Below are 72,089 nucleotides of genomic sequence, written 5' to 3' on the forward strand. Positions count from 1 at the left end.
ACTCTAAACGACTGAAAACTGACCAAAATATACACTATAAACATATGTACTTTTCAGTACATCAAACATCCCCACACTTAGGGGCTGTTTGGTAGCCTCTGAATATTCATTAAGAGGTTACCACTTAATGGAACCATTAAGAATTTTACCAATGAGAAGGTAGAAAAATGTGACATGTGATGATTTACTATTCAGAGTTTACCTCTTAAGCATTCAGACTTGAGGTTACCTCTTATTCATTCAGAGGTTTTAAACCATTAAGAGGTAGCATCTGAATGGTCATTAAGAGGCTACCAAACAACCCCTTACTCTTTTTTCGTCCTCGAAAAAGAATTATGCAACGGAATCAGAGATAAATATTCACTTCGGTCGAAAATTATAGGTATAATCAATTAAAACCAAGGCTTGCGTTAGCTGCGATTGCGAATATACTTTGTCCACTTTAAACCCGAACCCAATCCTAAGCCCTTATCATGTGATTTTAATTTAAGTGCGGTCAATCCACCTAGGGTCTCACACTAGAATCAACAGTCCACCTACTCCCGCCTCAAGCTTATAGGACTAAAAGAACGATCATTTGACCAATTCCCAACCGTCTTATATCAAAACCAAGAGAGTTTACAATCACAATTTTTTTCTTTTTCCATTTTTTTCGCTTTTCTCTTTTTTTTCTTTCTTGAGTCTAGACGGTGCTTTCCCTCACCAAGAGGCAATCCGGCTGTAGAGTCGCTATCCCCAACCACAGATTACTTAGGTTTCGGTACTTATTTATTTATTTTTTTCTTTTTAGCACGATCGATTTCACACACCCTAGAGGCAATTCGGCTGTAGAGTCGCTATCCCCAACCCAAACTACATAGGAATGCATTACTTTCATTTAGTTTCTAGCTCACTTTTTATTCTATTTTTTTTTTCATGATCAAAAACTCTAACGGTTTTAACTTATAACGGTGCCCCTTATACTATTATCGGCAGTTTTGATTTCCCATATCTCCCAGGCGAAAACCCACTAGCAGACCGAAAATTAAGGTATATTAGCTCAAAAGGACTTAAAACCAAACCCGGGCCTATCCACATATCCCTAACTAGACACAAGCTCGATTTATTTAACTCTCATATTATTATTATTCGAACCCAAGCAAAAATTTTTCTTTTCTATCATTTTCCGCTTTAATTTGCAAACTTCTTTTTTATTCGAAAGACATTTTCTAATTTTTTCAATTTTTTTTTGGATTTTTTCAATTTTTTAATTTTTTTGTGTTTTTTTAAATAATAAAGACTCGATTATTTACATGTATTCCCATCCCCACACTTAGAGATTGCATTGTCCCTAATGCAAGAACGAAAACACGACTCGACACTACCTAAAAACTACTAGACTACTAACGAACTACTAAATAACTAGACGACGAAATAAAAAAAATAAAAATAAAAATAAAGTACAACAACAACAAAAAGGAAAACCACTTAACTGATATGTGAGACTGTCAAAGTGCCAGTTGTTTCCACATAAGCCCTCCAATACCGAACGTGCTCAGCAAACAATATCAAACTCTCTCTCACACGAACGAAAAACGGCTCCACAGTATCAACCTAAACACAAGTACCATACCATACATACTACTACCAAACGTTTACCGTAGCATCATCCGAAATTCAAACAGAAAATAAAAATATGTCCTTCGGATACAACCATATCGAACTACTGAAACAACATAAATAAAATAAAACATGAAAGGATATATATGCTGCTGCAGTCTGCTACATCACTCCTCCTCTGAATCTTCCTCCATCTGCTGTGTCCCCGAACCTCCAGCCTGCTGCCAACCAAACTGACCACTATACGCATAACCACTTTGACCCCCCCCCCCCACAGGTCATACCCCGGATACTGACCATAAACATATGGGGTCTGCTGCTCGCCTCCATAAACTGGTGGAGGTAATAATCCCGCAAAGGGTGGAGGTATCTGTGGACCTAGTGACATACCCGACATCATGTACCTGAGCATATCGTCCTGTCGGTGGTGGCTCTGCATGGTTCACTGGTGGTCAACCCGCATCCTATCTTCAATCTGAGCAAACCTCTGCTGTGTGTAGTCAAAAGCAGCCTCAGGAGTGAACGGGTCGGGCCTCGGCTGTCTAACTGGCTGCTGTGGCGCTGGGATCTCACGCCTCTGTCGAGGTGCCGGCTGTCGTTGCGGAGGAGCACCAACCTCGAAATTCCACTCTGGCGGGTCCGAATGTGTAAGAATACCTGCCAACCGCAAATCCGCAACATCCCAACGAACCGTTGGCATACCCTCATGCATCTGCTCAAGCTTGTATTTTGTAAGGGCTCGAATATTCCTTGCCAACCGAGCTATGTAAGGCCCAAGATCCATAGCAGCCCGTTTTCCTCCCCGACGAGGCCTATTGCACGAGCATGCAAAGAAGCTTGCCAAATTCCAATTCCGCTTTTCAACCATACACATCAACGCGAAAATATCTAACCAATTCGCTTTATTCTCGCCCGACTTCCTCGCTACAACCGTCGTCGCCAATGCCTTCAAAATATACCTATATATCAGATCACGAACCGATGTGATGAGGTTCGTTTGAGCGAACAGCTGAGACGCAATTGTATCCCAAAATCTTTCCAAATCCACCGAATTCAAACACTTCGGCCGAGGGTGATTGTACACACCCCTTAACCCATTTAAAAATTCATCCGTCTCCACTTCTTCCGGTGTGTAAAAACCCAGAGCTACTCCAAACTGAGCCATATTCATTTCATAAAGATTTCTACCCAATGAGAACGATAACGCATCCTTTTCAGCAAAAGTACCCTCTTTGTGACGGAAGGTACAATGAAACTCAATTGTAAGTTCGGTATACTGCGGCCCATCACAATAATCCATTGCCGCTCTCAACCTCGGCCCCAATAATTCTGCCACACGCTCACTCGCTCCCATGCCTTGTAACCACTCCCAATCAATTACACGATGCTCCAATGTCTGAGTTACCACATACTTTTTGAGCTTTACCCTCTCTTCGGTATCCTCTTCAAAATCCAATACCGGGTGATCGACCAACCTCTCAATCCGGGCATACACTCTCCTGTCGTTCCCGCGATACTTGATCTTCCTTTTCCTTGGGTTTGACGACGAACCTGCACCCGACATGTTCTGCAAAACAAGAAAGATTTGACAAGAGAAACAATGCAGATTGTTAGTAATCACAAGCTATTTTTTGGTATTTTTAATTTCTTAAATTTTTTTTGTATTTTTTATTTTTATGAAAAAGCCGTATAGCATTTCATTCGCGGCTAATTTCGAAAACATGGGTTACCGTTTACAAAAGCTTAAGTTACACATCATTCTACCCGAATGGAGATTGAGTACGGGCAAAATGTTGTGAACTTGTACATGCATATAAGTAAACCCGACACTAGACTCACACTACTACTCAAAAGACACTACTAGACTCAATGACTCGAACGACCTACGACTCAATGTACACTATCGCCTCCCGGCACTTTAATTGTCCTCAATTAAGCGTAAGTGCCAAAATATCCCCACACTTGAGGCGAAACACGTGAGAGCTTGACTTTTTTTAAACCTTAACGCAACGTTTGTGGCAACAAAATCCGTTTAGAAAGCTAATCACATTTGCAAAAATCGGTTCAAAAACCTATTTTTTAGCAAAAATTCATTAGTGATAGCCAAACAAACCCGTAAAGCTCAAACATGTTGTCTAGTTGTCCGAACATACCCCATAAGTGTCAATCAACCTCAAGCAAACCAACCCGAACCATCCGCAAACCACTAACATGACAAAAAGCTCAAAAATCCCAACTTTATGAACCTACACAAACCCTAAATCTAAGACATGACTGACCCAACACTACAACGAAGCAATAAAGTTACCTACTAGTGAGAAATCACAGAAATCATACCTTGGATTCGGATTTAGCAAGAAAAATGAAGTCTTGAACCTTTGGTGCACGAATTTGTCCAAAAACGCGAGAATGGAGCGCGAATTCGGGTGAAATCGATGGTTAAGATTGTGGATAATGCGATTGTGGTGATTTAGGAAGAAGAACAGAGAGATTTGGTGGAAAAACGAGTGAGATATGAAGATTTTTGTGAAATTCGTGTTTTAGGGTTTGTAATTGGGGAAAAGGAAACATTTCAGCAACAGGTCCAAGAAAAAACAATTTTAAAAGGTTCATAGGGGCGTCGCGTGACGCGGTGGGTCCTAGGGAGGGCCTCGCGTAACCCGGCGGGGTCATTTTATTTTGTTTTTGAACCTTTAACCCTCGTGTGACGCTAGGGCCTTTGGCGTCGCGCGAGGCATCGTTTTTGGCAGAATGTCGTTGTAGTATAGTGGTAAGTATTCCCGCCTGTCACGCGGGTGACCCGGGTTCGATCCCCGGCAACGGCGCCAAAAACTTGATGTGGAAAAAGTAGTTCAACTAATTAAACGAAAATTACCCTAAATTAAGACTCAAGTAATAAAAATCTAGACTCTTTAACCTGACTAAACTACTCACTGGCAAGTGAACCGGTCGACTCTAGCACAGAAAAGTAAGTCCGGATGTCGAACCCACAAGGACTCTAATGAATTACGTTAACGACTCTATTTAGACTAGACACTGACACGATTAAACAATTGTTGTGTCTTAAGGGGGGTTTTTACTAATATCCTAAATTTGCAATTTAAAATGAAATTAAACTAAGACACGAACGAAAACTAGGGTTTTAATTCAGATGAGATTAAGGACTACCTAGACTTGAATCCAGTTTAATTATGAATGGACTTCTAACGGTTTTATTGTTGTATGGAGCCGGGATCGTAAAATACTAAACCTTAAGGTATTTCAATGCTAAGACTTCCCGACCCTTCTCAGGAAGAAACCTAGGAAACCCTACAAGGCTGTTGTGTATACCGACTGTTAGATTTCCTCTCAGTCCTCTAACGACTCTAAAAGTGCCCTAATACGACTATCTACCTCTCAGCGCGACAATCTAAGGCAATTCTAGGTTCTAACTTGGTTTACTAGACACAAATGCAATTAGGGAACTAAAGTCGACTTCTCTCAAAATCTAATTTAGCTATATACTGCACCGAGACCTAATAACTAACTCGAGCCTCTCAGCGACAAGTTAAGCAGAATATTTACTTCTAATTATATTTTAATTACTGTTCCTAAGGCTATCGGCCGATTTACCCAAAGATCACCCGAACCCGCAAAGATGCAAATGATCAACACAGATCTATTATGTGAAAGACATCCACCAAAATCTATGTGAAACAGTAAACAATCCACAATCAAAAGTAAATACGCACACGCACCAAATCAGAAAATCTAGAACACTTTACTTTCAGAAATCAATCCATAATCAATCAATAAAAACCGTTAAAAGATCCAAATATAAATCAAACCATCATCTAGTCTAGGTAGTATTTAGGGTTTAGCCAAGAAACATGATGTCTAAAATAAACAAACTAAGTTCAAAACAAGAATTCATCGGAAAGTATCGAAAAACACGAAATTAAAGAACACTGGGAGATAAAACCCGAACAATCTTCACTTTCATGATCCAAGCTTTAACCGAATGTTTCCCGCAAGCTAAAGCACTCCAAAATACTCAAAATCACCTCCGAAATTCGTCCTAGGGTTTCTTTATTCGTAATTAGAGTTGTGTCAAGTTTCTTGGAAATCATTCTTCAAAACCCTAGCTAGGAAACAATTTTCCCGGAAACACCAACCCCTCACGTGACGCCTAGGGGGGGTCGCGTCACGCGGCGCCTCCCTATTTATTTTTTATTATTTCTATTCATTTTCGAATTCCAGCTTTTCCGACGCGCGTACGAATCCCGGTTTTCTTCCAAACTGCTCGATTTTACTCGTTTTTCATCACTTTAAGCTACGGGACCTGAAATCAAAGCTTAACGTCAGCAGTATCGAAATTCTAACCTAAACTAGACTCTAAACGACTGAAAACTGACCAAAATATACACTATAAACATATGTACTTTTCAGTACATCAACTAGTAACCACCCAATGAAACCCAACCCTATACCCCCCCCCTCCTTGGGACGGTCACCATGGGTGTCCCCACCCATGGATTTGTTTAGTATTTTATTTGATATGGGTGGTGATTAAGAAACATAATACACAAGGGTTAAAGATGAAGATGGGTTATAAGATGGCACAAGGGGTTAAGGCACTTCATTCTCATCACAACATCAAACACCAACTCTCTCTCCCTCTCCCTCTTTGGTCTCGGCCGACCCCCACACCACACACCACCACCATCATTCAAGCTTCTTCAATCATTCCAAGGGCATCCAAAGGTGTTAGTGATCATACAAACAAGCTTGGTGTGTTCGGAAGCTCAAGGACCTCTTTCATCTTCTTTTATCCACCACTTTTATACTCTTGAACTCCCCTAGCCTTGTGCTAGTGGTAAGCACTTAGATCCTTGCATTTTACATGTTGTTTAAGTGGTTAATGATGTTTAAAGATCAAAAAGATAAGAACTCTAAAGAACCATAAACAAAGTCTTGAACATCAACTAACATAGTGATGAAGTATGGTTAAAATGATGATGAAATCATGGTATTCTTTTGTTACGATGCTTGTTGAATGTTGTTTGCTAGTAGAAATGATATGGATTATCATATGGTCTTGCTAGATCATGTTTAAAAACATGAACTAGCAAGATCAGAAAGTTAGAAATGTGTAGGATGATGGAATCATCCACACATAAACTATGAACTTAAATAAATAAATGTTTTCTTGTAAAAAATAAAGATCAAAGTAGGTTACAATCTTGTAGATCTAAAGAATCCATGAGTGGTTTCTCAAAAGAACCAAGTGGAAAATATAAGTTTCATTAAATATTGGACCTTACAAAAACTAATCACATTTTTGGTGGATAAACAAGTGTAGAAACACTTGTTTAACTAGAAACTTTCATGAAGAAATATTTTTAGAAAACATGGCGGAAGTTGTAAACACTTAAAGTCTTTAAAAATAAAGTTTTTAAAGAACTAATCACATTTTAAAAGGTAACAAGACTTACTAAGGATGCTAGTAAGTTACTACACATTTTTATAAATTTTCAACTTCATGAGTTTATAGTTTATGCTTGTTTTTGACAAGTTTGGTAAATAAAGGTTGTATGTTGTTGAATGAGAATTTGTTTGAATGAATTTTTGAAAAGAAAATGATATGCTGGTAAGCATGGACACCTCCATTTACAAAGGAAACTCTGGCGAAATTTTCTAAAATCCCAACACTTAGAAAATATTTTTCTAAAACAAGCGTTACGAGTGTATTTATAACTTGCATTTCGAATATAAACTTCGCCATAATTTTTGTAACAAAACACCAAGTATCGGAGGTTGACTTTCGTAAATAAAATTTGATAAATATATATTTAAAATATATATTGTATACTAAAACTCTTGTGTGAATATTTGTTTATTTTACCATCATATTATTTTAGGGTAAAATAATATATAACTTAAAAAAGTGCCTTGACGTTTGAATTGTGTGTTATGTGATAAAAGTAGTGAGTAGATAAACCATACATGTTGTGCATGAGAAATTGATTGTTATCTGTACCTTATTAGGATGTGCTTGATTTCCTGATTATTAGAGTAACTAATCTAATTGAGCAAACCGAGGTGAGTTCACACTTTTCTACAAAGCATGGTAATTCCCAATGGGAATGGGTTCAGGAATAGGGATTCCTCGTCCTTGGGACGTGTTCAGGAATAAGAATTCCTCGTCCTGTTGGGATGGAATTAGACTTACTGGACTAGAACTCTATCAGCGAAGTCCTTCCCTTTATATCGAATTAATCGCCGAGGCTATGGCGAGCGGGTCATTAGTTAATAGCGCTATTAGGTTTAACAAACCTCACACCGTGCCAGTCGGACGGGCGTGTACTAATGGACTATGGCACGTCGGTGATGATAGACACCGACGCTAGGGCACAAGAAATTTTCGTTAGTAGTCGATATGATAAACGAGTCTGGTAGTTTAAATAATGGGGTAGCCCCCACGGCCGGAGTGTCGGGCTGGATCGCCAGGGAAGGTGGACATGGGATGGTTAACTAATAAACGTTTTCGAACTATGGGGTAACCCCCACGGCTGGATAGCTGAATGAGATTAAACTACGTTTTTGGAAATAACTCTAAAATGGACAACCAACCGTGAACTCACTCAACTTTGTTGTTGACTCGTTGTTACATGCTTTGCAGGTCGCTAGATGCTATGGGGCTTGCACAAGGAGGTGGTCGTTGTGGAATGCGAACTGTTATGTCCCGTACTTAATAAATAAACTTTATGAACTTACGAAACTTATGTTTTGGGTCTTTAAACTTATGAACTACGAACTTATGTTTTGGTTTAACGTCTTATGCTTCCGCTGTTTACATTGAACTTGGGTAACTTCCTTTTGGTCACCAATTGTATTGTGGTTGGTTTTATTTAAATACGTTGTTCAATATGATTGGTGACTCGATCCTGGTCATGTCACGCCTCCAAGCGGTGATACTCCGCATGGTGGATTTTGGGGGTGTGACATGACATCTTGCTCTCTTGCCTCCATGACGTCTTGCTCCTTGGAGGCTGGTTTCATTGAAGAAGAGTAACAGTTCTTTGCCTCCTGCTGATCACTCTCTATCTTCACCACACCCCATAGAGTTGGGAGCTTGACACATTAATGATATGTTGAGGGGGACTGCCTTCATATCGTGTATCCGTGGCCTGCCAAGGATAACATTACAGCAAGATAAGCAATCAATAACATAGAATTTTTTAACAGAATTCACTTCCTCTATATAGATAGGAAGTTTGATATCCCCCAATGTATTCTTTGTCTCTCCACTGAATCCCACAAGGACAGATGATCCTGGGACAATGCCAGGTTCAGGAATATTCATTCTTTTGAGGACATCCAACTGGATTATGTTCACCAAGCTTCCCCCGTCAATGAGAATCCTGCAAACAAAATGGTTAGAGATAAATAATGTAATGACTAAACCGTCGTGATGAGGATCCCGTATGTCCACATGGTCATCCCCATCAAAGGATATGACTTTTTCCTGGGTAAGAATGGAAGTTCGAACAGGTCTGTCCCCATTCTCCATCTTTGTTTCCTTTGCATGTCTCTTAGCTGCTGAGAACCTGCGGAGAGGAAATGGATGATTTGAGTATCAGTTGGTGGAGGAGGAGCTTTTCCAGGAACTTTCTCAGAATCCTGGATCCTTGACTTTTTCCTTCCAAGCAATTCCTTCAAGTATCCTTTGCTCAAAAGATAACCTATCTCCTTCCTTAATGCTATGCACTCATCTGTGAGATGGCCAAAATCCTCATGGTAAGCACACCATTTCGATTTGTCTTTGGTAGCAGGCAGTTTGTCATTCTTCCTTGGCCACCTAGCCTTGTCACCTAAATTCTGCATAGCAAAGATTAGTTCAGTATTATCAGCAGAAAAACAATATTCAGAAATAGGAGGATAATGCTCATCATCTTCCTCTTGTTCCACAGCATGCACATTCTGGTTGTCATGCTTGGAGTAATGCTTGGATCAGTTATTCTTGAAATAGGATCCTTGTTTGTCTTGCTTTGAGGATCCTGACAATCACTCCTGGATCCTTTCGTCATCCTCTAAACGGATGAACCTAAGGGCCCTGTTCCTTACCTCATCTAGGTTCCTGCAAGGTGTCATAACAAGATCATCATAGAACTGAGAATCCTCAAGTAAACCCATTTTAAATGCTTCAACAGCAGTAGCAATATCTAAGTTAGGGATTTCTAAGGATTCTCTATTGAATTTAGTTATGTAATCTCTTAGTGATTCATTATGACCTTGTGTTACCCTATATAAATCACTAGTTAATCGTTCAAATCTCCTACTACATGAAAATTGACTATTGAACAAGTTAACTAGATTAGCAAATGAAGTAATAGAGTAAGGGGGAAGACTTAGCAGCCATTTAAGAGTCGATCCTGTCATTGTGGATCCGAAACCCTTGCATAGACATGCTTCTTTTAACCTTTCAGGAATGGGGTTGATCTCCATTATCTCCCTGTATTGAGCTACATGCTCTTCTGGATCAGTTGTACCATCATAGAGCTTCATATTTGGTGTTTGAAATCGCTTTGGTATCTCCGCATTACATATGAGTGGTGCAAAGCGAGACACCTTGTGACTCCCATCCGGGATCTCAAGAATGGGTTTAATCACTCCTGGGACACTGGATATCATATCTTTGAGTTTTTGCAACTCCCTAGCCATGGCGTGGTTGATCCCTGGTTCCTGCACAAGACCATGGTTAGTATTGTAAGATGTATTGAAAGTGTTACCTCCTGACTACTACAAAAAAAAAAATGAGTAATCGGGACTGAAAAATCAGTATCTGATACATTAAAATCAATCCCTAAAGGTTATCAGGGACTGATTTACCAGTCCCCTGCCAGTCCTAGATACCTAGTACTAGATAGTGGTTTTAGCAACTAAAAATCAGTCTCGATTGTATGACACCAATAGGGACTAATAGTAAGTCTCTAATACATAAAAATTCAGTCCTCAATTTACCCCCGGTACCTCGTTAATTCAGTCCTGATCCATATCTTCAGTGACTACAAATTAGTCTCGAATACTATGATATTTTAGTCCCTAATGCATTTCTTTAGGGAGTGATAATTAGTCCTTTAAACCGGGTATATTGTGTCTCCAATACATTTCATTAGGTTCACGATTCTATGGCACTTTAGTCTCTAATAAGGTGTTTTAAAGACTAGAAATTAGTATTAATACCACACCATTTCATTCATTAATGTGTTTCTTTTATAGACTGAAAGATAATCTCAAATACAATACCATTTTAGTTTCAAACATGTGTTTATTAGAGACTAAAAACCAACCTCATATAACAAAAATTTTCAGTTTCCAATATCTTTACTTATTTGTAGTTTGCAAATCAGTCTCTAAAAGCAAACTTAAATATATTCATCGAAACTATATAAACATGAAATAATAAACTATGAACAAACAAATATTAGGTTAACATACAATATAAATACATCAAGCATTCTCTTAAAACTAAGTAAATAAAAAAATAGAAAAAAATAGTATTGAGTATAAAACATCAACTATTGTATATCTATTGGCTTATCCGTCAATGTGTAGGATTCTACAGGCTTCTATGCTTCATGTTTTGTGATGGGTCTTAGTTTAACTTTATTAACATTATTGGACTTTATTCATGTTGAAACTTCACCTTCATCGTATTATCTTCTATTGAATGCTTACTTTTGTATAGCAACAAGTCTTGCAACGTTTAAAATAGTAGATGTCTTAGCAATCTGTAGACATGAACAAAATTAAAAGTTAGCCAAATATATTCAATATCAAAACATCACTACAGAATAGAAGTTAAGATAAACACCCAAACATGTCTTCTCTACCAGCTAATCGGTTCTCAAGTCTGATAGTACAGATGTGCATATAAAATCCTGCTTATCATGAGCTGCAGGTATAGACGTGCATTTAAACTCCTGGTTATCGTGAAATCTACTATAAAAGACTACATATAATTTTAAGACATAAAGCTCACCAATAATGGCGTAATCGATACCCCAATAGCCAGCATAAAAACCTCTCATCTTTTAGACACTAGATAATAACAAAACTCAGATTCATTAAAGAAAACATGTTAGTCATGTACAACATAAAAATGTATGTATGTATTTATAATTACCTTAAAAGGTAAAAAAAGATTATCGACGGACAACATTCAAGATTTTTCAATATCCTACCAGTTCCACGGACAATAATTATGCTAAATAGAAAACTAAATATTAACAAGCTATCAGATCAGAAGACACACAATTCCTATACATCAACACAATTAAACCTAAGATAAATATCCACTTATCTTGTAAAAAATAATGTGAAACGAAAGTGAGTTTGGTTGTAGCGTTTCATCAAGCACTTGGCGTGCATCTTCAAACCTGCACCTTTAAACAACATGAACGAAATCAAAATCTAATAAATTTACATATGATCCTAAAACATTTACATTCAACAGTATGTATATACTTAATAAAAACAATAACAAAAAAAGCATGAATCAGAACCTAAAACTTGATATAGAAAATGGTTATCGGCCTAGTCTATGTACTTATCCCTTATCTTTCATGTCTCACACTTTCAAGTTTCACAAAAAGAAAAAAAGAATGGTTAATTAGTTTATAATAACGAATTCACATAACTCAATTATACATATCAAATAATTAATTCAGAGAGCCACCCCTGCCAAACTTGGTGATCATCTATCAGATTAAAATATATTGAAATAAGGGCTATTGGTAAAAAAATTTGCAAAGATTGCAATTAATTTAATCCCAGATGTGGCTTATGATGAAACTTATACAAAAAAAAAAAAGATTTTAATTGATAGAACCTGAACATAGAAATCGAGGGGTTGTTGATTAGCCGCTGGTTGGTGGTGATGAGCCGTAGGTTTTGGTGGTGCAGGGACAAAGAGGTTAAACTCATCTGAGCAGAAGAGAAAGAGAGGCAAACCTAATACAAGTCAAGGGGTTGGAATGCCAAGAACCTAGATGTTGAAGACACCTTAGGGTGGTGTTTGGGATTCCTTATTTTACCAACTTATTAACTTATTTACTTCTTGAAAACATAAAAAAGGACTTTTAGAGTGTTTGGGATTGTATGTGATGTGAGGCAAGAAGTCAATAAGTTAGAAATTCTGACTTATTAACTTCTCAAAGAAGTTGAAAAGGAGTTTTCAAAAGGAAAGCCAAACATGCCCTAGATATGAGAACCAAAACACCTCAACTCGAGAACTAGTTTGGGGGAAGCGGGAACATGACCTATTCCGAAAACGAAAAATTTTAAACTTGGGGAGGGAGATTGGGTGGGGAAATTTTGATGCGGGAATAGGTTTGGGAAATTTTAACTCTCTTTTAAATTTTAATTTCAATATTTATAAAACGTTATATCTTAAAATGTAATATTTTAATTTAAAATTGTATATTACATACATGTAGTGATTTCACTGAAAAGTTAAAAAAAAATTATATCACATCACTGTTAATTAGACAATGGGGATTTAACTAATAAAACCTTTAGAAACGTGTAGTAATTTAGCTAACAACTTTATTAAAAAATGTGTATATTTAATAAATAATTAATTAATTCAAAAGTTAATGAGGTTTAATTTTGAGAAAAATGCCCGGATAGTCCCTGTGGTTTCGCCTTTTTTCACCTATAGTCCCCAACTTTCTAAAACTACCTGAATAGTCCCCAAAATTTCATTTTTTGTTCCCGGATAGTCCCTGGGTCTAACTTCAGTTACTTTTCTCTGTTAAAATGATGTGAAATGACAAAAATACCCTTTCCTTAAAAGGCCAAACCATATGGACTATCCGGGCATCACCACCCCCGCCACAACCACCACCACCGCTGTCATCACCACCCCTCGCCATTAACACCATCTATCCACCCCATCTTCACCACTACCATAACCACACTCACTAACAGCTTGTATAGGACATCCCTGTAACATAAACTAACAACTTTAACAACAAAAAATTACTTCCATTCCTGTAAGTTGTAACATTAAATACAAATTTTACAATCCTATAATGGTGGGTGGAGGAGGTTGAAGATGAAGAGGGTGGAGGTTGAAGATGAAGTGTGGTGGTGAGGTTTTATAAATAAAAATAAAGAAGATGCCCGGATTGTCCCTATGGTTTGGCCTTTTAAGGAAAGGGTATTTTTGTCATTTCACATCATTTTAACAGAGAAAAGTAACTGAAGTTAGACCCAGGGACTATCCGGGAACAAAAAATGAAAACTTGGGGACTATTCAGGTAGTTTTAGAAAGTTGGGGACTATAGGTGAAAAAAGGCGAAACCACAAGGACTATCCGGGCATTTTTCACTTTAATTTTTTAATTAGCTTTGATAATTTAATGAAAGGAGAAAATGAGGGCTTTGGGGTATTGCCCTGGTAATTTCTTATTTTTTAATGGCAACAGATCAATCTTGAGCACTCTTGGGGCACGCACTAGACAAACGGAGTACTCGGAGAGTAACCCGAGTCGTCCACCATTAATTTCGGGGAAAACCCAGTAACCCACCCGCCCGTAGGCACGACGGTAAATTACCAGTAGTAACTGAACATAAGTCCCATAAAAATCAGTCCCTAATATTATCAGTAGGTAACTAAGTAACTAAGAAATCAGTCCTAAATATTGTGTATTAGAGACTGATATATTAGTCTCTCATACTTTAGTCTGAAACGGTAAGTCCCTAATATGTTCCATCTATATGGAAGACTAAAGATTAGTCTCCAACACATACGCGCTATTTTTCATTATAGAGTGCACATATTTGAGACTGAAATTTTGTAGCCAATAAGTGTCCATTTAGAAATCTATAGGCGCAACGATATTTGCAACTGAAATTTAGTCTCAAATAAGGTGTCAAGATATTAGAGACTGATTTTCAGTAACTAATATATTTCTCATAGAAATCAGTCCCTAACATTATTAGTGACTGATAAATCAGTCTTAGATATGGCGTATTAGAGACTAATATATCAGTCCCCAATAATTTAGTCTCTAATGGTCACTTTTCTTGTAGTGGACTGGTTCGCAGTTGGGATTCCAGATGTGAATCCAAATTGAGGCAACTCTGGTGCAAGAGTGGGACCAGATGAAGCAATGGTCTGTATGGGAATGAAATCTCCCACATGAATTTCAGAACTTCTGGGTTGTTGACTCCCTAAGGATCCTTGATCCTGGAAGATGTTGGATCCAGGATACATCGGTGCTGAAGGCCCTGGAGGATATTCCATGGATCCTTGAACCTGCGACGAGGATCCTTGATACTGAGGGTAGGATCCTTGATCTGAAAGCGCCCCCATGTATTATTCTGAACTAGAGAAGGATCCTTGATGCTGAGAAGAGGATCCTTGAGGGTGGAAGTAGGATCCTTGAGGCTGCCCTGACTCCAGTGTTCCTTGCCGAAGGATAGAGGATCCTTGAATCTGGACATTGGATCCTTTGGAAAACTGGATTGTTGATGATGGAGTAGTAAAACCCAACGACCTGGGCATCAATGGGGAGTGATCCTCTGCTGATTTTTTCAATTTCTTGATTTCATTAATTTCGCGAAGGATCCTGCCATTAGTATCGTCCTGTTGTTGCATGTATCCTCTCATTTCGGAGCATTCTCAGCATTCTTCTGGAATGCAGGGGGGAGAGGATGCAAAGGCGGAATGCCCTGTGATGAGGTAACCGCCGACATGGAACTTGAAGTAGTTTTTCCCTAAGAAGCCATGTGGTTGAAGGTAATGAATAAAAATGGCTGAAATGAACAAAATTCTTCAAGAATGAAGCACCGATTGCCCCACGGTGGGCGCCAAACTGTTTTGGTCAAAAATCACACAAGGATAATGTAACCAAATCTGATTTTGTGAGGTTAGATGCTTGGTTAAATGAACAAATGTATGAACGAATAGAAAATGAAATCAACGATAAACACCGAGATTTATGCGAGGAAAAAGCCCTAGATTAATGAATGATCTCCGGCATAAAAAACCTCAGGTGATGGAAACTATCGATCACCAAATGTATTGCAAAAACAAAAATGATCCTTGTACAACTTCGGAAGAAAACAAGCTCACTACAATGGATTGCTAGTGTGAGTGTGTGTATTTCGCCAATAACTTGCAGAGAGTTCGAGTGTTGTGTGTTTTTTCTGTGTTGTACTCGACTTATGCCTAAAAATGAGTTGTTTTCCCCTTTAAAGATAGAAAAATATCAAGTAACAAACTTTCCGAAAAAGGTGGAAGTCACCCATGTTCTCCAAAACGGTTATTTTTCATCAAGCACGTGCCTATATGAAGCATATTCCACGAGATTCCAGCAAAGACTAAGTCCATGTCGTCCATTACCTGTGTATAAATATTAAAAACGTGACAAATGTTAAAAACATAAACAATAGTAAGGATCATGGATCCTCAGACTCCTTGTATCATCCGTTAAGGATCCGTGATCCATGCCCAATCTCAGGATAGATGATCCTTAGCATAAAATTCATGCCCTAACACTAATACAGATGGAATAAACCCAGGTTTAACTTCGATTAGCCCCTTTTCGGTTCCATTTTTTTACGTTTTAAAGCGTTTTACAATGTGAGAACCGTATAACTACAATCTATTGTTCTTAGTGTAATATATAAGACAATTATATAACCACATAACTGTATTTAGCCATCGATTATGCCATTTGAGTTGAAAGCAAACAACTTATAAAAATCTATGGGTAAAAATACGGTTTGGATTGGATTGGGTCAAGATACTTTGTTGTCAGTTTGCTATGAAATTTATAAATGATTAAAACATGAAATATGATTAAACAAGTAGGCAGTAGTGGGGCGCTTTTAGTTGCCAATCTTTTGCTGTTAAACATGTATGGTAATTACTTAACATGTTTATTAGATGTGGCGAGAATGGGTGGGTCGAAAGGGTTGGGTAAGAGATCATACATATGGGTAATTTATAAAGTACCAACGCCATTATATATAGAAATCCTTAAATAGTACTTTGTATATGTAAATAAATTGGCATACATCATTCACTATTCAATATGTTAAGAATATTGTATTTTGAAGAACTAGAGGTGGCAAGATAGGCAAACAGGTTCGGGTCGGGTTCATTTAACTTGTGACAAAACCTTACTTTTATGTTTTTTTTTCTTCTAAATTGGCATGTTTTGATTTGTAACCTATTTATGTCAAAACCTGTCGTGATATATTTCTTAATTTTTTAGGGCAATGGCCTTGTATGCTATACAAAGTGTCAACTGGATTAAGGCTAAGTTGAGCACTTATTTCTTATTGAAAGAAACATATCAGTAATTTTATTTGTGTAGTGAACATGTGTTGAAATTGTAGCTTTAACTTCATCAACTGAATTGGAATCTTTAATTGTGTAGTGCCCATATCAGACGGGAGGTACTGAATGTGGCTATTATGTGTTGAAGTTCATGAAAGAGGTGGTTGAAGAGGGAAATTGAAATACTTGCCAATGACAACGTAAGTACTACTTTTTAAATGATTACTTTTGGAGTATTATTAGTTTGTTAGCTAATTAGTTGCAAAACCTTTTTAGATCACTGAATTTAGTTTATAATTTTGGGGATTTTGATGAGATTTGTGTGTTTAATTTGTATATAAAAGAAACTGGTTAAAACGATAACTAAATAACCGGATAGAATAAGAATATAATTGTATGGATATCATCTTTGTTTATCATATCAAAGTGCATAGGCTCTATAATTTTGTTTATGTCATTAATTGTTGTTCATATTAAAGTCTATGTATTTAGGCTCTTAATATTTTTCTCAGGTTGGGGATGGCAAAGTGGTATACACGGATGAGGATATTGATGGAATACGTGAAGGGTGTTCGAGTTATGGTGCAACATTTGTTTTCAAGTGACTATTTTAGATGTTGAAGTATGTGCGGCAAATAATATTTTTTTGTTAACCGAAGATATTTGAATTATATCTGACATATAACTATGAAATGAATTGTTTTAGTAATTTTGGTATTTTGTCATGAAATAGATTTATATATTGTTTTGATTCTCTAAAGAAAATTAGAAATTCTAAAAAAAAAAAATTAAACAATGAAAACCGTGACACGGAATGCGTGTCATAAATGTTGTCATTAAAGTGTCATAAACGCGTGTCATTAAAATGTGTCATCAACGACTGTCATAAATGCGTGTCATTAAGGTGTGTCATTAAAGCGTGTCATAAAGGTGTGTCATTAAACTGTGTCATTAAAACGTGTTATTAAGACTATGCGGTTGGGGATCGTCCCCCCCCCCCGGCGCCGCACGTCCCGCATCGTCGCACACCGTCCCCCTCCCCCCGTCGCGTCGCTGGCGTCCCCCACAGGACGTTTGGGACGAGCCATGTGATTGGCTGATGGTGGGGCCTCCAAGTTCTTCTCTCTCTCTCTCTCCTTTATTTATATATTAGTTTTTTATATATTGGGTAGTCCCTCACACCCTTGGGTAGTCTCTAAGGGGATGGTCCTCCACTCTTGGTGAGGTGGCGCCTACGTGGCGAGTGGTCCCTTTGGGGACTAACTTCACCATACCCTATAGTCTAAGGTGTGTCATAAGTGGATGACACACAAATACATGTCATCTTCAATTAATGACAAGGACTTTCTGAACGCTTTTTTGTGTTTCATATCTATCCTTTAATAACGCATTGAAGGTTTTTTCTGGTAGTGAGAAGTGATATTAAATCACATATTAATGTTATAAAGAGGGTGAGAGAGATCAAACAGAACACATGCCAACACATCACAATTTAAAATTTATCACTCTCATATAGATTGAAGGTTTTTTTTTTCTAGTAGTGACAAGTGATATTAAATCACATATTAATGTTACAAAGAGGGTGAGAGAGATCAAAAAGAACACATGCCAACACATCACAATTTAAAATGTATCACTATCATATATAGAATATAAAATACTTCATATATTATATATTACACCGAAACTTAGGAAACTACCCCTACAATCCAATATATGCTAGACATCATTGTGTGTATAGTGCATGTGGAAATATTTATTTAAACCATAGCAGTAGTAGTCAACTGATCTCTGAACAACAACACTGAAAACTTTACAATTACGAACTTCATGGCAAAAGCTAATTTTTGATATGGCCAAGTGATTATTTGTTTCATGATGTTATGACCTTCTATCATGGTCACAATGGTGTATATGATGATAAAAGCATACCAGGTAAACCATTGGGGTAGAAGCAAACAAAATACTAAATATGGAGAAAGTGTTCCTGTGAATATGAACACGAGTTTGAAAATGATGGTTTTCCAATTCTTGTATTCTGTATCATTTGTTTGAGAGAACACCGATAATGCTGCAGCAAAATTCATGACTAATGTTGCTAAGCAAATCCCCATGTGTGTCTTGTTTTCTTGGGTTGGTTTAGTCATTTGAACAACCGTTCCAACCAATATTGCCATAATCGCCACAAAAATACCATACATTTCCATGTTCGATGACCTGAAACAACCATTATAGCTAATTAATATTCAGCTAGCTAGTAATTTGACTCGTGCATTGCCGCACATTAGACCACGAAAAAAAGAATAACCTCCGCCGAACTTTATATGAAAAAAAGCAAAACCTAACCCATGTGTAACTTTAGACAATTAGCGTTTTCAAAACTAAAAAAAGGTTGTGAAAAAAGAAATGAAAATAATTATACAGAATACGTCACAACGATAGAAGGGGGATGCATAAACACGTCGCAACGGTATATTTGTAATCTAATAACACGTTACACTGTATTATTAGAACGACAAAAAGGTAAAATGACACCGCTTTAAAAAAAGCAATTTGTGACGCAATTTTGATGACGTGTATGTTTATACTTTGAACACTTTTTTATTACCATTAACAACTCAAAACACTGATACGAAGATAAAAACAAACAAGAACTTTATAAAACAACGTATTTTAAAAGTTATAAATAAATAAATATATATAAAGCATGCATGTTAAGGGTCAATGGCATAACATTGGTTAAACTAAAAAGAAAAATATAAAAGTCAAAGATTTTAGGTGTAGATGATAATTTTGGATGAGGGAAACTTGTAAGTTAAAATTTGCTAATTAAGCTTATACTATTGTTTAGAACTCGGGTTTTACGGCAGGACACTTAAAGCGAAGTAGCGAACAAAACATAAATATAAAAACGTTGAACTACACACGTACGTTGTGGCGTGTTAACTTGCAAAAATTAGTCCCAAATGTAAAATGTAGAAAAGAATAACTAAGTCAACTTACGACACACAGGTTGCGACGAGGTTGTTAAACCGAAAAAAATAGATGTACACATGTTAAACCATACACGCATTGCACCGTGCTAACTAGAAAGTTTTAGATTGAAATCTAGACGTTTCCCAAAAGTAGAAGCCACATAGACTTTTCCCTTTTTTCCATAATTTTTAAGCTTTTATAACTTTTTCATACAATAACATTTTTATTGAAGAGAATAAAATTTCTTTTTAACTTGTGTAATTAAAAAAAATATAAAGATATTGCTCGTTTAAAAATTGCGGGAGAAAGTCTATATATATGTAGCCTTTTCCTCACCTTGAAGCCCCTACCTCTACAAATATTTGTTTTGACTTTTTGAGGTGGTTTTGGTGATTTTCTCTTTTCCAAATGATATATTTTTTATTTATATATAAAGATCATATACATAAAGCAGAAATTAATAAGAAAGGAAAGTGCCTAGAATTTACGTGAAAAAGATTAACTGAAACATTACAAGAGGAGATTGTTACATGATGCACTAAAACAAATTAAACTTCCAATAACCTTTTATAAGATCAAGATTTTTGCCGGGATGGAAAAGGCTAAATATGTTATTGGGAAATGAAAAATATTGTTTCGATATATATATATATATATATATATATAGGGAGCCGCTAGAATGAAAACCACCTCGAGTTGTAAGAACCGCGAGAACTACACTCCACGGGTGAGCGTTCACCACGATTTTTTTTTTACAACTAGATGTGTAAATTATAAACACAGCCGTAAAAAAAAATTTTAAACGCCGCGGTCGGGGGGGGGGGTAGTTTTTTACACCACAAGTTTGGTGAAAAAAAAAGAAAAAAGAAAAAAAAATTAAAAACACCAAACTTGTGGGGTAAAAAACTACCCCCTCGGCCGCGACGTTTAAATTTTTTTTTTTACGGCTGTGTTTATAATTTACACATCTAGTTGTAAAAAAAAAATCGTGGTGAACGCCCACCCGTGGGGTGTAGTTCTCGCGGTTCTTACAACTCGAGGTGGTTTTCATTCTAGCAGCCCTATATATATATATATATATATATATATATATATATATATATATATATATATATATAATTGCGCTAAAATGAGAACCACCCCGAGTTGTAAGAACCGCGAGAACCACATCATCCGGGTCGCCGTTTACTACGATTTTTTTTTACAACTAGATGTATGTATTATAAACACAGCCGTAAAAAAAAATTTTAAACGCCCCCCCCCCCCCCCCCGAGGGGGTTGTTTTTTACACCACAAGTTTGGTGTAAAAAAAAGAAAAAACAAAAAAATAATAAAAACACCAAACTTGTGGTGTAAAAAACTACCCCCTCGGGGAGGGCGTTTAAATTTTTTTTTACGGCTGTGTTTATAATACACACATCTAGTTGTAAAAAAAAAATCGTGGTAAACGGTGACCCGGATGGTGTGGTTCTTGCGGTTCTTACAACTCGGGGTGGTTCTCATTCTAGCGGTCCCCTATATATATATATATATATATATATATATATATGACAAAGATCCGTTAGGAACCACCCCTTATTGCGAGAACCGCGAGAACCAGTGTGAACACAAACAGTAATTCCTAAAAAAATCTAAAAAACACCCAAAAATTTTTTTTTATTTTTTTACTATTTTTTTTGAAAAAATCGCTATATTTTGTTAATAAAAAAATAAAAAAAAAATTCAAAAAAAAAAAAATTCGAGTAACAGTTATCCATGCACATGTGCATATGTGTCGTTTCTTTGTCAAATTCCGTAATTCATTACAAATAATAGTCAATTGCACTTTCATTTACACTACTACGTGTAATACACTATCTTTTACATTACCAATGTTAGAAATGCACATGTGCATCTATATGTATCAACAGGAAATAAGGTGTTTTGGTACACTACTTTCTCTTTCATCTATCATTCCATCCATAATACACAAGCATGCACATGTGCATTTCTGTCATTTCTTTGACAAATTCCGTAATTCATTACATATATTAGACAATTGCACTTTCATTTACACTACCATATGTAATACACTACTTTTTACATTACCAATATTAGAAATGCACATGTGCATTATATGTATCAATATGAAATAAGGTGTTTTGGTACACCACTTTGAATACACTTTCCCTTTCATCTATCATACCATCCATAATACACTACCATTACCTCCTACCATCCATAATACAATACCATTAACAATATTTTCACTTTATTACATGTATGTAAACACCATTTATACCATCCAATCAACATATTACATAAAAAATTGACAACTATAACCAAACCATCAACCACTAGATATAACTAACCAAAAAACATGTATATGGGTCTACTTCTCCATTCAAAATCACAAACTTTTTGTACCAAAACACGTTATATCATGGTTATACCTAATTATGCACATGTGCATTTTGAATATTGGTAATGTAAAAAGTAGTGTATTACTAATGGTATTGTAAATTAAAGTGCAATTGTCTATTCCTGATAATGTATTACCGAATTTGTTGAATTAATGATACATATGCACATGTGCATGAATAACTGTTACTCAAAAAAAAAAGTTTTTTTTTTTTATGGAACGAAATATAGCGATTTTTTGTTAAAAAATATTAAAAAAATAAAAAAAAATTTTTGAGTGCTTTTTTGATTTTTTTTAGATTTTATTTTGTGTTCACATTGGTTCTCGCGGTTCTCGCAATAAGGGTGGTTCTCGCATGAACCTTACCCTATATATATATATATATATATATATAGGGTTGTGTTTATGCGAGGACCACCTTTATTGCAAGAATCGCGAGAATCAAAGTGAACATAACCCCCCCCCCACCAAAAAAAAAAAAAAAAAAAAAAAAACCTAAACCCCCCACTCAAGCTAAATGCTAAAAACTAAACCCTGAAAAAACCTAAAAATTCTAAATAACACACATTTTTTTAATATTTTTTGTATTTAAATCGCTACTTTTAGTAGTTAAAAAAGTTTTATTTTTTTATAAACTTTTTTTAATAACGAAAAGTAGCGATTTTTTCATAAAAATATTTAAAAAATTGTGTCTTTTTTAGATATTTTTTGTTGTGTTCACATTGGTTCTGGCGGAATAAATGGTGGTTCCTAAATGATCATTCTCATATATATATATATATATATATATATATATATATATATATATATATAGGGTAAGGTTTCAGCGTGAACAACCTCCCAAGAGTGAACTGCGTGAACAAATCTTGACCGCTGATTAATATGATCTTGATTATTTAAAGGGGTGGCATGATTGTAATTAATAGGTTAGTATTTATTGTTTTATTAAAATTAAAAGGGTAGAAGTGTAATTATATTATTTTGCTTATTTAAAACTAGGAAAGAAAATTATTTCCAATAATAAGAGAGTAAATCCCGTAAATATACCATGTATTATACACATGTGTACTATCGTGTTGGAATATATAGAACAATAGAACACAACAGTACACATGTGTACTACGGAGCTAAGACAACAATGTTGCGGGTCACATGTGTACTATCCCATGTATTATACACATGTGTACTATCGTGTTGGAATGTATGGAACACAACAGTACACATGTGTACTACGGAGCTAAGAGTTATACACAATAAAAAAGATGACTAAAAACTCTAGTTCAACCAAAAAAAGACAAAAACTATAATTCGAATCTTGCTACTATGACCAAAAACAATGACAACATTAAAATAAGTTAAGATTATCCTAACATATTTAAAATAAGTAATTGTTTTGTAGATGTCGAAAATGTTGGTAACTGATGATGATTTAAATATGTTAGGATTTTGAAATTAATAAGGCAATAATTTAAATTCAATATTTATATAAAGTTACAATCTTACCCTTGTTAAATGTATATGAAATCCATGGTTCAGATCAGTTCACGCGGTTCACTCTTGGAAATTTGTTCACGTTTGAACCTAATCCTATATATATATATATATGTATATATATATATATATATATATATAGGGTAGGGTTCATGAGAGAAACACTGTTATTGCAAAAACCGCGAGAAACAATGTGAACACAACAAAATAAACCAACTACAACAACAGACACGTCTCAATAAAGGGTGGTTCCTAACGGACACGTCTCATATATATATATATATATATATATATATATATATATATATATATATATATATATATATATATATATATATATATATATATTAGGGAAGGTTCAAATGAAAACCACTAGTTAACGCGAAAACTAGAAAACGAACTAAAAAACAAACCAATTTTTTTCATACCAATTTTCGCTAATTTAGGAATATAAAAAAAAATTTGTAGTGCACATGTGTAATAGTACACATGTGCACTACAAAATTATTTTTTTTTTTTGAAAAAAGTTTTTTTTATATACAAAAAATTGCGATTTTTAATAAAAAATTGCAAAAAAAAAAAAAATTGGTGTGTTTTTTAGGCTTTTTTAGTTAGTTTTCGAGTTAAAAGTGTTTTTCATTTGAACCATCCCCTATATATATATATATATATATATATATATATATATATATATATATATATATATAGGGTAGGGTTCATACCAGAATCACCTTTATTGCGAGAACCAATGTGAACACAACCTAAAAAAATCCAAAAAACACACAAAATTTTTTTTTAAATATTTTTTATGTAAAAATCGCTATTTTAGTAGTCAAAAAAACTTTGGCTACTAAAAGTAGCGATTTTTACATAAAAATATTTAAAAAAAAATTATGTGTTTTTAATTTTTTTTTTGATTGTATTCACATTGGTTATTACGGTTCTCACAATAAAGGGTGGTTACTAACAGATCATTCACACACATATATATATATATATATATATATATATATATATATATATATATATATATATATATATATATATATATATATATATATATATATATATATATATATATATATATATATAGGGTTAAGTTTATTTGTGAACAACCTCTTGATAGTGAATCGTGTCAACTAATCCTAACCGTTGATTATCAATACACACGTGTAAATCAATGGTCGGGATTTGATCAGGATTTGATAATGAAAATACACTAGTGTATTTTACGATTTGATGATGTAAATCAATGGCTAGGATTTGAGCCAAGGATGTAGAATGATAATGTCGTAATCCATGATAGCGTACCAAAATTTAAAGCCATTCAATCTCTTATAATTTAAATAATTAAGAAATAATTAAAAATGAGTGAGAGTAAAAATGAGAGGGAGTGAAACAGTGAGAGTTAAGAGATGAGAAAATTAAAGGATTTTAATTAAATATACAGTACTTGGCTAATGTCAATCTTTCCTTTTTAATCTAAAAAATAATTAAGGGTCAAAATTAGTTCACTCTTAGAAAGTTGTTCATTCTTAAACCTAACTCTCTCTCTCTCTCTCTATATATATATATATATATATGTATATTTAAAACAGATAATTATCATAGAACAACTAAAACATTAATGTGAATAATATTCTTAAGTAGGTGAAAAATTGGTTGAATGGCGGACCCAGAAAAAATTTTCAAGGGGTGCGGATAAGGGGTTTAACCAACTTTTCAAGGGTTCAAGGGGTGCGGATAAGGGGTTTAACCAAATTTTCAAGGGGTGCGGGGAGAATTTTACCTTATAAAATACACTAAATTTTTTTTTTCAGGGGGTGCGCCCGCCCACCCTGGACCCTTACTAGGTCCGCCCTTAAGTGTTATGAATCCCTTCAATTTTGGAAGCGAACATGTTAACCTCCAATAAATTAAAATTACATGGTTATGACATTTCGTCTTAATTTTTCAATAGAAACACCTACCATCCAGTAACACCATCGGTTCTGGCTATATCTAAACGTCACCTAACCTATCACTTGGAAGGGTTTGACCTCACACTAGTTTAGTGTGAGAGAAAACATCATACTACTAGATCACTAGGTTATGGGTATGCAACTTATTCAGTTAAAACGTCATTGAGTCTTACATAGTAACTTCATGCAAAAAGAATGTGAGAAATATGTATGGTGAAGCAAGTGTTTGCGCTTAAGATAACGAAGGAGGATGCAGTTAACCTGTTATTGTGAACATAAGGATCCATGCGGGTTCCTAGTATTTGTTTCCACCGTTGCTTCTGAAATTTTGACCGGGGTGATGATAGACTAATATGTGCAGTTAATCTGGGTTATATATCTAATATCTTTACGTGGGAAGCATGGTATCAAAAGTGGTATATATGTACTTTTGCACAAGCCATTCTTTTTAAAGTGGTCTATGTTGGATGGTCTAAACTCGTTGTTTTTATATTCCAAACACAATATGTTTTTTTACTATACTTTTTAATATTATACATATGTAACAAAGAATCATTAAAACCGACGGATAGTTCATGTTCATATTACTGTATTAGAGCTTCCCCAATGCTATATTTTCCTAGGGCAGTGAGGGTGAGATGGAGGTTGTAATGTTGTTTAAAATATAGAACCGACTTTGTACAGCTAAAATACAGTACAATATGTATATAGATCAATTTCATCAACTCCAATTCATGTCACGATAATAAGAAATCTACAGACTTAGGGTTTATGTCACACCCTGATTTTCTGGTGGGCCCGTATTTGAGTTTATGCGTGACAAATTGATATATATATTCACAATAACACAGCGGAAGTCTTGGAAGCATAATATATTTATTTCAAAGTACAATTATCCGAAAGCTCAAAAATAATATACAGATGAGAGTGTACTAAAAGATCTACAGGCGGATTCAATAACAAATGATTACATAAAAGACTACTAGGCTTCTTGCATGGAGTTTGCAAATTCCACTAAGCAATTACCAGGCAGCTTCCAGCCTATTATGTACTTTGCAAACCTGTGCTTAGTCTTTTGAAAATACGTCAGTTTTTACTGTTAAATACAAATAACCGACACATTTTGAAAATATTTCAAAATCATTTTATATACCATTTGGTATATCAATTTTCATAAATAATTTGGGACAAACTATATCTCTTGTTATCAGTATTATATGCTTGTCAATATATATGGGGCCCAGAACTAAACTCCGAGATATGATTAACCGACACACCACTTTAATCCCCAAATTGGGTAAAAAAAATTATTTTATCATACCATTAGCATATGTCAGGTGTATGCCTACACCCCGTGATTAGGTCGTGACCATCTGCAATTAAATGAGCCGAGATTTCCAGGACACAGTCGCATTAACCCCCAATGTTTAAGTGCGGAAGGTTCATTTGAGAAGAAAATTTTATTGAGAAGAAAAAGAATAAAAGGGTATAATTGTAAAACATTAAATAATTTTGTTCCCATCTCATTTATTATTATGCTTGACTAATTAATTAGTCATTAAGACTATAATCCTCCATACTAAATGTTTTTGCCTACACACATCAAAAGTTATCCTACACATTTCGAAATTTATCCTACACATATTGAAATTTATCCTATACAACTCGTAATTTATCCTACACGCCTCGTATTTATCCTACACTATAAATGAAATTTTATTTTTATTTTTTGTGAAAAATATATATCTTAAAAATAAGTTACAAATTTAATATATCTAATTATTAAAGATGAAACTACCAATTAATGATGTATGTAAGTTTACTAATATACCCTTATAGTTACATTAAGTACAAATATTAAATGAAGTCTAATGAAGCATTTCTATTGGTTGAAATTTCTTCTTTTTTCTTCTTACAAAGAATTTCTTCTCATTTGAACCCTTCACATGTTTAAGTTATCAAGCAACCGAATTAAAACAGGTTATTTGGATTTTGGACACATAGGTCATTTATCCCATGCCCAACCAAGCAGTAATAATTTCCCGTATCCCAAGCCCGTATAGGGAAAATAGGTTAAGAGTATTTATCTGAGCTGAAATCTTTACAATCCAGATATATTTATAAGCATAGCCGTTTAAACAAAACAACTAACAAGGTTGCAATTTACTGGACGCCCTTAGTCTGGAATGAATGGAATAATGATCCATTAGAATGTTAACGGGTTTTATTCAAGTCATATGACTTGAACCGGTTAACTAATAAATAAATTGATACGGTTCGCTAGGTTAAGCGGAGACCGGATAGAATGTGGTTTGTACCCTCACAAGTACTATGACTTGTATAATATGGGTCAAACAATAATACATTCTGATTATAAATGAATTTGATGGAATTTGACCCAATTCCGTTGACTTATATAATCTAAGCTATATAAGTCAATTGTACGCGCATAGGCGGCATCGGGTGATCGGATGAGTCAATGTCAAGTTCATTATGCCAAAACATGTGTATTATATTACCAAATCAGTTTATAATCCATATTATATGTTCATCATGATTCAAGATCATTTTATGCATAAAATGGCATTTTTGGTATTTTAAAGGAATAATATATGAACTTGGTATTTTTGGTATAACCTCTGAGCGTTATTCCATACATTAATATGATCATATTACAACTTCAGATCAGTAGCTAACTTAGCTTAAATGGAACAAAATAGAAAGTCAAAGTAGAAGTCAAACTGGTTGACTTTCGGTTGCGAACCGAGCTATAAGCAGAAAATGATGGGTTGGACATGATCTAACATGTCCTAATATGTTATACCAACTGATATAATGTCAAAAATTAGTGTTGAGATATTTATAAGCTCATTTAACATAATTTCTAGAAATCTGCGTCTTGACTTTATTTTAATAAAACCTTGACCCGTCATTTGACCAACTTAACGTGATCTTCAGGAGGTGCCCTCATAGCGGATTATCACCTACCTTAGTACAATCACGCAGCCATGTTCGATTCGAACATTGGTTTGATCATAATGGTCATAATCGAAAGTCAAAGCAAAAATCAATTTGCTTGACTTTCGGCTAATAACTTAGCTTAGAAATGAAAAGAACTATGAAAGAACACTTACAAGTGTTCTAGGATAATATAGAACTCTATAGGAGGCCTCTATAGATCAGAAGCAACTCCAAGAGTGATACAGAGAAAGAATTAATGAGGTGCAAGTATAGGAGGCTCAAGATCATGGCTATTTATAGTTGATCTTGAGCTCCATAATTGTGACAAGTGTGATCTTAATCTCTCATGATGAGATTAGTGTCCTCACAGGTGTCTAAATTGAGGATAAGGTGGCACAAATGCGAGAGATGTGGCATGGTTTGCAGCAGGCTGCTGCCAGTAAACACAAACTACCAGCAAACACAAACTACCAGCGCACTCCTTACGGACCGAAAGGGTAATGAAACTTTCGGGGTCAATTTTCTTTTGTGGGAGTTTATTAAGTAGTACGGTGGAGCATTCTTAACTTAAATTAACTAATTGTAGTGTTTCAATTTTCCTTTTGTAAGTGAGAAAGTCTCTCATAAATTTTGAATATTTAGGCATTTGAGTGAGAACTTCCATAAATGGAAGATTGATGTGCAATTGTTTTAGTAAATTAACGAATTTTGTGAATTGCTCATCGGTCTTTTGGCGAAGTAACCGTCCGGGATAAGGTACCGGGGGATTCTTGGTAGGCTCTTGATTTGGCGAAGGAGTCGTCTCTTTTTGGGGTATTGGTGAAGTTGTGGTTTGGATAGACGGACTCTTTTCAGTTAGAGGTAGTGGAGCCTCTTCGGGACCTATGGTACGGTTTCTCAATGTGATGAGATGTACTTGCGCCTTTGGGTTGGTTTCTGTATTGCTGGGTAACGCGCCTTGTGGTCTCTTGGAGAAATTTTGAGCTAGTTGATTTAGTTGTTTTTCAATGTTTTGAATACTAGCTTGTTGATTTCTAAAGTTCGATTCCATTTGTTGAAATCGATCCGAGTTTTTCTTTTTGGTGTTCGAGATGAGGCGTGGGATAGTATCTTCAAGTCTCTCTCATCCCCCTTGTTGTTGTTGAGAGAAATTTTGTGACTCATTTCTTGGTTGTTGAAAGTTTGTTCGTTGGTTTTGAGTTTTTTGATTACTACTATTGCCGGGTTCTCTCCAACCAAGGTTAGGGTGGTTACGCCATCCTTGGTTGTAGGTACCCGTCGGAGGACCTGACGGTCTAGGTCTATTATCAATGTAGTTTACCGTTCCTGTTCAATTATCCATTTCTTTCATACAACTCCAATTTTCATGTGGCCCACCACACCCCTCACAAGCTATAACCGAGGCCGTTTTTGCCATTTCTAACTTTTTGATTTTCGAAGAGAGGGCCTCGATTTGGGCTTGTAAAGAAGTGTTTTCGTCAACCTTATGGGCGCCCGGGCAATAGATTTTGTGCCTCAGGGAGTGTGCCACTGAAAAATGTTTTGAGCAATTTCCTCAATTTGATTATAAATTTCATTTGGGCGATGATTACCTAGAAGTCCCCCGGAGCTAGAGTCAAGTGTTTGTCTTGTGTGTAGCAACAACCCATTATAGAAAGTGGATACTTGTTGCCATACCGCAAGACCGTGATGAGGACACTTTCTTAGTTGCTCCTTGAATCTTTCCCATGTTTCATATAAGGATTCCCCGTCCTCTTGTGAGTATGTATTAATTTCAGTCATTAATTTAGCCGATTTAGAAGGAGGGAAATACTTATACAAAAACATTTGGGCTAGTTCATCCCAAGTGTTTACCGAACCCACTAGGAGGGTGTTAAGCCAAGCCTTAGCCCGATCTTTTAGTGAAAATGGGAACATTCGGAGGCGGATGGCGTCGTTTGATGCCCCATTGATGCGAAAAGTATCACATATTTCCAAGAAGTTGGTAATATGTAAGTGAGGATCTTCGTCCGCAAGCCCATGGAAGGTTGCAGAGTTTTGGAGCATTTGAATCAAATGCTCCCGAAGTTCGAAGTTGTTGGCATCGACATTCGGTGCATTGATAGCGGCGCCGATATTACCTACCGTGGGCCGTAGGTAATCCATTAGGGTACGTTGATCCACCATTGGGAGTGGGTCCCCCGAAACTTTCTCTTGGATTTTAGCTTTAAGTCTTTTCCTAAGAAAGCGTTCGGGTTCGTCTAGAGGTTCTTTTATCTTTTATTGGAACTGGAACTGGAGCTCATGCACCGCGTAGGAAGTTCAGGTGCGGCGCCTGGGTTCCAAGTCCTGCGATAAAAACAAAAAGATTGTTGGTCAGAAGTCTCACCACGGCCACGTGCTCATCTGAACACGGCGCCGTGGTCGTGGTTACAGTGATTGTTTTCCGGATCCCTGTTACTGGAGAGTTCGACACGGCCCCGTGCTGCACCAACACGACCCCGTGTTCAGCTCTCTATAACTCGGAAAATAAAAACTGCCAGTAAGGACGCTGAGCACGGCCCATGTCCGACCAGGCACGACCCCGTGCTGCAGTCTGCAGAAGCTGAAAAATTCTAGAAAAATCATAAAAAAATAAGAAAAACGTTTAGGCCGTTGATTCCTAACTTTCTTAAAATCCTTGTGTTCCCGACAAGGGCGCCAAAAACTTGATGCGTGTCGAGTGTGATATATTTTATTAATATTTTAAGCCCTTTTTAACACTTTAGTCAAGTTTTAAATTTATAAAACACGATATTCTACTAACACTAAACACACATATGGGCAAGTGCACCCATCGTGAGCATAGTATAGCGTTGGTAAGATACCGAAGTCGTCTAAGGACACAAGAGCTTTTAGTACCGGTTTATCCTCAATGTCTAATCAAATCAAAAATTTAGAAAAGGTTTTAAACATAAAAATAAAAACTAAAAATGCTGAAAAATAAAAATAAAATAAAAACAGATAGACAAGATGAATCACTTGGATCCGACTCGCCTTTAATGTAACCTTTGATAATTTCCGCACTTTTGCACTTTTTAAGAGATTATCTTAGTTATAATAGTAGGCCCCTCTTTTGAAGGTGACGTTACCCTCAACCCAGTGGTTTGAGTCAGCAAGGATACAATCCCAAAGGGTAGGAATATTGGAAGATAATTAATTAAGTTATTAATGCGTAATGTGGTAGGCCCCTCTTTTGAAGGTGACGTTACCCTCGGCTAAGTGGTTTGTGTCAGCAGGGATACAATCCCAAGTAGTCGGGTTAATGTATTAATAGTAGTTTACTTATGAGGGGATCAAGCCATTCGCACCCCCGCCATCCAATACCAGTGGGTATTGAAGGAGGTCCTAGTAAGCTTGACCTAGGTCCTTGCAGGATCTATACACTGAACAAGGCAAGAACCTTACCAAACCATTCCCTTAACCCCCGACCAGGTAGCCAACATATCCCTATATAGACCGTAGAGATATGAATGGTGAAAATCTTTTATTTTATATAAACAGTAAAATAACGCCAAGACACCACGGACAAATGATAAGGAAGTTTCACCTTCAATATAAGAAAGTAGTTATTAATGTCATTAATACAAAACCATATAAAAACTGAAAAAAGATTAAAAATCAAAAGTATTACATTAAATGCTTGTCTTCACCAAGTGATGTAAGAGACTTAGGCAAACATGGCCTTTGATTGTCAAGAACTCTTACTATCAGTCTTGGATCCCGAGACTACTACACACACTCTAAGGTGGATGATGGATGATAATGGTGGATGTGGGTGTTGTAGTGGTGGTGGAGTGTGGGTGAAGTGAGAGAGAGGTGGTTTGCCAAGGGATGCCTTTGACGTGAACCAAGCACCCTATTTATAGCCTGCACAGAAGCCCGGACACGGCCCCGTGTCCATTGGGCACGACCCTGTGTCCATCCTCTTTCTCTTTCTTCATTAATTGCAATTGTCTGTGTATGGCTCCACACGCCCCCGTGTTGGCTGGGCACGGCCCCGTGTGCAGAAGCGTATCTGTACTATCAAGATTTGCAAGATTCTGCGAATCTTAGCGTTGACCACGGCCCGTGTGGAGCTGGGCACTCCCCCGTGTTAGGAATAGAAGCTTCTACAACTTTATCTTTTCTACAGGCTCCTGGCCACGTCCCCGTGTCCGCTGGGCACGGGGCCATGGTCAGCTTTCTTTTTCTTTGTTTTTGCTTGGGAAGATGCTGTCGAGGGGTCGGGCATGCCACGTTTATTCCTTTTTTTTGTATTTATGTTAGTTTTTGCTGCATATTTGTTCCTTTTGTTAATTTAAGCTCATTTGGTCCTGAAAATACAAAAGGAAGACAAAAGCACACTTTTTCCAACATTAGTACTAAAAAAGGGTTAGTTTTATGCCTCATTTGATGTAATTTATATGTTGCATTTTATACACATCAGCTTTAACTTGCGAACACGTCAGTCACTTAACGACTTAAGTGGCTATGGATTTCTTCATACCCATCCACCAATAATTCTTTTTCAGATCCTGGTACATTTTATCTCCTCCAGGATGTACCAAATATCTCGAGTTATCTGATTCCTAGAGAATCAGATCTCTGAGTTCTCCAAAGATAGGAACCCATATGCGATTATTTAGTCTTAGGATTCCATCATTTCCAGGTGTTAACTGATCAACAGTTCCACCTAATACTTCATTAGTAGCATTTGCTTCTAATAAGGCTTGCTTCTAAGCATTTAACAACTTTTCATTCAAGCTAGTCCGTGGCTCAATGTTTATTGCGTTAACCCTAATTGATTTAATCCTTTCCTTGTGACTTAAAGCATCGGCATTGACATTTGCCTTACCAGGAACGAATCTCACATTCGTAATCATTTCAAGTTTCCATCCAACAGCGTTGTCGCATGTTTAAATCTTTCTGATTATACAGATGCTGGAGACAATTATGGTCCGTGTATATAATACACTTTGTGCCATATAGATAATGTCTCCATAACTTTAGTACGAATACAACGGCACCCAATTCCAGATCATGGGTGGTATAATTCTTTTCATGCACCTTAAGCTCTCGTGATGCATAGGCAATCACCTTGCCCCTTTGCATCAATACACAACCCATTCCTGTGTGCGAAGCATCACAGTAGACTACAAAGTCTTCAATTCCATCGGCTAAAGATAGTACATGAGCATTACTCAATTTCTGCTTCAGAATCTCAAAGGATTCTTTATGTTTTGGACCCCAGTCAAACTTGACACTCTTGCAGGTCAACGTAGTCAAAGGAGTGGCAATTCGAGACAAGTTCTCAAAAAACCTTTTATAATAGCCAGCCAAACCCAAGAAACTATGTATTTCAGATGGGGTTTTGGGTGATTCCCAATTCATAATAGCTTCAATCTTAGCAGGATCCACTTAGATACCACGCTTACTAATGACATGTCCTGAGAATTGGACCTCTATAATCCAAAACCCGCACTTAGAGAATTTTGCATAAAGCTTCAAGTCAAGAATACATCTAAGATATTTCTCATGATCATTCTTATTACAAGAATGGATAAGTATGTCATTTATAAAGATAATGACAAACTTATCTAAGTATGGATTGCAGACTCTATTCACGAGGTCTATGAATGCTGCAGGTGTGTTTGTGAGTCCAAAAGGCATCATAAGAAACTCATAGTGGTCGTATCTAGTTCTGAAAGCAGTCTTTGGAACGTCTTCGCTCCTTACTTTCAGTTGGTGATAACCAGATCTCAAATCAATCTTTGAGAAATAAGTAGGTCCTTGCAATTGATCAAACAGATCATCAGTTATTGGCAAAGGATAACGATTCTTGATTGTTATCTTGTTCAGCTAACGGTAATCAATGCACATTCGCATTGAATCATCCTTCTTTTTGACAAATATAATCGGAGCTCCCTAGGGTGAGGAACTTGGCTAAATAAAGCCTTTCTCCAAAAGCTCATCAAGTTGTGCCTTCAGCTCCTTCATCTTAGTGGGTGCTCAGTGTGACACCCGTGTCACTTCAACCATCATACGAATACCAAACCAATGAAATATTGTATTTCATACTTGGAATTTGTATAAATATGTGTATCGTTTGCACATATCAATTCTTGTTCGATTTCGAGCTTTAAACGCTTTCTTGAAGATTATACGCGATCTGATGCGTAAATATAATCAGTTTAATGCAACAAACACTCCGGAAGAGTGACATAGACTTAACATACCTTAAATAACCTTTACATAAGTTAGAAATAAGTTTTGGATGGTTTGGTGTGTCGAAATCAAGTTTATTCGCTTATAGGGACTAATTTCGACAAACTGCGAAAGTATGTCGATTCGTACTGTAACGAACATTCCGGAACTTGATCATAAGTTAAACATATCCTAAGTATCCATTACATAGCTTAGAAATAGGCTTTGAGGGGTTCGGTATGGTAAAATGAACTTATTTGATCAATAGAGACTAAAAGCGTCAAAAGTGCATAAGTTTGCATTTTCGCGCATATCTTATGTCCTGAATATATCCGGACATCCAAAAATTTATGTAATCATTAAAATATTTTATTTTAGTGATTGGCATGATAAAATTCCATTCGTCGCGTAATTTGGATCGTTTTTGCGTTCATTACGATTTCCGTCATAATTAACCGAACAACGCAACCGTACGACCAAACGAACTGACATCCGAGATGTTTTTGAGCATATTTTAAGTTCCCTATACTTTAACTTTTTTTAGATCCTTGAAATGGGGTTAACGGGGCTTAAAAGTGCAAAAAAAATCAAGTTTTACAAGTGCAGGGACCATTTTTGAAATTTCTGGCAGATACATTGAACTTGGTCCATTTTTGAGATTTTGATGGTTTTAACCCATGGTTTTGCACCCTATGGGCTGGTATTTAATGGTTTTTATGATACTATGGACTCATATTAGGGGCTCCCATGGTTTTAGAAAACAATGGGTGCAAGTGTACGGCCTAGATCAAAGCTCGGATTTCAAGAAACGATCTTAACGGATCTATGAAATCTATAAATATCCCCACCCACTTCACTCTCAAACTCACACCTTTGATCTGAATTTGTTCTCTAAGTTGATGTGTTATCATTTCATACCTGAGAATATTCGGATCAAAGCTTCCATTCTTGGACCCGTTGTAAGTCCTCTTTCGTTCTTTTACGCGTTTTTAGCGTGAAAGTCAAACTACGTTTGACTTTCTGCATTAACCAGTTTATGGGCAACATGAAGTTCGTTTGAACTTCATAACGTGAGTGTAATCACGATGGTTTTAGTCTCTTGTGACTATAGCTACTGATTACCACGTTATCTAGGCTTAGTGACGAGTCGTAGTTTCGGCCAAAATGCGTATTCTTGCGTATTTTGTAACCAAACTACTTTTAGGTATCAAAAACCGTTTGTTTTGATACCAAACCTATTTTCTAAATTCGTTAAACATGTTTTAACATGTTTAGCTCGTCACTTTAGGTTTAGTGCTTATGTAGGGTCGTAAGGTAAGCGGTCTAAACAACCGCTTAGACTTTCGAACCCGACTCGTTTAGTCGATCATTAGGATCCGACCAAACACATTAGGTGACCATAGTTGTATAGGGAATAACCTTCCGAGGTTATACCTTATGGTCACTACGTTTAGTTAGTTGTATGATAGGTAGTTTATATGCCTTAGGAAAATTACCAAAATACCCTTTTTACGCATAAATTCATTTTAAGCATATGTAACATAAATTTTGACATCTAAACTGATTAGGCAACATTATTAGACATGTTAAGGCATATAATACTTGTCATAGGACTAGTTAGGCGGTCCGAACGCGTTTTACGCGAACGACGCGTTAAAGTAGCGTAAGCTACCTAAACGGGTCGTAATGGGTCATAAGCACATAGGATCTGTTTCATTTTAGAATGTAGGCTTTGTTAAACCATATTACATGAGTTCCTATACTCATTTGGTTCATAAAACTTCATTCTATCCAATCTCCCGATTTAGGTCCGGTTATTAACATAGTTACCTATATTAGGTGCCGTTTGATTCCGTGTTCCCTCTAGCTTTGCTTGGTTGTTGTTCAAGACTTCTAAGCACCCTCAAGTGAGTACATAGACCCCTCTTTTACTGTTTTTCAAACATTTTGGGGTGAAACACATGTGCCTACTTGTTACTTTCATGCTTTCCATGTTTTCATATCATATACTTGCTATTTCATTAGTACACTATTAGTACATGATTTCATTATATTTTTGCTATGTATGTCCATTTAGTGCATACTTAGTACATCGTTTTACATTACATTTCATGCTATGTATGACCATTTGTTGCATACATAGTACATTATTTTACATTTCATTTCATGCTATGTATGTCCATTTGTTGCATACTTAGTACATTATTTTCATAAAACATGCTTACATTTTGGTATGACATTTGGTTTGTTTAAATGGCTCAAAAATACATTCATTAACATTAGCTACGTCGTTCGTTAGTAGGTAGTGGTACCATAGGAATTGACAACTCCCGTTCCTGACATCCTAGGTATGTTTGGATGAAAGGAATGACCGAATTCGATATACATAACTCAGATAAACCTTTAATTCGTTTAAGGGTTTATCGCCACAGTCTCAAGGCTTGAATGTATGCATTTTCACAACACCGCATAGATGTTTGTGTCAGTAAAGCATGCATTATTTTACAAAACATAAATTTTGATTATAATTTATCAATTGCATTGTTTTGTACATTTCTTTCTTATAGGGTCGAGTAAATGCTTTTAATCAATAAAGGCTTTTTATTCACTCTACATTACATTTGTTTACACAATAACATTTCAACATTTGTTTAAAACATTACATTTAGTTATACATGAACATTTTTACATGGTGGTTTGTTTGGGTAAGTGATTTAAGTAATGAGACGTGTGTAATATGATACAAGCATGGTGGATACGCCGCTGGTACGTCCTATATATAAGTGCTTGTATGATATTACATATCGTAGCGTTATTTAAATCATTTCAATTTTGACATATTACATTTTACACAAATTAACATGTCTTTACAAAACATTGTTTTACAAACAACACGTTTTATACAAATTCATTTTACTTAGTTATTTATTTAACCATACATATTTCTTTTATATCATCTATTTCCTTACCGATTTTTATACGATTTATAAAACAAAAACATTTTACAAGGATCATGACTGACTTTTGTTAAACAACTTTTTCTAAACTTATAAGTCATGAATTCTAAATGAATAAAACTTATGTATCTCATAGGCATTTTTATGCTGACGTATCTATTTTCTCATGTGTTTTAGGAAATGATGCATAGGATTGATCAAGATACACTTAGGCAGACTCGGGCCTTAGTGACAATAAAAGATGCAAGACTAGTTAATTATGTTATGCTTCCTTGTTGTTAAGATATTGTAACTCTTTTAATCAATAAAACAAAATCTCAAATTTCCATGTGTCATGAAACAATGATTCTGTTACAACACTCCCTGACATTTCCGCCACGATTCGTTGTTTTACGTGGTCGGGGTGTGACACTAAGCGATATGGAGCTCTAGCTACAGGAGCAGATCCAGGCAAGATGTTAATTCTAAATTTGACTTGCCTCTCATGGGGTAGACCTGGTAAATCTTCAGGGAAGACGCCAGAATATTCTGAGATGACTAGTATGTCTTCAATTTTCGGCTTTGGTTCGTCAATAGTCACTTATGCCATGGAAACGACACATTCACTTTTCTAGCACTTGGATGCCTTAAGTAAAGACACTTTCTTGGGCAATCCATAGTGTTGATCTCCACGTATAGTGAGTATCTCACTAGATGGGGATTTAATTTCAATAAGCTTCTTATTGCAGGCATTGCGGGCTTGGTTATGAGCTAACCAATCCATGCCTAAAACTATATCGAATCCTGCAAGGTTCATAGGTAGAAGACTAATAAGGATAGAAATGTTGTTAATGGATATAACGCATCTATCAAGAATCGTTGAACCGTCATCCATTTCAACTTCGTATGTAATATCTAATGTTCTTAGGGGTAGGTTTAGAAGCTTAATAAACTTATGGTCAACAAAGCTCTTATCTGTGACACCCCAGGAAAACCGGTGAACGATGTAACTTACCTAGCTTCCTCAGTGAGTGCGTACCAAATTTCGGGACGAAATTTCTTTTAAGTTGGGGATAATGTGACAACTCGAATTTCTAAGATTTTATTTCGTATTTATTGCACGTTCATGTAATTGCACAATTGATATCCATGAAATTATATACGTTTTGATTGTTTGATTGTGCATAGTTGTTTATTATTTGTGAAACTTGTCAAATGTGTAAACTTGGTGGTGGAACTATGAAATAGTTATGAGATGGTGTGCATGTGTAAGATGTAATACTTAGGGAGGTAGAGTGTAATTAGTGAAATCCTAGATACTTAACCCTAAACTCTTTCACTAATCATTCCCTAATCATTCACAAAAATCCAAAGCACGTACTTTCACCTCTCTAATCCCCTCTACAACCATCTTCTTATCTTTCTTGGAATCACAAGTCCTTTGCATCAAGGTTGATTGCAAATTCATCTAGGATCGAATCAAGGTAATTGTTTAATCATTGTGTGATGTTAAGTTGTTGATTGATTGATTGGTGTCAAAACCCTAGTTTCTCATATGATAATCTCTGCATGATTGATTGTTTCTGATTCATGAAAATGATTGTGTTGTTGTGGAATCATTGATTGATGATTTAGAAGCAAGATAGGTTGAATGATAGATTGGTAATTGATCATTGCACTGTACAAAAGTATGAATTTAGGGTTTCATGTTCGTGTGATAAGAAAAAGCGTAACTGTTCTGATCATATTGATTCTGTGCAACTTGAAATTCACGCATGATTGATTAGTCTGAGTTTGATTATTTGTCTGAGTTTAAGTGATATTGTTGTCTGAGTTTATTCACGACTTGATAGTCTGAGTTTAATGTCTAACATATGGTCCGAGTTTAAACCTCTTTATGCTTATCCGAGTTTATTAAGTTGCTTGTTGGACTGAGTTTAAGAGTTAGGGTCTGAGTTTATAAAGTTCACCTTGGACCGAGTTTAGTAAACATGGCATTGGGTCCGAGTTTAATGTTAGAATGCCATGTCCGAATTTAATGCATCTCAAATGGTCCGAGTATAAATGAATTGAAGTAGTCCGAGTTTATTAAACAAATGATGGGCCGAGTTTAATAAAGCCCAAAGGTCCGAGTTTATGTAAAGATGATGGACCGAGTTTATTGATCCATAATAGGTCCGACTTTAATTTCATATGGTAATGTCTGAGTTTAATGAACCATGTTTGGACCGAGTTTAATGGTGTGGGTTGTCCGAGTATAAGGAATCATAAGGTCCGAATTTAATAAGATGTTGTTTAGTCCGAGTTTAATACATACACTTATGTCCGAGTTTAGGAGGGTATCCAGGTCCGAGTTTCTTGACCTCACAAGCATGGTCCGAGTTCTTCTTGAGGGGATCATGTCCGACCTTGTTAAGTGTTATGGTGACTGAATTTATAAAGGTCATGTCCACTGTCTTAACTTCGTTTAACTGTTGATACTCGAATGTTATGCTTAATAGTGCCATACATTGTCATAACTTTTATAAATAAGCCTGTTCGGTGGCTAACATGTTAGGTTGTCAGCCTTGTTATGTACGCATATAACTCTGTTAATACGTATCCGTGATTAACCTATTAACTGAGTTAAGCTTATTAACTCAGTTAACCATATTAGTTCTGCTAGCATGTTAACCCTGTTAATTGTATTGATGCAATTAGTTGCTTGAACTACATGATGATTTGATTGCCAAACGCACTGTGTGACATTAGGACATATGTTAATCGTTGCGAGTCTAAACTGATTGAATATATGTGCACGCTATAGGACTTGACTGAATTCTTGTGAGCACTTAACTTAGCATACCGAGCAAACCAAGGTGAGTTCACACTCCTACTAAGGCATGGGATTCCCGGGTCGTGGGAATGGGTTAAAGGTTTCAATTGACTTATAACGTACAAACGCTTTTCCTAGACTATCACCTATCATGGTCCTCGGATGTCAGGACGGTTCCGTAGGTTGGGATAACACCTACGTGGTTCCGTAGGTTGGATAACACCTACGTGGTCATATGCCATTACTGCCTCGGATGTCAGGCACGCACGTAAAACCTACGTGTACGCATTACTTACTTCTTCCGTAGGTTGGGATAACACCTACGTGGTCATATGTTACTTCTATCCTCGGTTACGAAGGATACGTGCGTAAAACCTACGCACACCCCATACGCGCTACTGTTCTCGGACGAAGAACAGGGATAATACGAATAGTCTAGTGGTCACATAACATGGGAAGCCCCCACCTGCATAACTTACTATTGGCCCAGTAGAGCCACCCGTTACTTACTGTTACGCACTTACTTACTGTGAACTCGCTCAACTAGTTTGTTGATCATACTGTTACATGCCTTGCAGATCGTTAGGTACTTGGAGCTTGTACTGGAGAAGCGGGTCGTTGTGGACAAGGATCGTGGTTTCTACGTTGAACTACTATGACATTTAAAACTATTAACTATTGTTGGATTATTTACTATGCTTCCGCAACTTAAATTATGTTTTGTTGAAACATCAATCGTATTGAATGGTTTGTTTACATTTATTATACTTGACATTAATTACATGTTCAATATGATTGGTGGCTTGATCCTGGTCAGTCACGCTCCCAAGCGGTGATACTCCGCAGGTGGATTTTGGGGGTGTGACAGATTGGTATCAGAGCCATTGGTTATAGAGAACTTGGTTTTAATATGGAAAAACGTTTTTATTAAAACCAGACTATAACCAGAACAGTGCTCTCAACGATCCACAACGACGCTTCGCTCCACGTGCAAGACTCAACTTCCTAGGTAATAAGGTTTATGTTTATTGCCTACATGCTAGAATTTGCATAGAACTTTGCTCGTAGTATGCTTACATTACCTTGCTCACAACTTGTCATTGCATGAGAATACTTATGTGCTTACACTCTTCTGTCATCGCACTATTCGCGAACCTTTCTCACTTATGTTGCCTTTGATGTGAAGATCAATGGCCGCACGAATTAACATGACTCAAGCCCAGCTAGAGGCTCTCGTTGCTGCGGCAGTTGCAGCCGCCCAAGCAGGTAGTACACCCTGCAGTATAGACACTAGGATCTTTAGATCCTACATTAATTCTCGTACTTAACTTTGCCCTATTCGTACACAATAGGTCAACCCGCTCAGCAACAACCTGGGTGCACCTTCAAGAATTTCATGGATTGTCGTCCTAGCTCGTTTAGTGGCACGGAGGGAGCAGTTGGACTCCTCCACTGGTTTGAAAAGCTCGAGTCGGTTTTCGAAATGTGTGAATGCCCTGAGGCTCGCAGGGTGAAGTTCGCCACTGGCACACTTGAAGGAATTACGCTCACTTGGTGGAACGCACAAGTGCAGATCTTAGGGTTGGCAGCTGCTAACGCCACACCCTGGAATGATTTCAAAGAACTGATCAAGAGGGAATACTGCACTAGAGAAGACATTCACAAGTTGGAGGACGAGTTGTATAACTTGAAAATGGTTGGTTCGGAAATCGAAGCTTACACCAAGAGATCAAATGAGTTGGCTGTGTTATGTCCAACTATGGTGGACCCTCCATACAAGCGTATTGAGTTGTATCTCAAAGGTTTGGCACCAGAAATACAGAGCCACGTTACCTCGGCTAACCTCAACAACATCCAGGAAATCCAGCGTCTCGCTCATCGCATCACCGATCAGGCAGTGGATCAGAATAAACTGCCTAAGCGCGTCAGCGCTACTGCTACAGTCACTCTTTCAGCTACTCCCGTTACCATCAGTGACAACAAGAGGAAATGGGAGGGGGATTCAAGCAAAGCATCAATTTCGGTTCAGTCCCAGAATCAGCAGCGAAAGACTGGCAACTATCAAAGCCCTAACCAGCAGTCATCAGGTAGCCACAGGCAGGGTGGATATCGCGGAAATCTTCCAAAGTGCAACAACTGCAACAAGCATCACAACGGTCAGTGTAACAAGGGTCGTTGTCAAAGATGCCTCAATATGGGTCACGAGGCCAAAGACTGTAGAAGCCCTCGTCCTGCGAATCAGGATCAGCAGCAGCCACCGGCACAGCAGAATCAGCAACAGGGCAACAAGGGGTGCTATAATTGTGGTGCTGAAGGTCACATCAAGAGACACTGCCCACAGCTAAACAGGAACCAGAACAACAACAACAACAATCAGGGCAACGGGAACAATAACAACAACAACGGGGGAAACAACAACATCAATGGCAACGAGGCAAGAGGTCGAGTTTTCGTGTTAGGAGGAGGAGACGCAATGAACGCTAATTGAACTTATAACTTGTCTTGGGTTTTCATTATTATGTTTACGCTACTCAAACAAAGTTTGGTTTGAACATTAATCATGTTGGGTTTTATGAATTATTTAACCTGTATATTTTATGTTTGGTATGATGGATGGTTTGATATTATTGAGCGCACCTGCCGTATTTATGGACCTTACAAACAGGGTGTGCAAACCCCACCTGGACAAATTTGTCATTGTCTTCATCGACGGCATTCAGATCTACTCCAAGGGTCAGGAGGAGCACGAGCAGCACTTACGTCTTATCTTGGAACTTCTTCGAAAGGAGCAATTGTACGCAAAGTTTTCAAAATGCGACTTCTGGCTTCGTGAAGTCCACTTCTTAGGCCATGTGGTGAACAAGGATGGGATTCATGTCGATCCATCCAAGGTTGATTCGATCAGAAACTGGCCAGCACCACGTACACCGACAGAAATACGCCAATTCTTGGGTTTGGCGGGTTACTACAGGCGATTTATTAAAGACTTCTCCAAGATCGCGCAACCACTTACTATGTTAACACAGAAAGGTGTCGTTTACAGATGGGGTAATACGCAAGAGACCGCTTTTCAGTACTTAAAGGATAGGCTTTGCAGCGCACCTATTCTCTCATTGCCAGAGGGCACGGATGACTTCGTGGTTTATTGTGACGCATCGATACAGGGGCTTGGTTGTGTATTGATGCAGCGGGATAAAGTTATTGCCTACGCTTCGCGGCAACTCAAGGTTCATGAACGAAACTACACGACGCACGATCTAGAGCTGGGAGCTGTTGTTTTCGCGCTTAAGATATGGCGACACTACCTGTACGGTACCAGGTGCACGATTTACACCGATCACAGGAGTCTCGAGCATATTCTTAAGCAAAAGGATTTGAATATGCGTCAACCGAGATGGGTTGAACTACTTAACGACTACGAATGCGCTATCAAGTACCATCCAGGCAAAGCCAATGTTGTGGCGGACGCCCTCAGTCGAAAGGACACCTTACCGAAGCGCGTGCGAGCGCTACAGCTTACTATTCAGTCCAGTCTTCCTGCACAGATACGAGCTGCTCCGTTAGAAGCACTGAAACCCGAAAACGTCAAAGCTGAAGCCTTACGCGGCTCAAGGCAACGCATGGAACAAAAGGAAGACGGCGCCTACTATGTAACGGGGCGTATTTGGGTCCCACTTTATGGCGGTTTACGCGAACTTGTAATGGATGAAGCTCACAAGTCTCGCTATTCGGTACATCCAGGGTCGGATAAAATGCACCACGACATCAGTACTACTTATTGGTGGCCTAGTATGAAGGCTCACATCGCTACGTATGTTGGAAAATGCTTAACCTGTGCGAGAGTCAAGGTTGAATATCAGAAACCAGCTGGTCTACTTCAGCAGCCTAAGATACCGCAATGGAAATGGGAAGAAATTTCCATGGATTTTGTTACAGGCTTACCTAGATCTCAGCGTGGGAACGATACAATATGGGTCATAGTTGATCGACTCACCAAGTCTGCACACTTCCTGCCGATCAAGGAAACGGACAAGTTCTCCACTCTCGCAGACGTCTATCTTAAAGAAGTTGTTTCGAGGCACGGAGTGCCCACCTCTATTACTTCGGATCGCGATGCACGATTCACGTCAGAGCTATGGCAAGCAATGCATAAATCTTTCGGCTCACGTTTAGACATGAGCACGGCATATCACCCTCAGACGGATGGGCAGTCTGAGCGAACGATTCAAACACTTGAAGACACGCTTCGGGCATGTGTTATCGATTTCGGCAACGGCTGGGAAAAGCATCTTCCTTTAGTGGAGTTTTCATACAATAACAGCTATCATACCAGCATTCAAGCCGCTCCATTCGAGGCATTGTACGGACGTAAATGCCGGTCACCTCTCTGTTGGGCAGAGGTGGGGGATAGTCAAATTACGGGTCCAGAGATTGTAGTGGACGCCACAGAAAAGATTGCGCAGATACGGCAACGCATGGCGGCAGCACGCGACCGTCAGAAAGCCTACGCGGACAAGCGTAGAAAGCCTTTGGAATTTCAGGTCGGGGACCGGGTATTATTGAAAGTCTCACCCTGGAAGGGTGTGGTACGTTTTGGCAAAAGGGGCAAACTGAATCCGCGGTACGTCGGACCATTCGAAATCCTAGAAAAGATTGGCAAAGTAGCCTACAAGTTGAACTTACCAGCTGAACTCGGAGCAGTTCACAATGTCTTTCATGTGTCGAACTTAAAGAAGTGCTTATCAGATGAAACCCTCATCATTCCTTTTAAGGAACTCACTATCGACGAGCGGTTGCAGTTCGTCGAGGAACCAATTGAAATCACGGACCGGGATGTTAAGGTCCTCAAGCACAAGAGAATCCCTCTTGTTCGAGTTCGTTGGAACTCCCAGCGTGGCCCAGAGTATACCTGGGAACGCGAAGACCAGATGAAAGAAAAGTACCCCCAGTTATTCGAAACCAATGCATCCACTACTGAGGCTGAAGCTACTACTACTGAATTTCGGGACGAAATTCCAAATCAACGGGGGGATGATGTGACACCCCAGGAAAACCAGTGAACGATGTAACTTACCTAGCTTCCTCAGTGAGTGCGTACCAAATTTCGGGACGAAATTTCTTTTAAGTTGGGGATAATGTGACAACTCGAATTTCTAAGATTTTATTTCGTATTTATTGCACGTTCATGTAATTGCACAATTGATATCCATGAAATTATATACGTTTTGATTGTTTGATTGTGCATAGTTGTTTATTATTTGTGAAACTTGTCAAATGTGTAAACTTGGTGGTGGAACTATGAAATAGTTATGAGATGGTGTGCATGTGTAAGATGTAATACTTAGGGAGGTAGAGTGTAATTAGTGAAATCCTAGATACTTAACCCTAAACTCTTTCACTAATCATTCCCTAATCATTCACAAAAATCCAAAGCACGTACTTTCACCTCTCTAATCCCCTCTACAACCATCTTCTTATCTTTCTTGGAATCACAAGTCCTTTGCATCAAGGTTGATTGCAAATTCATCTAGGATCGAATCAAGGTAATTGTTTAATCATTGTGTGATGTTAAGTTGTTGATTGATTGATTGGTGTCAAAACCCTAGTTTCTCATATGATAATCTCTGCATGATTGATTGTTTCTGATTCATGAAAATGATTGTGTTGTTGTGGAATCATTGATTGATGATTTAGAAGCAAGATAGGTTGAATGATAGATTGGTAATTGATCATTGCACTGTACAAAAGTATGAATTTAGGGTTTCATGTTCGTGTGATAAGAAAAAGCGTAACTGTTCTGATCATATTGATTCTGTGCAACTTGAAATTCACGCATGATTGATTAGTCTGAGTTTGATTATTTGTCTGAGTTTAAGTGATATTGTTGTCTGAGTTTATTCACGACTTGATAGTCTGAGTTTAATGTCTAACATATGGTCCGAGTTTAAACCTCTTTATGCTTATCCGAGTTTATTAAGTTGCTTGTTGGACTGAGTTTAAGAGTTAGGGTCTGAGTTTATAAAGTTCACCTTGGACCGAGTTTAGTAAACATGGCATTGGGTCCGAGTTTAATGTTAGAATGCCATGTCCGAATTTAATGCATCTCAAATGGTCCGAGTATAAATGAATTGAAGTAGTCCGAGTTTATTAAACAAATGATGGGCCGAGTTTAATAAAGCCCAAAGGTCCGAGTTTATGTAAAGATGATGGACCGAGTTTATTGACCCATAATAGGTCCGACTTTAATTTCATATGGTAATGTCTGAGTTTAATGAACCATGTTTGGACCGAGTTTAATGGTGTGGGTTGTCCGAGTATAAGGAATCATAAGGTCCGAATTTAATAAGATGTTGTTTAGTCCGAGTTTAATACATACACTTATGTCCGAGTTTAGGAGGGTATCCAGGTCCGAGTTTCTTGACCTCACAAGCATGGTCCGAGTTCTTCTTGAGGGGATCATGTCCGACCTTGTTAAGTGTTATGGTGACTGAATTTATAAAGGTCATGTCCACTGTCTTAACTTCGTTTAACTGTTGATACTCGAATGTTATGCTTAATAGTGCCATACATTGTCATAACTTTTATAAATAAGCCTGTTCGGTGGCTAACATGTTAGGTTGTCAGCCTTGTTATGTACGCATATAACTCTGTTAATACGTATCCGTGATTAACCTATTAACTGAGTTAAGCTTATTAACTCAGTTAACCATATTAGTTCTGCTAGCATGTTAACCCTGTTAATTGTATTGATGCAATTAGTTGCTTGAACTACATGATGATTTGATTGCCAAACGCACTGTGTGACATTAGGACATATGTTAATCGTTGCGAGTCTAAACTGATTGAATATATGTGCACGCTATAGGACTTGACTGAATTCTTGTGAGCACTTAACTTAGCATACCGAGCAAACCAAGGTGAGTTCACACTCCTACTAAGGCATGGGATTCCCGGGTCGTGGGAATGGGTTAAAGGTTTCAATTGACTTATAACGTACAAACGCTTTTCCTAGACTATCACCTATCATGGTCCTCGGATGTCAGGACGGTTCCGTAGGTTGGGATAACACCTACGTGGTTCCGTAGGTTGGATAACACCTACGTGGTCATATGCCATTACTGCCTCGGATGTCAGGCACGCACGTAAAACCTACGTGTACGCATTACTTACTTCTTCCGTAGGTTGGGATAACACCTACGTGGTCATATGTTACTTCTATCCTCGGTTACGAAGGATACGTGCGTAAAACCTACGCACACCCCATACGCGCTACTGTTCTCGGACGAAGAACAGGGATAATACGAATAGTCTAGTGGTCACATAACATGGGAAGCCCCCACCTGCATAACTTACTATTGGCCCAGTAGAGCCACCCGTTACTTACTGTTACGCACTTACTTACTGTGAACTCGCTCAACTAGTTTGTTGATCATACTGTTACATGCCTTGCAGATCGTTAGGTACTTGGAGCTTGTACTGGAGAAGCGGGTCGTTGTGGACAAGGATCGTGGTTTCTACGTTGAACTACTATGACATTTAAAACTATTAACTATTGTTGGATTATTTACTATGCTTCCGCAACTTAAATTATGTTTTGTTGAAACATCAATCGTATTGAATGGTTTGTTTACATTTATTATACTTGACATTAATTACATGTTCAATATGATTGGTGGCTTGATCCTGGTCAGTCACGCTCCCAAGCGGTGATACTCCGCAGGTGGATTTTGGGGGTGTGACATTATCAGCTCCAGAATCAAATAAAACTCTAGCAAATATATTTTATACGAGAAACGTACCCGTAATGACATTCACATCTTTAGCTGCTTCCCTTGCAGTCAATTGGAAAGCTCTTGCATTCGGCTTCTTTACCTCCTGAAGGGGTATGGTCCCAGATCTCGCGTCAAACACGACCGCGAGTGACCATTACCCTTATCAAAAACCCCCACCAGCAAGAACTTATCTGTGTTGTCACACCCCCAAATAACCACCTAGGGCATGTCCCTATTGGAGGTGCAACGATCCAACAAAGAGCCACCAATCATATCAAACGCAAGTTATAATGTATTGAAATACCCAATTGAAAGAAATGTATCGTTTGAAAAGTTAAACCAAAACCAAAGTATTGAGCGGAAGCATAAATGTATAAGTGCGTAAATGAATGAAAACCAAATCAACATAAATGTTTATTATGACCATAACCACTCCAGCAGCATCAGACGGCAAGTTCCCAGATTCCTTCAGTAATTACCTACAAGCATGTAAACAAGTGTGTCAGACTACGCTGGTGAGTTCAAGGTTTTGTTAACAAGTTATGTTACCATATGTATGTTAATGCGATTCAATGTTGCGTTACGATGTTGCTCATGTTAGATACCCTAGGGAGTGTGCCCATAAGTATCCGGGGAGTGGGTACCCCTTAACGACCGTTTGCTATGTTGCCTTCGTTAGATACCCTAGGGAGAGTGCCCATATGTATCCGAGGAGTGTGCCTCTAACAACCATAGCCCTATCCAGATAATTAGTTCACGCCCGTCCTTACGGCCCGGTGTGAGGTTTCCCACCTAATAGCGCTATCAACTAAATACCTCCATTGCCCTCCAGGCAATAACCAAAACCGATTAAGTTATTTACCCAATGTTTCCCTTCCAAGTATTTACCAGTTGTCCCAAACCACCGGGACGCATGCTTGAGAAAAGTGCAGTGAACTCACCTTTGATTTGCTCGGTAAGATTAGTTACTTGTTTACCGTTGAACACCCAAATCCTAATATGATTCCAATGACAGTCAGTTTCGTTTACACATGAATCACGTATTCTTTATACAAATTCCACATGTAGCAAGCAAATATGTCACATATCATCACTCATGTTACAGCTAGTGTTCGGGTCATAAGTATATCCACAACACATGTTCGTATTTCCCAACGTCACATATTAGCAGTTCGGTATACACCCAAGTAAACATGCAAGCTCATATATGACAACAAGCATTTTGGTCACAATTAGTTTGGTATCACACATTACTTAACTCAAACCCTTGGCAGCCCACATCGACAACAATTACCCACCAAAGTATATTTATCCAACATAACACCCTACAACTATCATACTCCATTTACCATACACATTCCAAAAGTTCTATCTGTCTTAAAATAATCGGCCAAACACTTTTATACACCATTGTTCCATACAGCCATTACTTACAGCCCACTCGACAAGGCCCATTGTTTTACCCAACCCAAACCAACTTCACATGGCCCAAAACTAAGTGTAATTTGGTTCTGTTTGTGTGACTGTTTGTGAGTTTGTGCGCTGAAATTCATGAATGGTGGGCACATGGAATTTAAGTGACATAAGTGGGCGGTTCATAATTAGCTGATGATGGGCTCAAGCCCAGCCAATACCCTTGCTTGGCCGCCCAAACTCACCACTAACATTCATCTTGCCGCCCAAGGTTCACATGTGCTAACCGCCAATTTATACACCATTCATATTAGCCGACAATTAGGTGACATCCCTTGAGATCATTGAACCAACAAAATATCCCTATTCTATGCACACATATATATCTATTTTCCCCTGACAACACACATGCACTAAAGAAAATATTTTATGCACACTGTTCCATAATATCCAACATATGATCATGCATATAAATCAAGATCATGCATAGGTTATCTAGACATAAATACATATACTATTATGAGTCCATGAGTAACAAGTTTCGGCCCATTAAACCCTAACAAATTTCTAATTCCAATATAACAGATGTCATGCATCCCCTTTATTGCCGACACATACTTGTAATACATACCCACACATGTCATAATATCATCATCAATTAATTAATTCACATAATACTATCAATTTTTTACCGACAATAATAATAAGATCACATGAGCCGCCATATGCCTTTGACTTTTAACAACCTCATTAGATTACACATGCAGTTCGGTTGAATTAATGCTACTCACATGCAGTTCGGTTGGAGCATAAAAAGGTTACTGACACCCAAAGATATGTTACTTTATGAATTTTTGTGGGCAATTATGATTGGACCAAACATCAACAATAATCAACCTAATATAATACTTTTAGCAAATCATGATCTAACACAACAAAACTAATATTCATACGTACCGATTACTAGAATGACGGGGATAAAGGATTTCGTAATGGAGAATCTTCTCCAAGCATAAGTCGCCGTCGACCAAAAGAAGGAGAGGAAAATATGAGGGCCTTGTGATTAGTGTGGTTGTTAATTAAGGATAAACCACACATATAAAATATGTATGCCGCCTCCAAACAAGTCCATATGTGGTTCGGCTCACTCTTGGGCCGATGAGAGCCCATATGGATCAAGAGTTTGAATAAGGAGGTGTATGGCTATATGGCTAGGTCAACAGGTGGTCAACAAATATAATATAACTTATCACAACCAAAATACGTATAGTCCCAAGGGCCATTCATTGTTTAATGTGCCATACACCACTCAATCCTACCAATTACATTTATGTTAAAACAATTATCAAAGCAAGGGCGTTTGCCGCATTTTTCATAGCAAGGATGCGAAGGGGAAACAATGAGAAATAGAATAACGAGACTAATCTTGAAAGTTCGGGTTGTCACATCATCCCCAACTTGAAAGAAATTTCGTCCCGAAATTTGACAAGTAAGCACAGAAGAGTGAAGCGATAGAAACTCTAATTAAACTATATGTAATACTATACACAAATAATAATCAAACATTACGCGCAATCACTAAGCATCCAGATAATCGCACAGACACCACGTTAACCAAATTGTAAAACAGGATTGCGAGGTCAGTTGGGTGCCACATCATCCCCAACTTGAAAGAATTTTCGTCCCGAAAATTGATATAAAACAATGGCTTGAAGTGAGTTCCGACGAACTCGATCTATAGATACTTTACAACGCCTGGGGGGGGCTAATCTTGTGATCGGTGGAAATCATGGTATGGTTGTTAGCGTTTTGTTATATCAGTTGCCAATCAAAGAAACAGGGAATTAATGAGGTTCGTACAAAGAATCGAGCGAAACAGGGGTCCATTAAACATCCGAAGGATTTGGCCAGCAAATTTGTTGTCTAGAAATAATTTCCAGTAGTGGTGTATGGCGGCATGGCACAACAGGGAGGTTCGTTACATTGCGGTCGCGCGAGTGTATCATTTGTCCAATACAGAGTTTGGTGGGTAAAGATTAGTGTTGCAAAACGACAAATGCGTGCAACTGTGACTGCTTCACTTCTAGCGGCGATGACAAGTGAAAGTGATAAGGTTCGTCTACAGGGATGCGTGGGTATAGTTCTCCTAATCCCGTGTTCGTTCGGAAATTCCCTCTAGCAATGCCATCACATGGTTAGCTTTACTGAAACAAGGGTGCACTGGAGGCCCTTGTGATCGGTCTAATTGGTGCATTCGGTACCGTCCAAGTAATGCCTCCCACTTAAATCCAATGACCACGGTTTCCACCGAAGATTGTAGGTCGTGCAGTTCCTCTCCGTAACACCATCATGGTATATCGCTGGATCATCGGTACCCTCGGATAGAAGCGATGCTCCGCGTGTTGTAGGGTTGGGTTTCAAAAGCTGAAAAGACGTTCCCTGATTTTATTTCTCAGGAATTCACAGCTCCCCGCTATGCTAAGGAGGTTGAAGTTGCGAAACCTTCGAAAATCCTATGATGAAGCTGTGATAGTATCCAGCGAACCCAAGGGATTGCTGTTTCCCATAAGGAATCTGATATTGCATAAGGTCATTCTGAAATTCCACCTAACGATGTGGAAGTAAACCAGCTCACTCTTCGGAAGGCATGTCAGAAAATTCATGGATAAGTGGAAGACACTCGATCTTCCTTTCTTAAAGTGGCGAATCGGTGACAAGAGCTAGTATAGCAGAGTAGCCCTTCCGTAGACGCTTCTGGGCTCTCACGACTGAGACAAGGCCAACAATGGCACCACTACGTTGATCTTAAACTGATAAGGATTTCCCCACTGGGGTGAGGGAACGCACGATTTTTTTTTTTTTTTTTTTTTTTTTTTTGCAGAGAATTTTCTGCTTGATACATAGATAACCAAGTCCATGTCGATGACTATGTCAAAACTTACAAGAGTATTGGGAAGTAGGTCAATGTCGAACACTTGACCCACGAGATCGAGTTTACAACCAAAAGAACATGAGAAGCTTCTATCGATTTACTATCAGTTAATTCTACTACATGCTTATTTACAAGAAAGGTGGGAGTCAGTCCTAACTGACGACTGAACCCTAAGGCACATAACTCAAATTGGTACCAACGTCGAATAAAATAGAAACAAAAAGATCATTCAAGGAAGACGTACCACTCATGGTTCTATATAAGAGAAGGAAGCAATCTTAAGGGTCGAAATGAGGTAAAAGTCGAGTATCACATTGAAATCTACAAACTACCAAGTTTACACACAATAGGGCAGAACCCTTCCCACGCTCGTTAAGCCTCACTGGGACTCGCATGCACCTCGCGTTATTATTATGTGTGCACCCATAATAATAAGGCGATTTGCATGCTTATCTCAGTGCCTCTTAACTTGCGCTAAAAGGTTCCCCACATTCAAATAGCAACAAGAGGTTTTACAGGATCAAGAATCACAATAGTCAAAGGGTTGTGTCACACTAGCAGTTCAAATAACAGGGGTTGGTAATATAACATAAGTTTTATATAACCAAGAATCACAATAGCGAAAGGTGGGTAATATAAGGGCTCATGCTGCAGTGTCAGGTGTGCATTCACATGTAATGTTATACATAAGAGTACACTAGATATACTATGCAACAGTAAATGAGAAACGAACCTTGCAGTCTGGAGCTGAGTGTCATGGTCGATTTCTGATCTATTCGGTTATAGTCTGGTTTTATAAAAACGTTTTAAAACCAAGTTCACTATAACCAGTGGCTCTGATACCAAACTGTCACACCCCCAAATAACCACCTAGGGCATGTCCCTATTGGAGGTGCAACGATCCAACAAAGAGCCACCAATCATATCAAACGCAAGTTATAATGTATTGAAATACCCAATTGAAAGAAATGTATCGTTTGAAAAGTTAAACCAAAACCAAAGTATTGAGCGGAAGCATAAATGTATAAGTGCGTAAATGAATGAAAACCAAATCAACATAAATGTTTATTATGACCATAACCACTCCAGCAGCATCAGACGGCAAGTTCCCAGATTCCTTCAGTAATTACCTACAAGCATGTAAACAAGTGTGTCAGACTACGCTGGTGAGTTCAAGGTTTTGTTAACAAGTTATGTTACCATATGTATGTTAATGCGATTCAATGTTGCGTTACGATGTTGCTCATGTTAGATACCCTAGGGAGTGTGCCCATAAGTATCCGGGGAGTGGGTACCCCTTAACGACCGTTTGCTATGTTGCCTTCGTTAGATACCCTAGGGAGAGTGCCCATATGTATCCGAGGAGTGTGCCTCTAACAACCATAGCCCTATCCAGATAATTAGTTCACGCCCGTCCTTACGGCCCGGTGTGAGGTTTCCCACCTAATAGCGCTATCAACTAAATACCTCCATTGCCCTCCAGGCAATAACCAAAACCGATTAAGTTATTTACCCAATGTTTCCCTTCCAAGTATTTACCAGTTGTCCCAAACCACCGGGACGCATGCTTGAGAAAAGTGCAGTGAACTCACCTTTGATTTGCTCGGTAAGATTAGTTACTTGTTTACCGTTGAACACCCAAATCCTAATATGATTCCAATGACAGTCAGTTTCGTTTACACATGAATCACGTATTCTTTATACAAATTCCACATGTAGCAAGCAAATATGTCACATATCATCACTCATGTTACAGCTAGTGTTCGGGTCATAAGTATATCCACAACACATGTTCGTATTTCCCAACGTCACATATTAGCAGTTCGGTATACACCCAAGTAAACATGCAAGCTCACATATGACAACAAGCATTTTGGTCACAATTAGTTTGGTATCACACATTACTTAACTCAAACCCTTGGCAGCCCACATCGACAACAATTACCCACCAAAGTATATTTATCCAACATAACACCCTACAACTATCATACTCCATTTACCATACACATTCCAAAAGTTCTATCTGTCTTAAAATAATCGGCCAAACACTTTTATACACCATTGTTCCATACAGCCATTACTTACAGCCCACTCGACAAGGCCCATTGTTTTACCCAACCCAAACCAACTTCACATGGCCCAAAACTAAGTGTAATTTGGTTCTGTTTGTGTGACTGTTTGTGAGTTTGTGCGCTGAAATTCATGAATGGTGGGCACATGGAATTTAAGTGACATAAGTGGGCGGTTCATAATTAGCTGATGATGGGCTCAAGCCCAGCCAATACCCTTGCTTGGCCGCCCAAACTCACCACTAACATTCATCTTGCCGCCCAAGGTTCACATGTGCTAACCGCCAATTTATACACCATTCATATTAGCCGACAATTAGGTGACATCCCTTGAGATCATTGAACCAACAAAATATCCCTATTCTATGCACACATATATATCTATTTTCCCCTGACAACACACATGCACTAAAGAAAATATTTTATGCACACTGTTCCATAATATCCAACATATGATCATGCATATAAATCAAGATCATGCATAGGTTATCTAGACATAAATACATATACTATTATGAGTCCATGAGTAACAAGTTTCGGCCCATTAAACCCTAACAAATTTCTAATTCCAATATAACAGATGTCATGCATCCCCTTTATTGCCGACACATACTTGTAATACATACCCACACATGTCATAATATCATCATCAATTAATTAATTCACATAATACTATCAATTTTTTACCGACAATAATAATAAGATCACATGAGCCGCCATATGCCTTTGACTTTTAACAACCTCATTAGATTACACATGCAGTTCGGTTGAATTAATGCTACTCACATGCAGTTCGGTTGGAGCATAAAAAGGTTACTGACACCCAAAGATATGTTACTTTATGAATTTTTGTGGGCAATTATGATTGGACCAAACATCAACAATAATCAACCTAATATAATACTTTTAGCAAATCATGATCTAACACAACAAAACTAATATTCATACGTACCGATTACTAGAATGACGGGGATAAAGGATTTCGTAATGGAGAATCTTCTCCAAGCATAAGTCGCCGTCGACCAAAAGAAGGAGAGGAAAATATGAGGGCCTTGTGATTAGTGTGGTTGTTAATTAAGGATAAACCACACATATAAAATATGTATGCCGCCTCCAAACAAGTCCATATGTGGTTCGGCTCACTCTTGGGCCGATGAGAGCCCATATGGATCAAGAGTTTGAATAAGGAGGTGTATGGCTATATGGCTAGGTCAACAGGTGGTCAACAAATATAATATAACTTATCACAACCAAAATACGTATAGTCCCAAGGGCCATTCATTGTTTAATGTGCCATACACCACTCAATCCTACCAATTACATTTATGTTAAAACAATTATCAAAGCAAGGGCGTTTGCCGCATTTTTCATAGCAAGGATGCGAAGGGGAAACAATGAGAAATAGAATAACGAGACTAATCTTGAAAGTTCGGGTTGTCACATGTGTCCGTGCGGGCATGCGCGAACACAGTGGTCGAATCCAATCTGTCAAGTGATGGGAAAATAAAGATAGGCATAAGCGATGCGGCCTGGCACCGCATCCTATGAATATCTCCTTACCTTGTGTATGAAAACGGGTGTACGCATAGCGATGCGGCCTAGCACCGCATCCTATGAACACTTTCGTCATGACAAGGAATCTGGACAACAGCAACAGTCAACATAAGAGGCGATGCGACCTAGCACCGCATCCCACAGTCTCTGCCAGAGTGGGAACGCGGAAATAACAGCGGTTACCACAGGCAGCGATGCGGCGCGGCACCGCATCCTGCCCACGAGGCAAGTGGGACTGACACTGCAGTGCAAGTGGCACCAATGACAGTCGCCTGTCAGCCCATACGTAAGCAACAGACTGACACCACAGTAGGACGTGGCTTCACCTCCACAGCCGACAAGCCTGACACACCTGCATAAGGGCGGCGCGTCGTCAGTCTGTCAACTCAACCATCCTCCTTCACTCCTAGGCTATAAATACCCATCCCAAACCAGGTTTGAGGTATCTCTTCACAACTCTCTCACTACTACTACTATCACACTTTGCTTCCCAAGCAAATTACTGATTCTCACACCAGAGAGTGGTAACAAGGAGCACCCCCACCCCTTCCTCCTTGTTACAAGTCACGGTGTGTTTTCCTTGTGTAGGAGACAGCCCAGCTGACGGTCAAGCTACCGATCCTCGGAAAGAAGGAATTAACCCTACTTGACGAGACCAGTGAATTAACCTCTCTTGGTTAACCGCTGTTTCATCACCTACCCAAGCTTATCATTACCCTCAACAGCACGCTTAGGGCAGTTGGTCTTTATGTGGCTCTTCTCACCACATCCAAAGCAAACATCATTCTTCAAGTCCCTTCATTCTTGGGACTTGTGACCATTCCTCTTGCATACACCACACTGCTTAGGCTGCTGGTCTGTCCGACATTGTCCCTAGTGTCGTCTCCCATAAGTTTTGCTCATAGGTCTATCATCAGACCTCTGTTGTGCTTATTGAACCCAAATTTTACTTTCTTTGAATCCTAGAAGCGATTATCATCACGCTTCCTCTTTCCCTCAGTCTTAGTCTTGACTGAACTCAATCTCACCTCATCCTGAGTCAGTGAGAGAGATAGATCTACAACAGATCTAAAAGTAGTGGGTTTAGAGGCTTTAACCATGCCTTTGATCTCTGGTGCTAATCCACCAATAAATCATGCAATGCGCTTGGATTCTGAGGTAACCAGATAAGGAACCAATCCGGACAATGAGTTGTAGTCGGACACATACTTCCAACAATCCATGTTTTTCATGGTGAGAGTCAGAAAATTGGACTCCATTTTCTCAACCTCATGAGGAGGGCAGTATGTTTCTTTAATCAGGTCCACAAACTTGGACCACTTCATGTTATACAGGGACACTTTCCCTATTGACTGAATCATGGCCTTCCACCATGTTAGGGCATTGCCCTTGAATGATTGAGATACAAACTTGACAATATCTTTATCAGCACAGCCGCTGATATCTACAACAGTTTCCATCTCATCGAGCCACTTCATGGCATCGATAGATCCTTTTAACCCCCTGAAAGTCTCGAGGTTTACAAGATACAAAATATTTATATGTACACCCTTCCATAATAGTACGGGTTTCCTTCTTGGCAACACGCTTGGGTTCACTCCTCTCATTCGAGGGACAGTGTGAACTCTCAGATTTATGTGTGGAAGATGGTGAGATTGATTAGGATTTTGGATGGGTTAAACCCGATCCTTTGAAATTTGCCATGAAATTTTCCATAGCTTTACCGAATTCTATGGCAATCAGGGCTTGAAGGTTATTTCCTTCACCCTCGCGAGTAGCGAGTTCAATGTTAGCACGCTTACCATCGGCTCCACCTGAATTTTGGTTTACCATATATAGAAAACTGGACTACAGGCCAACAATAGATTATTGCTTAATGCAATATACATTGAATATAATAGAAATGGTCATTGAATTTGACGACTTTGATAAAGTTATCAACCGTAGTCTCATTGGACCATATGGCTATAAGGTTTGGAAATATATCCTCCACCTTTTCGGTCAGTGTGCACATTGTCACAACTGTCTAATTATAATTAACATTATATTGAATGTTAAATGGGTTTAATCATTGAATATTAGTCGCAGTTTCATTGGACCATAAGGGCTATAAGGCTTGGACATATGTGCTCCACCTTTTTGGACAGTGTGCATATTGTCACAACTATCCGAATTATTTACATCGAATGTTAGAATGGAATTGGTCATAGAATTTGGTGACTTGATAACATCATTAGCCATGGTCTCATTCGACCATATGGGCCATAGGGCTTTGACGTACGTCCTCCACCTTTTTAGCCAGTGTGCTTCCACATTGTCACACTGCCTAATTATAATTTAACATTTCATTGAAGTTATATCTCAATGACTTGATAATATTATGAGCCGTGATCTCATTCGATCATGTGGCTATAAGGCTTGGACATATGTCCTCCACCTTTTTGGCAAGTGTGCCATATGGTCACAACTGTCATTGTGTCATTCGACAATAAAATATTGCTCATACGCAAATAATTTTAACATTACATTGAATGTTAAAATAGAATGATCATCTAATTTGATAAAATTAATATTATTAGCCATGATCTCATTCGATCATATAGGCTATAAGGCTTGGACATATGTTCTCCACCGTTTGGTCAGTGTGATTCCTCATTGCCAGACTGCCAGAAATATTAACATTACATTGAATGTTAATACAGGAAGAATGAATGTGTTACTGGCATGGTCTTATTCGACCATAGTGGCTTTAAGGTTTGGACATATGTCCTCCACCTCTTCGGTCAGTGTGATTCCTCATTGCCACACTGCCAGTTAATATTGCCAATCATGTACGCTTTGCCATCTGGATGATCAAACCGTTAAGAAGATTTTGTTGAAATTTTCACGCAGATCGATAAAGTTCGAATTAAAACAGAGACGAATGCTTGAAAAGGGTGAAATGAATATATAATAATTCAAGATTATAATTAATTAAGAAAATTACAATATTAGTCCACATAGGGACTTTCGAAAGAAATTACAATGCTAGTCCACATAGGGACTTTTGAAAGAAAAATTACAATGACATGTCCAACATGGACTTTTGGAATAAAAGATACAAATAACAATCTTCATTTGTCCTTCTTTCCTTTGATGATTTTGGAAAGTTTCTTGAAGATCTTGCTCATTCTCCTTTCATTCTTTTCAGCCTGTTGCTGAATCTGTTCTGCTCGTTCCATGGCTTGATTGATAACCTTAATTTGTTGTGGTGGTTGTGATTGTGGAAAAACCGGATACGGGTACCCATAATTAGGATACCCGATATTTGGATAAGCAGGAAGAAAATGTGATGGGTAAAGGGCATTATGAACAACCTCATGTAAATAGGGGTCGTATGACGGAGTCGGATAATTAAAATCCATAGGGGTTGCCGTGTATGAAGTATCATATTCAGTCACATCTGGATATGTAGGAATAGGGTTAACAAAACCCATAGGTGGTTTTTGAGGTGGCTCAACAATAGGTTCAAGGTTAGAGGGTCCACCCATTTGTAGGTCCTCTGGTATAGTAGGATAAGTTGGAGGCAAAGGTGGAAGTGATCCCGACCACTGCCCGACACGTACCGACATACGTGTACCTCTGCTAGGCTTCCTCGGTTGAGGTGATGGTTGTTGTGGTTGCTGCTCCACTGGCTCCATTGATTCATCCTCCTGTGGAGGTGGCGGTGTTTGTGGATGTGGATAAGGTAGTGTGTTGACAAAAGTGAAATGATTAAAATATTGGTCCCATTCATCAGGACCCTGATAAGGTGAACCTGCATAAGATGCAGTATCACTTGATAGCTCAATGGGATGCAAATTGGATCCAGATGGCGGCATCTCAGGATCAGAATCATCATTTTGTTGATTTTGGCTAGGGGGTGGTGAGTTTATAAACTGGTTAGGGTCAAAAGAGTCATGGTGAGAATGTGAACGGAATGATGTGAATGGTGTGAGTGATAAGAGTGTGAGGAATGCTGCGAGACAGAATGTCTCGCTGGCTGCAGCGAGTGAGACTCATTCGAGTACTGTGGATGATCCGAACTATGGGATGGTGATGGTTTTTGTCTTGATGGTCCTCCCCTCATGGGACCTTTTCCTTTTCCTCTATATCTTGGCGACATAGCTACCTGTTAAATATCAAAATCAATAACATAACTTAAATAGATATTAGTGGTCTTAGGTTGATGCCTAGACTCGGAAAGTCTAAGGAATATGTTAATGTGATATTTAAGTTTAGACACAAAAGGCTAGTGTCTAATTCACTCAAATGTTGGCTCTGATACCAACCTGTCACACCCTGATTTCCCTGTGGGCCCAGACTTGGGGTTTATGCTTGACAAATCGATATAGATATTCACAATAACACAGGGGAAGTCTTGGGAGTATAAAATATTTATTACAAAGTACAATTTTCCAAAAGTTTAAAAATAATATACAGACAAGAGTGTACTAAAAGATCCACATGCGGGTTTAATAACAAATGATTACATAAAAGACTACTGGACTTCTTGCATGGAGTTGCGAATTCCACTAAGCAATTACGGGCAGCTTCCAGCCTATTACGAACTCTTCACTGCTAAAGACAAATAACCGACATATTTTAAAAATATTTCAAAATCATTTTATATACCATTTGGTATATCAACTTTCATAAATAACTTGGGACAAACTATATCTCTTGTTATCAGTATTACATGCTTGTCAATACATATGGGGCCCGGAACTAAACTCCAAGGCACGATTAATCGACACACCACTTTAATCCCCATATTGGGTAAGAAAAATATTTTATCATAGCATTAACATCTGTCAGGTGTATGCCTACACCTCATGCTTAGGTCGTGGCCATCTGCAATTAAATGAGCCGAGGATATGCAGGACCCGGTCGCATTTACTCCCAATGTTTAAGTTATCAAGCGAAACAAGTTAAAACGGCTTATTTGGATTTTGGACACAAAGGTTGTTGATCCCATACCCGACCAGGCGGTAATAATTTACCGTATTCCAAGCTCGTATAGGGAAAATATTTACCTGAGCATAAATCTTTACAATCCAAAGATATTTATAAGCACAACCATTTAAACAAAACAACTAACAAGGTTGCAATTTACTGGACGCCCTTAGTCTGGAATGAATGGAATAATGATCCATTAGAATGCTAACGGGCTTATTCAAGTCATATGACTTGGACCGGTTAACTAATAAATAAATTGATACGGTTCGCTAGATTAAGCGGAGACCAGATAGAATGTGGTTTGTATCCTCATAAGTCTATGACTTGTATAATATGGCTCAAACAACAAAATATTCTGATTAGAAGTGAACATGAAGGAATTTGACCCGATTCGGCTGACTTATATAAGCTAGGCTATATAAGTCAACCGTACGCGCATAGGCGGCATCGGATGATTGGATGAGTCAATGTCAAGTTTATTATGCCAAAACATGTTTAATATATTATCACATCAGTAGGCATTTCAATTTATATGTTCAATATGTTTCAAAACCATTTTGTGCACAAAAGGGCATTGTGGTCAATATTTAGGCATAATACATGAACCAGCATAAGACCTGACAAACGATTATGATCAAATGGTATAACCTCAGAGGGTTATTCCATACATTAATATGATCATTATACAACTTCAAATCAGTAGCTAACTTAGCTTTAACGGGTCAGAATCGAAAGTCAAAGCAGAAGTCAAACTGGTTGACTTTCGGTTGCGAACCGAACTATAAGCAGGAAATGACGGGTTGAACATGATCTAACATGTCCAAATATGTTATACCAATAGATATAATGTCAAAAATTGGTGTTTAGATACTTAAAAGTTTATTTAACTTATTTTCCGAAAATCTACGTTTTGACTTTTATTTTAATACAACTTTGACCCGTCATTTGACCAACTTAATTTTTCTTAATAGTAAAAAAACACACAAAAAAATTTTTAATAGTTAAAAAACACAACCAAAAATACCTAAAAATAGTTAAAAAACACACAAATTTTTTTTTAATATTTTTATAAAAAAATCGCTGGATTTCGTTACCATTTTTTTTTTTGCTACTAAAAGTAGCGATTTTAAAGTAAAAAATATTAAAAAAAAATTGTGTGTTTTTTTGATTTCTTTTTTAGATTTTTAGGGGTTTAGTTTTTAGCATTTTAGCTTGGGTGGGGTTTAGGTTTTTTTTATTTATTTATTTATTTTTTTTGGGGGGGGGGGTAGGTTTTTTGGGGGGTTTAGTTTTTAGCATTTAGCTTGGAGGGGGTTAGGTTTTTTTTTGCATGGGGGTTAGGTTTTTTTTTTTTTTTTTTTTTTGGGGGGGGGGGCAGGTGGGGGGTTTAGGTTTTAGGGGGGGTGGGGGTTAGATTTTTTAGGTATTTTTTGTTGTGTTCACATTGGTTCTCGCAATAAAGGTGGTTCTCGCATGAGCGACTATCCTGATCGTCAGATCTTTGTGACTAAAGCGTGATTAATTTTAAACAATTAACGCGTCGCAGCGATTAAGATTTTTAATTAAGGGCAAATTAGACATTTTTCATTCTTGAACCACGGTAATTCAGACATTTACTAACATCAAGGAAATTATGCGAGTTCGTTATCTCCTGCATCCCGGTAATTACGATTCGTATCAGTTTCAAATAATTTCCGTTTTTCAAATTATCAAATTAGCGGTTATTGGTGGGCGATTAGGGTTTCCATCACTTATTGTTTGTAATGGATCCACAGAGTAGTAATGCTCGAAACATAGATGATATTGAATTTGAAGATGCTGAGGTCAATGCCGGTCATGATGCTGCAGTGCAATATAGGAATCTGACATCAGACAACCACGTTCTATTAGACGATCAGACCAGTAAGTTGTCAATTAAATGGTTTCAATTTTCCAGAATTCAACCAAATTATTGTTGTATGATGTGTTATTTTTGCTCGTGCATCATTTTTTGATCATTAGTTTTTTTGAAATGTAATATAATCACGCATGTTTATAAGCTATGTATTGAAGAAGACCTGTGTAATTTCACTAACCATGCGTTATTATTATGAAGTATACATTACTAGATGCTTTTTTTCCATCATGCGGTATTATTTTTGATGCGTTATTATTATTGATGCAACTTGCGTGATTTGTTCTTTCCATGTGTGTCTTTGGTTAGAGGTCATGTTTATAATATTTTTTTGTCATTTTTAAAATGTGTAGATGAAAGATTGTATATTATGGAGGTAGCTTCATCATGTGTTCCTGTTATCGGAATGGAATTCTCTTCCATAGAGCAAGCATATGTTTTTTATCAGACATATGCCAAGAAGGCAGGGTTCTCTGCTCGAAAAGGAAGTGAACATCATGTTGGTGGTATTATCAAGACTAAATACTTTGTGTGTTCAAAGGAGGGGCATAAACCACAGGAATTTGATGATCCTTATTCGAAGTTGTCTAAGCCATATAAACGTAGGAACAGACCGACTATTCGAATCGGCTATAAAGCTCAAATTAAGCTTTGTTCGACGGATGGGGTGCTGTATAAGATTGATAAGTTTGTTCAGTCGCATAATCATAAATTCGTGTGCCCCAAAGATATGCATTTATTACCAGCTTATAGACATCTTTCCGAAACACAAGAAGAGATGATATGGGAGCTTGGTACATTGAATCTTGGGCCAGTGAAAGCCTTCAATATAATGAGACAAAGATACGGAGGTTTTGAAAATGTTGGCGCAACTAAAGACGATTGCAAGAATTTTAGAGCTAGGATACATACCTATATCGGAGAGTATGATGCAGATATGGTTATCAATAGGTAGACCGATAAAAAGCAGTTTATGGTTGATTATTCATTCGTTCATTCAGTCGATGAAAACAAACGATTAACTGGCTTGTTTTAGGCCGATGGTTTGTGCAAACGTAACTATGCTGAGTTTGGAGATGTCATATCGTTTGATGCTACATTTAAAACCAACAAGTTAGTCCTCACTTCAATGTTATTCCTGTTATTTTATTTTTTGTATAATCTTCTGGTTTTTTATTCATTTTTTAATCCACATTTTGAAGGTATAAAATGGTTTTTGTACCTTTTACTGGTATTGATAACCACTGTCGGAATGTGACGCTTGGAGCCGGGTTGCTAGCATCCGAAAGCATTGAATCATACAAGTGGCTTTTACAATCATTTTTGAACTCATTTGGTAAGCAGCCGAAGGTGGTCGTCACTGATCAGGATCCTGCGATGAAACAAGCTATTGAAGCAGTGTTCGATAAGAGTAGGCACAGATTATGTATGTGGCACATAATGAAGAAACTTGCTGATAAGGTTAGGCTCAACTACAACCTGCGTGATTATTATTACAACCGGCGTAATAACTATATTGATTTCTGATTTTTATTTGCCCGTAGTACAAAAAAAGTTCATCATGCGTTATTATTTCCTACACTCATTTTTTTTACTTGCCCCCTTGTTCAGTAAGTTCCAATTCTTTGTTTTAATAGGTGGGACATGAGTTGTGTAACAACGAAGAGTTCAAGAGACGTATGTGTGACATTGTATGGACTGATTCGATTGCGCCAGAAACGTTTGAGAGAGAATGGAAGCTGATAATGATTGAATTCGGTCTAACCGATAATAAATAGATTGATGATATGTTTGGCATGAGATCTTCGTGGATTCCAGCTTTCTATCGTTATAAGCCTATGTTTGGGCTTATGCGGACCACATCCAAATCAGAGAGCGAAAACCATTTTTCTGTCAAGTGGCGAATTCTCAACTTACCCTTGTTGAGTTCTTTAACCATTTTGATGGTGCAATGGACGTGCAAAGATTCAACCATCGGAAGAATGACCATATATCTAGAAATACAACCCCATATAACTTTTCTGAATCTACTTTAGAGGATGATGCTATGAAAATTTACACCAGGTCAATTTTTGCTGATCAACAGTCAGAGTTACAAGGAACACTGTCCGAGTGCCTTCCTATGGAGACTAAAATTGAGGAACCGTTTTTGAAGATAAGTATGAAGGATTGGAAAGCCCACGGCGACGGTTTACTAGAGGTAACACTATCTAGACCAGCTAACATGCCTTATTACATAACAACGTGCCTTTTTTATTTGATTTTTAATTTTCAATTGTTTTTGTTTAGGTTTGTTTCAAGAAGGGGGAGGATGTAATTGCATCATGCAGTTGTCGCTGGTTTGAACAATATGGATTGTTGTGCAAACATATATATTTTGTGTTCAAGCTGTTCAAAGTGAAAGAAATTCCCAACAAGTACGTTATGAGAAGATGGACCAAAGACGTGGTACCGAATGATCTAAATAATACATTTGATTTAAGTGTTGATGATAATGATGCGCATAAAAAGGCCAAAGAGGTTGCGTTTGAGAATATGCAGACCGGAGAGTATCTTTTTGGTAACTTGATGAAAGATTTTGATCATCTACTTATAGTCAGGGATCGGATGAGGGAGATGAAAGAAATGGTTGATGAACTTCGCATAACCAAGCCCATCGACCCGAAGTTTGATAAATATTCAAGGTTAATCGGTTACGAGAAACCGAACACTGATGCTCCACCTACAGTCCGTGTGCCAACCAGTATTAGAAACAAAGGACGTGGTTCACATAAGCGGATTAAATAAAAAAAAGAGAAAATTATTAGTCTAAAAGGCAAGAGAAGTCGGACATGCAGTGTTTGCAATATCAAAGGTCATGATATTCGAACTTGCGAGGTTTTAAAGGGTAAAGCTAGTGTTGCCGATAAGAATGCTGATAAGAATGCCAATAAGAAGGGGAGGAAAAGAAGAGCAATTCAGTTAGAGAATGATCCTGGTTTAGTTGACGAAGAGGACGAGGAGGTAGAAACTAGTGAGGAAGAGGAGGAGTATGAGGAGGTTGACGAAGCAGATAACAGTGATTCTGAATGGGAAGACGAGTAATTTTTGAACCACAATTGCATTCATTTAAACATTCCATATTTTATGATTTTATTAAGACACAACTTTATGTAATCTGTGACATTCACAACATTTTACCATGATATGCGTGATTTAATATCTCATTTGATTCTTTTTTACCCCTTTTCGATATGCAGATGCGTGATTAATCATAACTATACAGAACTATCTGAAATGGAGATCTCAAATGACCATTAAACCCCTCTTTAACATTTTTGCATAACCTGTCTTAACCCTTCTTCACAGCGATTTCCACCCAAAACATACCCAAACACAGATTTTCATCATCATAACTAGCGTCATAAAAAAAGGCACACACGTGATAATAATTAACATGCATTTTTCATATTAATAATGCTAAAATAACATTCATCGATGCCTCAAAAAGGTCTGAAAGCATGTTATAATTAAGCCCTGGATGATTTCCCTAAATATACCCACATATGAGTTTAATACACCAAAAACCACCATAGTTCAAAATACCAACAACATTAGGCCATCCCAAAAATCAACAAAAAAAGTGGATTAATCAGCAATACCACTTAGTTCGGTGTCAATATCTTCCCAAGCTCCTTCTCAGTCGTCTCCATCTTCTCTTTAATCGTCTCCACTGCATCTTTCAGATATGAGTAAACCAAGTTATCTGCAGATGACTGATCCTTCATCATCTCTATGCTATTGTCTCTCAATGAAGATTTTGGTTCTTCTAGGAGTTTCCCCCAGACTTCCTGGTTCTTCTTTTGCTATTCTAAGAGCCTCCCCTGCACATCCAGAATACTGTTAGAAGAGTTAACATTAGAAGCAAGCTCTGTCAACCTACGGGTTGACAGGAGCTCCTTGATTGCTTCGCTCGCGGGATCAGTAGACATTGTTGTTTTCTTTGAAGAGAGGTGTTATTTTTTTTTTTTTGCATAAATCTAATAGGGGGGAATCATATATGTATATAGATTGTGAATTAATATGGTAGTTGAGAGAGATTTGGTAAGTAAAATTAGATATCTTACATAATGACTAGTCATATCGATTTAAGAGTCTATTTGTAGGTTTCATTATTATTAGGAATAATTATATTTTATATCAACTTGTATCCTGAATATTGTTTAATATTTTTAACAAATCTTAGTAGCTTACATAATGCAGTAGCTTACATAATGCACCATGAGTAAACACATGCGTGATTATTTAATACATGCGTGATCATTTCAGTGGCTTATATCCATGCGTGATAAGTTGATACATGCGTCATTTTTAATACATGCGTGATTTGTTATAAAAGCGTGATAATTTGTAAATGCGTGATTTTGTTACATAATATCTGTACTGGACCAAGAAAACTCCAAAAAAAACAGCTAGGATGATTCCTGAACCATACAGTTGTCATGGTTAATAATTTTAGTTGTCCTCTTGTTTGCTATTTCCTTTTATATATCATTGGAAGACCATTCAAATATTATCTTAAAGATGGCAGATTCTTGTAATTCATCATGTGGTTCTTCTTCATCATCTGGTATGCGTGTTTATCTCAAAAAGAGGATCGAGGATCAAATAGCTGAAGACAAGTCTTGTAAAGAGTTGTTGGAAACTAACATTTCTAGGGTCAGAGAGAACATGAATAGGCGAGAAGATATTTTCAATTTGTTGTCTGGTATGACAGATTCAAGTGTCAAAGAGGTGGCTATGATGTTTATGGTTGATCTTGGCAAGCGGGATGAGAAACAGTTAAAGGAGCTTGCGGATGCAATAACCGTCTTAGGATGCTCTATGGACACGAAGATCAAGTTTTCGGAGTCCTATTTCTGATGGTTATTATGTATCATCAATCATCTGGGTAGTGAAATCATGCGTTTTTTATGTTTATCTAAGTGTTTTATTTTGTATGGAAATTGTGTGTTGAATAAGGAAATTGTCCCATTAGTTTATGATTAATCAGAAAATTTAAGAATTAAAAATAAAATTAAAAAACCAAAATGTCAAAGATGTTTGCAACAAAGAACATCAACAAAGTACTTCTACGACTTAGCATTTTATTTCCCCTTTTTAAGGTTGAAGAACTGATCCAATCGTTCCTTAATTTTGTTATCTAGATCGCGCAAAACATCTACGGTGCTCGCTTTCTTCGTAAATTCCTTAGCTTTGTCGTATACTTCTTTCCTTATAAGATTGTAGTCAGACAATACAATCTTACTAAGATATCGGTACCGCAAGAATCGAAGTTGTGAATCTTGAATCTTCTTTTTATCTTCATTCTCAAACCCTGGATTCCATGGAGATTTGCCTTTGTATGTCTCCATATGTCTCATAGTGAAGACACCACAGTCACAACCGTTTTGAAGAGTTCTCCAATCCATTTCCTTTCGAATTATGCTTGCTGTTTCCAAGTTTGTTATCCACTCTTTTTGTCGAATCTTGCCTTTTAGGTATAGTACTAGAACTCTTCGCTATAATCACGATAAAAAATCATATTAGTACCTATTCATTATAGTAATATAAAGCTACTTAGAATTACCAGCTTTTCGGGGCGCCAACGGTAGCGTTTGCTAAACGATTCGTCAAACCTAGAGTTATCAATTAACTTGATTTCGCCATTTTTCAAGTGAAAGCATAGGCACCAGAAATGATCAGATAGTAGTACTTGAATGAAGATTAGATCCACTGTGTCAAGTTTCTTCACCTGATACTTACATAGTATATCGTCTAGGTTTGGTGCAAATACTTTCAATCGATCATTGTCTGTGTATTTTGGCCCAAACATTTCGTCTTGCTGCAAAAATTTTGGTGATTTTTTTCATTAAACTCCATCGGTCCATTAAGCTTAAACAAGCGTGATTATCATATAGAATGCTTGGTTAACCATAAACATGTATTCATTTAACTTTCATCATTCTTGATTATCATATAACATGCTTGGTTAACCTTAACATATGTGCATCAACTTTAAACATGCGTGATTTATCATATAGCATGCTTGGTTAACAACCTTAACATGCGTGATTACATTTCAATATGTGTGGGTAACATATAAAAGTTCAAACATGCGTGATTAACATAGAATGATTCATACATGCGTGATTATTGTGAAAAAACTTACAAATATTGTACTTGGCAAGAACAGCCTGTAGGGTGATGATTTTTTGTCCCTTTTTTTCTCTTCAAAGTTTAACACATCTACAAACGCGTCCACTCCACTTGAAGCTATGTATTGCGGTGGGTGAAAGCTTTCAAAAATGATTTTTAGTGTTTCGACTCCACTTTCAGACTTGTATATCAATGTCCTGTTGTTTAAAACGAAAAAGACAGTTTAAAAAGAAATGAAAATTTTAAGTTGTTTATAAGAGACAAAACATCTTACCCAATATCTCCGACCGGAGCTAAGAGATAACAGATGATCGTTTGGTCACGTTCCAGAAGTGGCTCATATAAGTTGTTTATCCTGTTGCAGTAAGGTGATCTGTAGTTTTTCGTTCTTTTCCCTCAACAGTTTGATACGCGTTCTCACTAGTTGGGTATGTTTCTCGTCATCCGTTATCTTTGTGTTCGCAGACACGAGAGTCTTTTGCTTACTTTGATTTGATGTTTGTAGGATTGGAGCCAATTTTAAAAACGTCTCCACCGACTGCATTTCTGCATCCGTCACTTCATCAGTTTCTTCAGCGGATGTGGTCGGAGGCATTTCTTTACCATAGACGTCAGGGTTTATCTTTTCAAGCTCATTCAACATCGACTCGGTTATTGTATTCTGACTTTGTGCTTTTTGCTGACTGCACTCTGCTAAATTTACAGCTTGGTCTATTTGGTGTACCACATCTGCTTGTGTCACTGTTTGTATGTTCGAGTAGGTTAATTTTTTGTAAACACAAGTTAGAATACGGTTAATAATTTAGCAATGATCGTATTTGTTACCTTCTGTCGTCTACTTGTATACACCTGGTTCGATGGTTTGTAATGCAGCCAGGCATGAGTCTGAAAGACCCCCATCATCATATGTCATATTATCAACATCATGACATCCTATAAAATCACAAACGTTTTGGTTATTATTAAACATAAATTCCCGTAAATCTTAAGAAATAACACAAATTCTTATCTACCTTTTGTTTTTCCTGTGTTTTCATCTTCCACGGTTGCATCTCCATCCCCTCCTAACTCTTGAATTGTATCGCCGCCCTCTCCAACTTTGTTTTGAACCGCCTCATCACCTCCAGAGCTTACTTGATCAGTTCTCGTCGGCACGGTATTTTCAACCGTATCATCCCATATTTTACACATTCTCATTATTTCTGGATCCCAAAAACACTTTTCCTTTACATCCGTAATGAGATTATTCATTTCCGTAACCAGAGAAATGTATTTATTTATATTCTTGTCCATTGTTTTCAACAACAGCTGCAGAATTGGAGTTTTATCAATATCATGCGTGCTTATCTATCTAAGAAGCGTAATTTTCATTTTTAGCAATATCATGCGTCAATATCTAGGTAACTAGCGTAATTTTTATTTATGTTCTTGTCCATTTTTTAGTTCAATTTTTTCGAAACAGACCATTGTTACTCCTAATAAATTGGCCCAAACAGGCCAATGTTTTCTCCTAATAAATTGGCTCAACAGCTCAATCTAGTGGGTAGATATCATTAGAAGCCCATTGCACTATTTATGACATCAAGACTTATATGCTAGTGGGCCTCTTGTGCCAGTGATATATATTTGGGCTTAGTACAGGCTTATTAATTTCTTAATCTAACTTGACCCAGTTACAGTAGCTGTCCAAGCCCAGGTCTTGTAACCAGCAGCAGCATACGACCAATTTGAAACCCATCTGAACAAATTTAGACGCCCCAAACCAGCCCAAACCTGGCCCGTTATACCCAGATTTATCCACCAGTAAACACCCAGTCTCAAGATGGCTTCTAAGCGGCACAAGAGTGACTCAAATCATGCGGTATTAATACAACAGAGGTCGCTAACAAATCATGCGTTATTAATTTTTTTAACTAGCGTCATTTTTCTAGATGTACATGCGTTATTTTTCTAACATCATAAACAAGCATTATACTGTAATATGAGGTTCTTAAAGCATGCGTTATTCATAATATCATAAACAAAAATCCAGTTTACCTTCTTATTTTTGTTTGAGGCTTCCCGCGCAGCATGATCTCCCCGGTTAGTTGAAGCGGAGTGTTGCAGTAGTCAAGCTCTTTTTGCGTTTGTGTCCCTATGCCCATTTCTTCTAGGTTCAAATCTGAAATATGTTCACTAGGATTCCAGCCCTCAAACCAATCGATAGTTGATGGTATGTAACATTCGTCAATCGAATCTTCACCAGCCAGGTTTCTTCTTTTGTAGACCTGTGTGGTATCCACTGGCGGTATTGTGAAGTCATCTGTATCTGCCCTAGGCTGATCTGAAGTATCGTATGCTGTGAGGTTTTCTTGTACCGCAGCTGCCTCGTGTAATGGGATGTTGTCAGCGAACAGGTCCACGGATAACGTCGAAGTTTGTTGATTTACAATTTCGAATGGTGTTGTCGGAGCCTCTTCATTTTGATGATCATCGCCATTAATGTCTCAGGCAGTCACATGTTGATCCTGGCGATTGTCATGCGTTTCTTCGTCTTTGTCAACTTCATCACAATCTTCAACATTCAGCGGCCATTGTTGTATAAATATTCTTCCACGTCGTCGATCATACCAGATGTTATA

General features: G+C 37.7%; 1 protein-coding gene, 1 long non-coding RNA gene and 2 other non-coding genes across 5 annotated transcripts; 2 read left to right on the plus strand and 2 right to left on the minus strand.

The window, feature by feature from the left end:
- The first annotated feature begins 4,352 nt into the window (after positions 1–4,352).
- Positions 4,353–4,424, plus strand: TRNAD-GUC. The gene has a single exon. It is a non-coding gene; the product is annotated as a tRNA-Asp (tRNA).
- A 6,602-nt stretch (positions 4,425–11,026) lies between these two features.
- On the minus strand, positions 11,027–12,894 carry LOC110913493. 2 transcript variants are annotated; one of them, XR_002578407.2, is made up of 4 exons: positions 12,473–12,894; positions 11,624–12,026; positions 11,456–11,536; positions 11,027–11,372 (listed from the first exon to the last, which is right to left on the minus strand). It is a non-coding gene; the product is annotated as an uncharacterized LOC110913493 (long non-coding RNA). The 2 variants fall into 2 exon arrangements; XR_002578406.2 differs by having other exon boundaries at positions 11,624–12,020; positions 12,473–12,891.
- Positions 12,895–30,406: 17,512 nt separating this feature from the next.
- Positions 30,407–30,513, plus strand: LOC118489809. The gene has a single exon (XR_004887823.1). It is a non-coding gene; the product is annotated as a small nucleolar RNA R71 (small nucleolar RNA).
- Positions 30,514–59,533: 29,020 nt separating this feature from the next.
- Positions 59,534–60,280, minus strand: LOC110888185 (pollen-specific leucine-rich repeat extensin-like protein 2). Its single transcript, XM_022135726.1, has one exon. It carries the CDS (start codon positions 60,278–60,280, stop codon positions 59,534–59,536), a length of 747 nt encoding a protein of 248 aa, XP_021991418.1.
- Between the last annotated feature and the right edge of the window lie 11,809 nt (positions 60,281–72,089).

This window comes from Helianthus annuus, chromosome 2, assembly GCF_002127325.2.
Source record: "Helianthus annuus cultivar XRQ/B chromosome 2, HanXRQr2.0-SUNRISE, whole genome shotgun sequence".
Taxonomy (NCBI): Eukaryota; Viridiplantae; Streptophyta; class Magnoliopsida; order Asterales; family Asteraceae; genus Helianthus; species Helianthus annuus.

Bases quoted from the DNA above. Each gene is read 5' to 3' on its own strand.
- LOC110888185 (XM_022135726.1), bottom strand. From the start codon at position 60,280: ATGCCGCCATCTGGATCCAATTTGCATCCCATTGAGCTATCAAGTGAT.